This window comes from Ixodes scapularis, unplaced genomic scaffold (assembly GCF_016920785.2).
Source record: "Ixodes scapularis isolate PalLabHiFi unplaced genomic scaffold, ASM1692078v2 PGA_scaffold13__105_contigs__length_92229423, whole genome shotgun sequence".
NCBI classification, from domain to species: domain Eukaryota; kingdom Metazoa; phylum Arthropoda; class Arachnida; order Ixodida; family Ixodidae; genus Ixodes; species Ixodes scapularis.
Genome location: NW_024609839.1, coordinates 42297497 through 42369585, shown reverse-complemented (window position 1 = coordinate 42369585; position 72089 = coordinate 42297497). Strand labels below are relative to the sequence as shown.

The 72089-nt window shown below is 47.0% G+C and overlaps 1 protein-coding gene across 1 annotated transcript; it reads right to left on the bottom strand.

Annotated features, from left to right (window-relative positions):
* Positions 1 to 37935: 37935 nt before the first annotated feature.
* On the bottom strand, positions 37936 to 64689 carry LOC8040377 (cytochrome P450 3A8). Its single transcript, XM_029991339.2, has 14 exons — positions 64609 to 64689; positions 54777 to 54873; positions 54269 to 54321; positions 54101 to 54194; positions 51789 to 51908; positions 50602 to 50690; positions 48504 to 48631; positions 47041 to 47156; positions 46872 to 46947; positions 45200 to 45384; positions 41249 to 41340; positions 40221 to 40364; positions 38858 to 39020; positions 37936 to 38337 (listed from the first exon to the last, which is right to left on the bottom strand). Exons 1-14 carry the CDS (start codon positions 64656 to 64658, stop codon positions 38260 to 38262), a joined length of 1485 nt encoding a protein of 494 aa, XP_029847199.2. The 5' UTR covers positions 64659 to 64689; the 3' UTR covers positions 37936 to 38259.
* Between the last annotated feature and the right edge of the window lie 7400 nt (positions 64690 to 72089).

Below are 72089 nucleotides of genomic sequence, written 5' to 3'. Positions count from 1 at the left end.
GACTGGAATGACAAAGCTAGATCCGCAGCTTTACTTGCGGCCTTCAACGTCTCATTCCCAAAGGACTAGCAACGTCAGGGCGATTTCTCCGTATCAATACAAAAATGATGTATTTAAGTATTCTTTCTTTTGTAGGACGATAGTAGAGTGGAACGCTCTGCCAAACGAAGTCGTCAGCTGCTGTAATCTCAAGTCATTTGAATTATCATTGCGCGAATTTTTAACTGAATGATGTATGTGTAAGTGGAATACATCTTTAGATGTACAGGGTGTGACCGCACCCCCCCCCCCCCCCCCCCCCCCCAATGTGCATAAGTACTCACTTGTGTGTGAATGCATTTTGCTTGGCTTGTACAACTTATTTTTCTCTCCTGTGTTGACCGTAAGGTTCAGAGTATTGTAAATAAAAATAAAAAAATGCAACCCTCTGCGCTCAGCGTGCGATGCGTTGAAACTGTCCCACGAATGCCGTAGAGGCACACTGCAGTTCGTAGAAGGCCCGCAGTGCCGATTACTTTTTTCCCTCAAGAAAAGACAGGATTTATGGCACGAAAGGCGCCAAACAAAGGCTCGTTGGTGGTGCGGATTCAACAGCTATTGCTGCCAGTAAAGGCACTTCTTGGAGCCATAGCCGACCGTTGACCCGTGGCTTTCTTTATTTTCTGTTGCGCGCTGTACTGGTCACCGAGTGATTCCGTCGTGCACGCAGACACACGCGTGTGCAACAGGTCGCCTGGCGAGTTCTTCTATTGAGTCGTATCGAGATTGCGGCTCTTGAGACATTTCCGAACTCCATACAGACAATAGCCACTTCGTCATTGACGTACGCCGTTTCAGGCTTAGATGTTCAGTGTCTGGCATAGAGTTCATAGGTACCAACTCTAGAGGAAAAGGTCCGCCATTTTACCATGCATTCTAGCCGCTGCAAGCGTCGGAGCATGGAGGCAGACCTTTGGAGTCCCCACACAGATGACGAACTAGCTACAAACGCGCTACGGTTTTGATAGGCGCGCCCTGGGAAAACGAAACCGTGTAACCACCAGATTTCCGAGAATTGGACAGAAGGAAACTTAATGCAACGTAATGAGCACATCACTTATTATAAGCATTAGAATAGCTCACAATTTAGTTTGCAACATTAAATTATCACTGTTTATACTGCTGAGAGTTTTCCGTCTTCGCGACGACCTTGCGACTGTCCTCCTTCAGCTGGCAACATTGGTTTCTTTCTCTCGTGTTCTGTCGCGCTCTTTCACTCGGCACTCCAGATGTCGGCGCACAGGATTTGCCACTCCTCCTCGCCCATCTTTAACCAGCATCTATGCCTGGCGGTGCCCTTCAATTCTCTCGTGCGTTCGAACTGGTAGACTGGAGCCATCGGAGGTTCCTATAGTCCGCATTCTTTGCCGTCCTTCTAAACAGGCAAATCGAGACATCGAGTGTTCTGATTGGTTGAAATCGGTCATCTTGGAGCCGGTGGCCCAAGAAAAATAAAAACAGACGCAGACGCACACGCACATGCACACGCACGCGCACTCAAGCACACACGTGTAAGACATTTACGCGGGAACTCCGCACGCTGAATTGCAACCTGTCGGAAGGTTGGTTGCAGCTGATGGTGCGTCAAGCAGCCCGTAATGCGTACGTCGTTGAAAGAAGAGTTGCGACGCAGTGACCCGGCCGGTGAGCAGGCTCTGCCCAGATGCTCTCTCCCACCCCCGACTTCGACTGCGGTCGCGGCACGATGGCGAGGTTTTGAAACGAAGCCGTGGGTTTTCTCGAAACTTGGAGGAACCACTGAGTGGCTCTGATCAGTCCTTTAACAAATCAGCGCGTGACTTTACAAAGGAGCCTATAAGGCGAGCAAGTGTTCCACAATTCACCTTTCAAAGGACAACACAGACAAGTCGCAGGGAACGCGTGATGACAAGGCAGTCAGGCGCGCACCGTCGTTGGTTCAGGTGTAAACAAAAGCACGCGAACGCGGTTGGGACGTACATAAGCGCTCGAGGTACGCAAGGAGCAGGCGAACTAGCACGCCGTATACACCGCCGTGACAACACACGGGGAGTTCCTCGATTTGCCGCAGCGAGCGTAACAGTAGGTTCGCGTGGCGAAGTAAACTTCCAAGAGAGAGAAAGGGAACGTCACCCTCCTGTTATTGTAACACGTGTAGTGTGCGAGTCGGCGCCGCTGACACTATAGGCGGGCGATCGTCGCACTCGCTGCACGAGTTGCGCTAATGAGCCCGGAGAAGCGGTGCCCCGTAGCAGCTAAACGGAGCTTGTTTCACTCTCCCGCCAAACAAGCGGCCGTCTCTTCACTCCGTTCTCCCGCCCGACTATAAGCACATCGTCGGACCAATCAACGGCCTTCCTTACGTCACGTGATCCCGTTCTCTGTGCGGGGAGTACGGCCGGGAGCGTGGTCTAGAGGTTGGCGTCCGTCTGGTCCGACGGGTCCACCCGCACTGTCAGCCTGCGGAGCATCGGTGCGGTGCCGTTGAACCTTGAGGCGTGCACTTGCGGGGCCCGTGTCTGTTGCCTTCCGAACACTCGGAGCTTCCGGGGTCTCGCGGGGCGAACGCCTGAGGAAAGTGGAAGTGTGTACACGGCGGCTCAAGTTCGCGTCTGCGCAAGCGGACGTTGCCGCGCTGTAACCTGTCCGATGACACGAGCGCTATGGTTCTGGCAAATTAGCAATTTTCCCGCGCGCTCGCTCGCGAAAAAAAGAAGGAACAATTAACTCGGGTATCGCGCTTTCTGAGACGGTGTACATCATGGTATGTTACAACGTGAGACGTGTGGTACAAGCTCCGCCTCCAGCGCGAGCTTTCGGGGCGATGCAGTCATTTTTCTTCTTTCATTAGATACGGCTTAGATTTATTCCCTTGACATTTTATAACCTCTAAAACACACGTTGCTTAATTTTTTTTTCTCTACGAAATGGCAGTCGCCGAAAAAATTCCGAGAAAACCAAACACCGTTTGCCCCTCAACTCGCAGCCAGAGAAAGAGTCCACGTGATCTGTGGCCGATTATATACCTCGAATTTTTTTAACATAGCCACGCGTTGGGGTTGGCAGAGCACAGGGCGCGCGCTGACTTCCCCGCATTGTTAAGGTTTGGGTATTTCCGCCATCCCAGCGATTGGGCATGAGCCACTATGCATGTCGAGGCATTGAATGCATGTCAAGGCATCGATTGTCACGAGCCGAAATCGAATGCCTACGCATGCAGTCTTCGCGTCCACTGTGTGAGCAGCGTTTAAATATCGTCACAGCGGCGATCCTAAACTTGATGACTCATTCCCGGGGATCGCATTGGTGTCATTGTCCCCACAGCTACGTCATCAAGTTTTGCGAAGGAGAGACTGAAAGAAAAGTTCGGCCTTTATTGGAATTCCACCGTGACGACGACGCGTATTGGCCAGTGGCGTTGCGTTCGAGTATTCTTCGGTCCCACCAGTGCCAGTGGGCCGGTGTAAGGTAAGAAACGTTCCTTCGCAATAGCGTTGCACGGCCCCTTTAAACGCTACGGAAGGCGACGAACTCGGGCTGGAGGCAGAGCTTGCAAATTTACATCCTGACTGGACCGCGGAACCGCGGAGACCGCGATTTGGACAGCCATACATGCAGCGTAAAGTTCCCGAATGCCGAAGCCTCCTTCCCCTACGAAGCGCACTGGCGAGGACGGCTGTTTATAAGGCACTTTAGCTTCTCATTGGGCATGCGCCCTAAAACCGTCTTCCTACATATCAGTGTGCCACTCGAAAACGTGTCAGCAGTCATGTAACGTATTGCACGCCGACGACAGCGACGCTGTTTTTCTTTTTACGCGCGCAGGCTCGTAAGTTTCCGTGGGAACCAAGCCCGGCTTGCCAGATGCAGCAAGATGCAGCGTCTTAGCTGAAATTGGGTTAAGGAAAGTCTGTCAAGCCTGGGGTCGCGCGAGCGCTTGAGACTCGACTGGAGACGCATACACATGGCAGACACCACTCCACTCGTGCGCTAGATTTGGCAGCGTTTTCTTTCACCCTGTCTCAGCTGAGACGCTGCTTTATAGAAAACCGGCCCAGGGCCTGCTGGCTAGAAACAGCGTATCAGTTGAGTCTGGGGGAGAGAAAGCACAGCCAAAGCCAGCCCACGAGCTGAGCGGGACTCCAGCCGCGTCTCAAGACGCTCGCGCGCCCCAGCCTTTGCAGTGCCATAGCCTCCTCTATTCTTACAAAGTCCGTCAGTTCGACGATAGAGCCATATAGTGCCCGGTCGCAGATTTGGAGCGCGAGGATCTGGTAGCACAGAGCATCAAAGAGCCGTTTTTCGGAGAATCGGGACGTCAGCGCACAGCTTTTGCAGCGGCGAGGACCGGAAACATACCTGTTCGCTCGGGAGAAGTGTGTTTCGGCGTCTCGTCACAGCAGGGCGCCAGTCACGTGGCTCTCCTCTCATCCGTTGTCTGCCGCTCCACCTTTTCCATTTCGGCGGCAGCTCCTCGTGGTGATCTGCCAGGCTTTGTCAGCATATGAGGCTATGGCTGTGCTTTCTTTCAACTAGTCTTAATTATCTGAGACGCTGTTCTAGGAAGCTCGACAACAAAGTTTCCTCGCTCCAACTCAAAAACCGATGGAAAGAACGGCTCCTTTGAGAGTGACGCAACTCGCAGGTTTTTCCCACGAAAACTGAAAACCAGTACGGGAAATATACAGATTTCTGAATTACCCAAGCATCAAGGAGAATGTAGGGAATGTTCCACGCGCCGCGCTTGCTGACGTCTGCAGCAGTAACTGTTCTAATGCAAAAGCCTAAAACAAATGGTATATCGCACGCGCGTTCATCAAAGCTTTATTTTGGTTATTTACTTCGAAACTTTTATACGGGGAAGGCTACGGCGGGTGGAACACCATTCCCTGCATTCGCTTTGACGCTTGGGTAATTTAGCAATAAGTCTATTGGCGACGTGCGCGACCGAAAGCGTCGCTGTGGTCGGCCTTCCACGATTGGCGGAAAGCTGACTATGATGTCAGAAAAGGATTTATCATCGACGGAAATAAGAGGAATGAAAGAACTTTAATTTTGACGGTGTTGGCAGTGTTCCTTTGAGACCGCAATGATTTCAAGCTTCCACCATGCTATTTACAAACACCATCGAACTTGTTGTTTGCAAGGTAATGACGTCACAAGGGGGAATTGTAGGAGGGCGCCACCAATACATTTCGCCGCTAATTAAAACCCGTTCTTAGTTATTTTACTAACACTCCCACGGCTCAAACGCGGAAAGTTCAGTTCTTTTTTTAAATATATTTTAATGGTAATCAAATATTGTCAGGGACTTCACGCAGCATATGAAGTAGTCGGAAAACGTGTCTTGTTGTTTTTCTTTTTTTACGCGACAAAGAAAATAGTGCACTTTATGATTATGACATACGTTATCAAAATGCACGATTACAACATCGAGGCGGCGTCCCAGCCAAACAACAACGTAAATCCCAGCGCAAAAAGCCTATTGCCACCAACAGAAAAAGAGAGAGAGGCTAAGAAATACGATTAGCGAGATTGTTAATTTGTAGCGCGGAGCCGGAGTTACAACAGTATGTAAATCTCGCGTCGTAGCGAACGACCCTTCAAACGAGCGGGCGCCTACTCTCACTTCCGGTTCCGGACCCTCGAGCCTTCGTTATAAAGAAAGACGCCCGTTACGTTCGCGGGAGATTATTTATACGGTTGCGACAGTGCGGATTCGTGCATCCCGGACCGATCGTGCCGCCGCAAGGAAGACCCTCGGATTTTTTTTTTTCCGCACCTCGTTGATTGTTTTTGGGCGACGCGGGGGGGGGGGGGGGGGGGGGGGGGTTAGGAATTGAAAATTGCAAATGGCGGCCGGGGGCCGTGCTGTATGATGCCTGCCACGCATGCGCAGTCGGTGGCCGATGCGCCGCGCGACCTCACGCGTCGTATTTTTTTGTAGTATGCGAGTCGTTCATCGCGGGGACTTGCTTGTTCCGCGTGCTTTTTATGCGAACGTGCTATTTCGGGTCGGCCACTCGCGATGCAGTCGGAAGTGAAGGGGAAACAAGCGGAAACCCGGTTGATTTCTCCCCCTTTTCTGCTTCGAGAATGCCAGGGAGTCATCTCGGTTCGGAGACGACGGATTAACTTTCCTTTATTTATTTATCTATTTTTTTTTTCTCGCGAGAGCGAAAGTATGCGAAAGAAAAGACAGAAAAACGGCTGCGCCTGTCAGAAACATGGCAGCCGGTATAGAAGGGTGGCGTTCTACATTCATGCGTGTCGTCTTTTCTTCTTATAATATATTTTCCGTGCTTCTTTGGGTTACTGTACCACTCGACTCGCCTCGAATCCCGTTTCCTCTTTCACTTTATTTTTGTTTACGATGACAGAGACCGAGAGGCGTTCTTTACCGCCGCATCTGGTTGCTTCGAGTGAAACTCCCGGCAGGCGATATTTTCATCTAGAACCTCGCTTTCTACAAGTTTTTTTTTTTTTTTTTTTTCGGAGTTGCTGTTTTTTAGTTTGTTTTGAACTCTGTCTTGTTTCCCGCATACTGCGTAGCCTTTATTGTATTTTTATTTGTTCACCTTCGTTACGTTGGTGTTCGCGTTTTCTTTCTCCTAAAAGCGCACCCTACCAGCGCTCGCGACAGCATATTTAGGTGAAGCCTAATTCACGTGGTGCCATTTTAACTTGCGATTTCGAAAATGCGACGTCGCTCACGCTGCAAAAGAGAAAAAAAATGAAACCTTGGGGGAAGTGTGAAGATCATATGACGGGCTGCTTGGTCATACGTTACACATACAAAGGTAGCGCGAAAGACGAGAACAAGTACAAGACGCAATAAATAAAATAAAGTTAGGTTTTTATTCCAAATTGGTTTTTGCTGCTTTTACTTTTGTTTTTCATGTGTTTATTCTAGTGTAACTTATTAATATTTTATCCCGCGTCTTTTCGTGTTTCCTCATTTTGAAGTTGACATAAAATTTTCCTTTCGTCTTTTTTTACCCCTTTTTTTTTTCTAATTTCCTATACTTATTTCCTTGCACTTCTGCTTAATCTTCCTTTGTTTCTTCACTAAACGCCAGTTTCGTGTCAGCTCTTGTCCGTGTTTGTGTCTTCTACTTTTGCGCTACCTTTATCGGTCTAATGGCTCGGGGGAAGCCGCGCCGCCCGACGCCGCAGCTGCGAATCCACAAGCGAAATCGCACCGTGTGAATCGGACTTAACGCGTTGATTCACCTCGTTTTCCTGATGCTGCCGTTGGATATTGAACCAACTGAATGCAATGGGTTTGTTGTCAAACTTTTGAAATGCAATGTAATTTGCTCGGCAGCGGCGTATGAACGTATAACGTTTACAAACACAAAGCTGTTTTTCCTTTTCATAGAGGGAAGCATATAAAATATGTATATTTGTTGAAAATGTCGACCCGCAAAAAGTAGAAACACGAGTATGGCTTGGAACATCTTAAATTAATTTGTAATTACTCGCAGTTTTTTTTTTTTTTTGTTTTTTTTTGGGGGGGGGGGGGGGGGAGGGGAGTGTTTGGTCGCTATTAGCATATTCGTTCCGGCAGGTTGTTTGCTTAACAAGTGGAAGTCGACCATGGAAAATAAATGCCTGAGAATAAAAAAAAAAAAACATGGCGATAGTAAGAAGAAACGTGGGTGGCCAACATTTCCCTACCCAGCAATACCCCGCTGTCCACCATCTTTATACGTTCTATTGTGTAATCCCCTCCTAAAAGATCCCTGAGGGACCTGCAGGAATTCTCAGATAAACCAAAAACAGACAAAGATCAGACACACTCACACAAAAAAAGCCACCACCACCAACAACGACAAAGTTTGAGAATGGCCACGGGAGAACAGCTTTTATTCTTGGCACATTCCACCTACGAATGTAGCTGGCATAAATAAACGTAAAAAACCGCCTCTTCTGTCATTTATTTTCCTCCTTTGTCCCCGTTACCTTTGTTTCAGCAGTGTTTCAAAACCTGGAGTCGCTCTCGTTCTCATCCCGAATGCGCTTTTGTACAAGGAAAACGGCCGCGAACTTATACGTAAAAAAACGATAAGTAAATCGATACCACTTCCTAGAGATCGTTGTAAGAATAAATTCGATAAATAAAAAAAGAAATGAATATAAAAACACACTGCGAGACAAAGTGGCCAGTTTTCTTTTGTTCCGCGAACACCAGCGTGATTCGTCGCGTTGTGGGTTGTGGCTCCACCTGCGCCAGCAACCAGAGTTCGACGACCTCGACACAACTGCGCCTCGCGAAAGTGAACATTCGCTCGATGCGCAGGCGAGCAGACGAACATTTACTAGGATGAATTTAACCCGAGACTAGAGCAGCGTGCGCACACACGCGCACATACACGCACGCACACACATACACACAAACACACACACACATGCACGCACACGCGCGCGTGTCAATTTTTTTTTGTAAGTTATATTTTAAAAGTTGTCCGGATGAGCCTTTTGTGCGTGTCGTATGACTGAAACGACGACCGCGTATGCCACAAAAACTCGAATTGCGAGAGTTGCGAAATAATAAAACGACAACACTTTTATTTCTGATTTGCGCAACATGACGGATTTGGCCATTTCCCCGCGGAATGCAGTTCTGTCTCGCTTCGTCTCTTTTTTTTTGTGCTTGCGTGTGTTTTCAGTTGAACGTTTGTATACGAAGGCGTCGTTGTTTGTTTCGTTTGTTCCTCGCCGCGCGCGCGGAGTAAAGCGCCAAGGGGCCACAATCAACGTTTCCTCCCGACGGCGGACGTGGAAATGTGGACTCGAGACGAGCGCGCGGCGGAGGAGCCAAGGCGACCTTAATGGCCGTCGCCGTGTCGCCGTGAAATCCGGGCTTCGTGCGACAACGTTGTGGGTCAACGATGTCTCTGCGGGGAGTATCTACAACCGAGAAGCAAAAAGGCGTCAACTTGAAACCAAGGCTTTCGTGCGAACCGGTCAGCGCCCGTTTTCTTTTTTTTTTCAGTGCGGCAGAGGAAAGCATATTCATTTGTTTTGTAGACACGCTACCGAACAAAAAGGAATCGAATGCAATTACCTCCGGTCAACCACCCTTGTCGTGCACCGAAAGCACTCTCACATAAAAGTACGCTTATCGTTTTAGTGCACCGCGACATACTTTCAATATCGGAAGTGTAGCTTCGTCGCACTTAAGGCCAGTTCTGACACTTGCGTTTGAGTGCGTTTGGCTGCGTTGCGTCGAGAACCGAAAGCGAGTCACCGGCACATCTTCGCTTCGTATGAAGCGTGGAATTCAGTTCAAGGAATCATTTTGACACGTGATATAAGCAGCAGGGATGTCCTGGTGTTTCGCGGCCGCAACGCAGTCAAACGCAGTCAAACGCAACTGTCTGAACCAGGCTTTAGGCAACTTCGGTATACAGACCTCTCAAAATGCATTTTAACGTAGCTTCCTATAAGGTAAAGTAACCGTCCAGTATTTGTTTCAATGTACAAAGTCTGTTTCCAACCTTTTTAAACGCCCGAACGTCGCCAACTGCTTCTTCTAAAGACTACACCGGTCGCCAAAGTGCAGATTTGTTTTCGTCGGCTTGCAAAATTCGAGGTTTGTCACTTCAGCTGAACCAGGACATCGTCGTTAATACTTATTCCCGAACAAACTATCATAGGCGACCAACCTTCCTTACTCCTTTATTGCTTTTCGTTTAGAAAGAGTGTTCTAGAAGATACTTATCACATCCTACGACGGTATTCGTTAACGATATGAATGAGTAATTAGTATGTTTGAGAAGACAGGTTTAGTACACCGCTGAGTTTGAGACGTATATTTTGCCGCAGCGCTTTCTTCTCGAGAGATCGGGGACTGAACGCCGGGACGTCAAAAACTATAACAACGAAGAAGTTTCAGTACATTGCAATACCTATGTCTCTCGAAGCAAAAAAAAAAAAAACGAATTTTTTGCAATTAAATATTATCGCAAGGCGGTCGTTTTATGAAATGAAATACTCTACATATGCGGGTGGGGTAAATGCAAACTTGAGCCAATCGCATCAAGAAAACGTGTAGTCGGTCGATCTTTCCTAAATCAGGAAATGATACTCCCCTGAAGCGTCATCTCTCAAAAAACAGCCGGTAATGCCGCGCTTGCGCAATGTCGACTATCATTTAGGATTATCAGAATACAAAAACAAAGGGTTTATCTCTTTAATAAAAACTCTTAAGCAGATTGCATCATTTTTTTTTGCTGTTTATTTTATTTTACTTTTTTGGCGCATCATATTATACGTTTTTTGCATACAAATGTTGATAATATTGAAAAAGTTTCTTAATACTTTCATCTTTTCTTTTAGTGTATTTATGTTCTCAAACTCGGTAGAATTCAAATCGGCAGGATTTTGTTTTTCATATACGAGCATTTTTTTTTCTATACGACGAAATGCAGAGGAAGGGGCGTTTTAATGCTTGTGCATAAATCACTTGACCGTTGTATTATTTCCGAATGTAGAGAACTAAACAAGTCCTTCGAAATTTTGTCACCGCAGTGTAGCAACGACGTGTTCAGTGTGACATAAAGACCTCCACCGGGACACGTTAACGTTCTTTTTCCTGCGCTTGACAGCTTACTCAGTTATTTTAGCGACCATAATTATGCCCTCTTTTTGGGTAATGACTTCAATATGGATCTGTTCAAAATGTCAACCACACGTGAAGGGATGCTTTCTGTGGTTGAATCAAAATGTTTGAGATGTCTGCTTACTAAAGCAACAACAATAACAAACAAAGGCTCCACTTGATTACTTTTTTTATAAAAACTGCTATCAGGACAACATCTTTCTTCAGGTGTAATTATTTGCGATATCAGTGACCATTTACTCATCTTTCTACCTAAAGGCCCGTTCACACACTTGCAACCAAGTAGGACCAACTAAGACAAGACCGGTTTCTAAAGGCTCGTTCACACACTTGCAACCCAGTAGGATCGGCTGAGACGCGAGCGGTTTTTAAGCCTGTTGCGATGGCTTAGGACCTGCTCCACAGCAGCATGTCTGGTCCTACACCGTCGCAAGATGCTTAAAAACAGGCCTTGTCTCACTCGGTCGTACTCAGTTGCAAGTGTGTGAACGGGCCTTGAGACTCTTGCTACGGCTTAGGACCAGATCCGCAGGCAGCAGTGCATCCGGTCCTAATTGCCATCGGAAGATGCTTAGATACCGGTCTTGTCTCAGTCAGTCCTACTCGGTTGCAAGTGTGTGAGCAGGCCTTAACTCACACTCACCAACTGTCCAACATAATTGTTAAGGCTTTCGTACAAGCGCCATTACTGTACAGAGACTGCAATATTTCGGGAAATCTATGGAAACCGCCGATTGGGATATGGTTTTATGCCAAAGATTCCCCCAACGCAGTATACGAAGCGTTTTTGAGAAGGTTCTACTAAATTTAAAAATGAGCACTTTCTATGCAGGCTTATATAACCTAGCAATTGTTTGTATCACAAATCTGTAAAATCTAAAAGTATTGAGGACCCGACAACGTTTAGAATGTACAGGAATACATTAAACGGGTTGATTAAAAAAGCTAAACAAGAATATCATGTCAAAATGTTCGGCAATAATGAACCAGATATACTCTGAAGAAACATTAGTCCTGTAATAAAACCCTACGAGCAGAAAGCAGTGTTACCTGAAATTGATTACTGTGGGCAAAAGCTGTCTAACACATCGAAAATACGTTTAATGACTGCCTGGTCAACACTGTGGGCAATCCTAATGTAACAAGCAGACAGAACCTTCGTGAGCATATTAAGAAACATACGCATTCATTCTTTCCAAGCCCAACAAATCAAAGAGAAGTAATATCAGCATTTCGAATCATAAATAACAGCACAGGAGACGTAAACAACCAGAGTATTCGACCAATTAAATTTGGTATTGATTTCTTTGACGTTATATTCAATATTTAGATGTCTTCCGGAGTATTCCCTAAACGTATGCAAGTGGTAAAGGTTGTATAACTTGTTAAAGGGGGCGATAGGAACTTGCTAGGTAACGTTAGACCGATATCAATATTATCGAATTTCTCGAAAGGTCTCGAGAAAAAAATCTACATGGGAAATTGTGTGCATACTTGGATCGTTTTTCTATGATAACGCATTGACAGCACGGCTCGAGAAAAGCAAAGCCCACATAATCAGCTCGGCTGGTTAAAAAAAAAAACAACAAAAAAAAAAAACACTTCGAGTGTCGGTTTTTTCGCCCTCGGTCCGAACGCAAATTTTGGTCACAGTAACAGTAACATTGATGCATGCTCTGGGAATAATATAGTATGTTTATAAAAAAAAACAATTTTATGGCCAAAAAGTTAATGTCTGCACGGCTACAACCAAAGACATATACTTATCGTATTACACTTTTCGAGACAAGGTGTTGTGCAGTGGCATCTCAGCCTCGCAAACGACTGTAACTCCGTTTAGCAATCTTACTCTACCTTTATTTATTCAGAATTGTAACTACCTTGTTCTCACAGTCGTCAAATATCGAGTTTATTAGTAATTTTAAGATTTAAGTGTTCGCCACAAAGCGCGAGCTTGGACGACATAGATTAGCCCTTCTGTAGCAACATAGGTGAATACGAAAAACAAAAGTCGCATAAAAACGATCATACCACCAAAAGGTCACACCACACGATAAAACATTGTTGTCATCAATTGCTCATACATGCCGATACACGTAAAAAAATAAATACAAAAATGACAGTCTAGTGGGGGTTGCAGGAAGAAAACCAAAACTGAAATCACACTTGAACGCGCCCGAGTGTACTGGGGCAAAAGGCACCCAGAGGGTTGATATTAGTGAGCAAAAAAACTTCTGAAATTAGCACTGTACGTCAACTGTTTCTAAGTCCTTTGACTTAGTCGATCACAGTATCCTTTTAGAAAAAGAAAATACAAACATATGAATGCACTCGGTTTCTTTGAATCATCGCTTGCTGACCGCACACAATTTGTTAAAATCCGTAATTTATCCTCAACCAGAAAATCAGTAAAAAGAGGAGTGCCTCAAGGAACTGTACTGGGTTCCTATTATTTCTTTTATTTAGAGATTACATAGGACACCGTGTTCCGGACTGTCAAATCATAGCCTATGCTGATGACAATACCTTACTCGTGAAGGGTAGAACATGTCACGGACATTAGATAAGAGCAAATCGTATGCTTCCCCGGTCACATATATGGGCTAAAACAAACAGGCTACGAATTAATGTGAAGAAAACTAAATGTATATTATTCCGCGCGCAAAAATAAAAGAAGCGACTATTTAATCTAGCTTTAACATCACCTTGGCAGGTGCCGTAATTCAAGAGGTAAAAACGTTGAGGGTTTTAGGCGTCATTTTTGCAGGCAACTTATCATGGAATGATCACGTAGAATACGTTCAAAAAAGCAAGAAAAGCAGTAGGAGCACAATCTAGATACCACTCGTTCTTTTATCCCGTTTGTTAGGCTGACAATTCTTTCACCGCCTCGCACAATCATACTTTTGTATATTGTCAGCTCGTATGGGGCACCACAAAACACAAACAATTTTCTGATTATACAGGAAAAAAAAAAAAACATTAAGAATAGTCGCAAATGTGCCACATCTTCACCACTCTAATGAACATTTCAAGCGATTTAAGGCTGTTCAGTTAACGAACCTGCATACTTACCGCCTCTTGGTCTTATATAAAGTAGCAAGAAGCAATAAGAAGTGAACGTAGCTACTTTATAGAGACTTTGAACTCAATTAAAGATGCAGGCACCTATCACACACGTCTAGGCGAACAATGAAATGTAACCACCCTTCGCACAAACTATGGTCTTACATCCGTTAAATACGTACTACCATCTTTATTAAACACACTAAATCAAAAAATATATATTTAACGATAATTTGCCATAAGGATGAAATTATGAAGCTTCTATCTACACCGTGAATGCCATTCGTTCATTAATTACTTCTTAAATCCGTATTTTGTAAACTGGTAAATATAAGTGAGATTATTCTAGCATCATGTTTTGTTGCTCTATATTTAAAGGGGCGATGTTTTTTTGTTCTTTTTTTTGTTTTGTTTTTTCGAACTTCGCGGAAATATTGCTTAGGACGAATCTTTGACGTTCAAGAGGCGGTGCAACGATATTCAGTTAATTTTGTTTTTTCACTTTACAGAAGCTTACTGACACTAGTGGGACTCAAGGATACTCGCACGCAACGCCACTAGCCAAAGACACTCCTTTGTTGCGGTGTAATTTCAAGGACAGAGGCGAGCATTTTCATACAATCTCTCCTTCGCGAAACTTGATGATGTAACTTGGTGATCGCAGTGTCCTCCAGTGACGATATGTGAATGCGGCTCATAGATTGGACCCGAGCATTGCGTGGGAACTCGATTTTGGCTCATGATAATTACTAGCTCGAGAAGCATTCGGGTAGTGGCCCGTGTCCAATCACTGCAATGACGACAAAAGCCGAACCATAGCAATGTCTGGAACTCAGTGCGTGTCCTGTGCCTTACTACCCCCGGCGCCTGGCTAGCCTATGATCAACATTGGCGGAATATAACCGGCTCCAGATCACGTGGCCGCTTGTTCTGGCTGCGAGTTGAGGAGATGAACGCGGCTCGTTTTAAGGCCGGTTCACACAGACCCGTTTTCTTACGTTACGTTACGTAGCGTTACGAAAAGTCACCGGGAAATCTGTGCTTCGTATTAAGCGTGGCTATCAATAAGAGGAGATAGCCTGGCACGCGACATTCGAGACACAAATGTTTTATGATACTGCTTCACAGCGCACAACATCAGACACACTTAAAAGTAATTTCACGCATACACAGGAAGAACACTTCTTACGCAGCGCTGGTGCGTGAAATTACTTTTAAGTGTGTCTGATCTTGTGCGCTGTGAAGCAGTATCATGAATAACCAACTCGCGCAAGCTGAAGTTCTGACAAATGTTTCGGTGATGACGAGCTAGGACAGTGAGTTGCCATGGCAACCAAGGACACAAGGCTCGTCGTAACATAACGTAAGGAGCTGAGCTCGGTTAACTTTTTCACACAGCATCGTTCTCTTGCATAACGTCTAAGTCACCGAAACATTCGTGTCTCGAATGTCGCGTGCCAGGCTATCCCCTTGAATCGGTAGTCACGCTTAATACGAAGCGCAGATTTCCCGGTGACTTTTCGCAACGTAACGTAAGAAAAAGGGTCTGTGTGAACTAGGGTGCCTTCATGTGCGCTTTGCTTAGGGTGGTGGCATCTCGCCATTTTGTCCCACACGTTTATTTTTCTTTTTTGTTCAGAAGCCCGTGAAAGAGCGTGCCCCAGCACGCGTTCGTGGCGCTGGCTGTGCTATGGCGACATTTTGTTTTCGTCGATTTCTTTATATTTTCCTTGTGAGCGCGTGCTGTCGGCATCGCGTACTACAAAGGCTGGCATCACCCTAAACAGAAGGACATTGAGGCACCCTATACTTCGTTTCACTTTATCTGCGAGCGCAGCCAAAGCTGGGAGCGCGAGACCAGCGCTTTTTGCATTTCTTCCCAGCTCGCGCGCTCGAGCAAAGCCTGAACGCACAGAGTTTTCGTGCTCGCGCTTCCAGCTTTGCCTCCGCTCGCACATCAGGTGAAACGAAGTATAATGTGAACGAGCCTTTAGAGCGCAGCTTTTAGGCGCTAGTCTCCGGCTTGAGCGGCGTCGCCGTAGGCGTCGGCGTCGGCGTCGGCGTAACCGTGCGGTGCATAATGGGACAGTGCCGAAACGTCACCGTGACGTTTCGGTAGAAGTTACGTGCCGAAACTTCACCGTGACTTCCACCGTGACTTCACCGAAACGTCACATGACGTTTCAGCACCGGGCTGAAACGTCGCGTGACGGCGCGCGTTTCGCGCGTGAAAGAAGAAAAAGGGGAGGAGGAGAGGCTACGGATGAAGAGGAGGGGCATACCCTCCCCTCAGTACCCTCCCCTCCTCCTCCTCAAGAGCTGCGCTCTAAATCGGCGTTACGGGAAGCTGTAAACGCCTTTAATTTGTTCTTTAATTTTTTCGTGGGACTTCGATTGCGTGTGGTGAGAAACGAACGGGGGTTTCACTGGTCATTAGCGTCAGGGATCCGTTCTAAGCGATATTTTCGCAAAGAACAAAAATCGTTGCATCGCCCCTCTAATGACCCAAGAAACACGCTTTCGTTCTTGACCACACGCCATAGAAGCTAAAGAAAAAATTTAAAGAAGAACGAGCAGCTTTCACCCCTTCGACTCGCACCACGCGCACCCAGAACATGCGGCCACGTGATCTGGAGCCGATTAATGCCGCCAGTGTTGATCATAGTCACGCGCTGGGGTTGGCAAAGCACATGACAAGAGCTGAGTTCAGGAGATTGTTGTGGTTCGGCTATGGTCGTCATTGCAGCGACTGGACACGGGCCACTACCCAAATGCTTGTCGAGCTATTGATTATCACGAGCCCAAATCAAGCGCTCACGCAATACTCGGGTACAAACTATGAGCGGCATTCAAATATCGTCACTGGGGGACACTGCGATCCCCCCGCCACGTCATCAAGTTTTGCGAAAGAGAGATTGAAAGAAAATGCTCGCTTTTTTTCTTGAAATGACACCGCAACAAAGGAGTTTCCCCGACAGTGGCGTTGCGTGCGAGTATACTTGGGTCCGAATTGGCGCAAGGAAGCTTGTGTAAAGTGAAAGCATTCCATTCCAAACCGAATAATGCTGCACAGTATGCCTTGGAACATTATGTGTAGTTACGCTGTATTGCGCAGTCATTGAACCAACCACCATTTTGGTGCTGGAGCCTCATCAAGCTGCACTTGCTGCAGCTTTTTGCTACGACCACTATCTGTCTTGTCATAAGAAAAATAAATGAAATATTGATTGAATAATTAATTAATTAAGTAATTGGTTGATTGATTGATTGAGTGATTGGTGGACATGCTTATAGACCTGTCACAAGCGAAAATTGATGTCCTTTCCAGCGAATTGTATTCTAATTACGAATGTCATTAACCTCGGACCTTGCCACACTTCATCTTTTTTCACGTAATTTAACAGCATCGCAATGATTAGGCGCATTAAAGAACAAATTATATTAATCTTAGAAAAAAAAAACTAGATCAGTTTCGCTATGGGACAGGGATATTATACCTCCTCACGCCGCAGAATTAATGTAATTCCCAGCGAAGGACATTCGGAACGGTTCTCATTCGTCACGAAAACATGTAGTGACATTCGCTAAATATGACGCTACTGTTCGCGTATGATGGGGCTATGAAACTCCCTGGCCAGCCCTTCAAGATGGTCCCTGTAAGAGTCGGTTGCTCTCTCGAATACGGAACGTTCCTTATTCGAATACGAAACGCTCCGTACGGTGTGGGTCGTGTTTCATTAGGAATTCGACACAAGCGGCAAACAGACGAAAAAAAAATAGAGAACAAAAGACTAAGTGTCCCGGTAGACGTCGATCATAAGAAAGCTTTTCTTTTTTCTTTTCTGAAACGCAAGGAGCCACCGTCAGAGTCCCAGAGCTGGGAGGGGGGCACGAGGAAGTTCGGTGTTTTCGAATGACCCGTCCAGAAGGACGCGGGGTGTCACTTAACCAGGAGGTCAGAGGAGACGGAGGGACCGAGTAAGGTCGCCGGGCATCGGTCGGCGGATCTCGGCGAAAACAATCGGTCCGTCCGAATGCGAACGAAGGGCGATGGAGCGCCAGAATGCGGAAGAACACCAAAGCAAATGTTTGGGAACGCAGCGGCGCATGCGAGACAAAGCGGCGCTCGAGACGGTTCTCGGGATCTCGCATAATCCTTTTTTTTTATTTTTTTAAGTGCGTTGTTTTAAAGATTGTTCTACAGGTCTCGCGTTTATTTCTTTTCGAGAGCGTGTAGTCACACTCCCACGCAGAAATCAGTTTTGCGTAAGACTTTTGGGGAATTTTTGTTTTTTATTAAATTTTTAGATGAGAGTTTTTTGGGTTTTTTTTTTTTTTTCATTTTCCTGCAGTTCACGCAGGCGGTCAGTTACGGTTATCGAACGACGAAGCTCAGAATACGATTATAGACTAAAAATATACAATTTGCGCAGCAAAACTGTACGTGACGTTCTAATCTCAACTTGGTCATTCGCTGGAATTCTTATATTATTCGACGTGATTGGCGGTCGGCGAGTTCTGCAGAAAAGTGAACCCACGTAATTTTTTTTTTCTTTATCAGAGTGCAACTTTAAACACGTTCTTCGTACATAATTTGTTTCAGGCTCTCGTTATTTCACCAAATTTTGTTTACGCGTTTCAGAATCCGGGACATTCGAAAGCGCGCGGCGTGGCTCGCTCTCGCCGCGCGGCAGTCCAGCGCCTTTCGAAACCCGGACAACAATTTCCGATATCCCCGCACAGCGACCGCTTACGACGTTAACCCACTTACCGGACGGCGGCGGCGGAAAGCGAGAGGGCCGCTGCCTGGACGCGGCCAGAAGTCAAGCAGAGCTAAGGAGAGAGAAGCAAATTTCACGAACTTGTATCGAAGCGGTTCGATCGATCTCGCGGAGGCTAAAGAGCACGGCCGCTCGACGCTTGTCCGCGTCGGCGTTCCGGTCGACGCAACGCTTTCTTCTTCTTTTTTGCTTTTAGACTTCCGTCAATACTTCGTCTCACTCTCATACGCTAGTTCCACGGGCACCCTTAACCGCAGTTGAATGTGACCTCAGTTGCACTTAACTGCGGTTAAGGGTGCCCGCCTAACTAGGGTATTACCCTAAGATAGACTAAAAGGCCATGGGTACGAACAGCCAGGCCCAGTCAGGATTAAGTTGGAACTGGCGTGGTGTGCTTTCCAACGAGATCTTCTAACTGATTTAATCGGAGAAGAGCAGGTTCAGAAACATCATAATTCTTGAGATACCGAGAAATAAAATAACGGACAACACAACACACACTTTCCGCTCAATGTTTTTGGATGTTTTTTCAACCAGCTCGCCTTTTCTGGAGGTTCAGAAACCTATTCGGCGCCCGATCCCAACCACCAGAGCCACATTTGGGCGTGGACGCTCGGAGCGTTCGGTGAGGCCCGTAGTTGGGTTGACAAGTGCGAAAAACGCCGTCTTTTTTCTCGACCTTTTATTTTTTTTTTTTTTTTTGCCACTCCCTTTTCTTGTTTACGGGGGGAAGTGCACGTGGGCGAATCAGTCCGTTTTATTCGCCGAGAAAAAAAAATGGCAAACGTTGCGGTATGTCGGCTGCGCTTTCCTTTGCCAGCTTTTAACTGCCGCTCGCTTTGTGCCCCTGGACACGGTTCATTGATCTCCGCAAGTCCAATGCGGAAAAAGTTATCCTTTCCTTCCTCCCAGACTACATCTTGATTCTCTCCTTTTCACTTTAGTTATTTCGCTCCGTTCTTCACCCGGTCTGCCCGGGTCTGCCCCGTTACAACCCATCCTGTCCAGCCAATACAAACTATAAGAAAAGGCCTGCTCATGACGTCATCGTTGGTAGATTCCCGACCCGTCCCCAAGCGGCAAACACGCCGAACCTCAACGAGAGTCGCCGCAAAGCGGCAAACGCGTTCGTCTAACGGCGCGTTTACACTTGCGGATTCGCTGGCGGATCCGCGTAGGCGGAATATGGATTTTGGACCCGGGTGGCCAATCCAGATGTTCTGCGCCGGCGACGAACGGATTGCGCAACCCGGGTTCCAAAATCCACTTTCCGCCTGTGCGAATCCGCAAGTGTGAATGGACCATTAGCGGCGATGATGACGCAAGGTACGCGGAGCGCAAGTTCGTCTGCTTCGTTTGCTGGGGGTAGTGGTGACGTCAGAAAGATGTCGAGCTCTGATTGGCTCCGATTGAAAGACAGTGAGTAGATCGTAAGGCGGCTTGCTTTGAGGTCTACCCACTATACTTCAATCAGAGCGAATCAGAGCTCGACGTCTTTGTGACGTCACCATTACCCCTGCAAAAGAAGCAGACGAACTTGCGCTCCGAATAGCGGCGCTGCGTAGACCCACTAGTGATGACGTTTGGGGTGGCAAAGGCTCAGGGCTTGTCTATTAAGGGGTGTCTAGCGCCGTGCGTAACCGCTGGCATTCGTAAGGGACATTACAGCCTTTGCCACCAGCGCAATCTCGTATCTTTAGGGTTCTGCGAGGTCGTAAAATCTGACGTAGCGCCGAAACCTTTCCGTTTCCCGATCAACTGCACTTTTCCTGCCATTCCTCGCTATAAGAAGGACGAGGGTATTGCGCCATTGGTATCGTTTAACGATCGGGTCGTCGCTGGTATCGTTTACCGTGGAGCGCACTTTTCGCGCCACGATGATGAAGTTGATGATAGCGGGGTAATAAAAACAACGGAAATGGCAGTTGCCACTGGCGAGAGATGCTCGGAGAGATTCGGCTTGTCGTGGCTGCGGTTGACTGCGTCTTTAGAGTAACTTTGACTTGCGCGCCGCGTTTGCTGCGGGACCCCTTTCGAGTAGGGAATTTTGACACGGGGCAGGCGTCGCTGCTTCCGCGTTCCACGTTGCAAGTGATGTTCCTCAGGGAACCTTCAGCGATATCACTCGCTTGTGTTATTTCGCAGGCAACCTTTGAGGCTATACCTTTCATAATTATAATAATAATCTTTATTAATGTTGTCATATAAGTGGGAACGCATCTTGCGTTATATGGCACAAGTGCTGGCTGGCTGTGTTGACTGACAGATGAGCGTGACTCGGGTAGCGCGGGACTGATGCGCGTGTACGGCTGCGATGCGCGCATGTGGGCTCGAGGTTTTGGGTTGTTCGATAAAGGCTACCGGCGTAGCTGGTGTTCTCTTGCGGCTCCTGTCTTTGGTCCTCTTGACTCGACCCGACTCGGTACACGACATGGTGGCAGCGGTGGGATGAAAAACCCTCACCGTCTCCGAGGACATGAGAAGCGACAACAGGGTTGCCAGCGTGACCTCACGGCCAGATAGGAAGCGAACTAGCGGCCGAACTACGCCATGCCTAATGACGAAGGAGGTTCGAGTTCTTCGAACACCCAGGCCGGCGGAGGGGCGTCTTTCTTCAATCCTTTCGGAGTCGTGCTCCTGGAGAAGTTGGATTTCCGGAATCCTAATAACTGGAAGAGATGGATAACCCGGTGGGAACGCTACCGCATAATCTCAGGACTCCATCTCCGGGACGCATGGACTCAGGTCAACACTTTCCTTTATGCGATGGGCAGAGAGGCAGAGGATGTTCTCTCCTCGCTCCACTTAACCGAAGATGAGCTTATCGATTACGGTGTAGTCAAGGCCAAATTCGACACCCACTTCATTCCTCGGGTGAACACCATCTTCGAGCGAGCCAAATTCAACTCGAGAAAGCAAGAACCGGACGAGCCAGTGGAGGTCTTCATCACGGCCCTACATAAACTGGCGGATACTTGCGAGTATAACTCTCTGCGGGACGAGCTCATCCGAGATCGCATCGTGGTAGGACTGTTCGACACAAAACTCAGTGAGAAACTCCAGCTGGACGCTCAGCTTACATTGGAAAAAGCGACCACGACAGCACGATCGTCGGAGACAGTTAAGCGGCAACAGTCACAGCTGCGCAGCGCAAAGACTGGAAGCGACGTCCTCGAAGAACTTAAAAGACGTGTCGCGGCCGTCCTCTTGACTCGACCCGACTCGGTACACGACAAATGTGACCACAAACAACCACGCAGTTCTTCGCATTTGGGTACAGAAGTAAAAAAAGAAACTAATCAGGCAGAGAATATATAAAAGTGCAAGGTAGCAGGAGAAAACAAGATAGACGTCGTTCGTTGTTGCTTTTAATGTTACAATAATTTTGTTCTTTGTCACTTTCGTTCCTTTTTGTGTTTCCAGTGCTTCCATTTGTAAGGACAGGAGTTCCACCGACGAACAAAACGTATGTGACGTCAGGTGTTTAGAAGCGGGGGGTTGGTCTGCCGTTGTAGTTTGGCGCCTGGAACGCGTCTCCGACCGGTGTGCTTATAGCGTCCTATGCAGAGATCAATTCGACTACTTCTTTTGCAGAGGTTGTAGTGACGTCAGAGAGACGCTGAGCTCTGATTGGCTCTGATTGAAGGATTAGCCCCGAGAAGTTCGCGTGGCGCCCCCTTACGGCGAACCGGGGTGACGTCACGGCGAGGAGAGAATTTTTCCCCGACTCTCCCCGCTCGCCTTGTGGAGGCTGTGACGACGCTAGCTGTCGGCGCGCTCGTTTCTATTTATTTTTTTTTTTTGCGTGTTTTTCGCAGGAAGTGTAAATTTTTTTATGTGCCTTTATTGAGGTATGGCCTGTAGCTACGGGCGAAACTTCAAGCAACATTTTAAGCATGGTTGACAGGGCAGGCAACGCATGAATCGCAGCTGGTATATGGAAATAAAGTATTGCCAGAATTGCAGGAACATCACTGTAGATTTACGTCTCGCACAATAAATGCTGCTGATGGTCTGAATGAAGTGGCAGGTTATATATATTTTTTTGTATCTTTGTTTTTAAACAAGATCGCCGAAGCAGAAAAGCTGCTTCGGCGATCTTGCTTCGGCGATCTTGCTTCGGCGATTAGTTGAGGGTGTATCAACCCTCAGCTAATGTATAACAAACGTAAGCGAAGGTGTCTAGCTCGTTATTAGTCCCTTGGGCTCTAAAACTGATATTTTACTTAAATCGAATTGTCCTGAAGCTAAAATACCAGAAGCTTTTCTCACGCGGACTGTCGCCCTTCACAGGTTCCACATTTTCAGCTACTAGTGCTGCATCTACCACTGGACAAACGTTCGAATGCTTGCTTTTACTCCTGTTTTCTTCTGTTGTCATAGAGTCCAGCTGGAGGGAGTTAGGAGGCTGAGGAATCTTTTGGGGACCTGCAGCAGTGTCTCTTTTAATTGTAAATGACGATTCAGACTAAACGGTGTATTTTCCGGATACCCAAGACTTGAATAAAGAATGTCCGGAAAAAAGTATAAACATTCCAAATTACGTCGCTATTGATGTGCATATTTTGGGCAGTTCAATACATATCATACAGGCAACTGGGGGCGATTCGGCCGTTTTTGCTGCTACCATACAAAATAATTTCCAGTAATTAGACATCTTCTAAGAAATATGCCTGCATGCGTATATATATCTAATTAATTCATAAAGAAAGTACATTTATGTAAAACAGCCCCGTTCCACGAGCACTTTCAAGATCATCAGACGCAGGGCCTTTAAAAAATCTGCGAACCAGCGCATGCAGAGGGGCAGCGCAAAGTCGGAGTCCCGAGCTAATTTGCCGACCACCCAAAGGCCCATGATATAAATGCCACTTCAAATGCCTTGAAAGCGGGATGTAATATCGTCCTAAATCATGAACATGCAAGGAACAGAATTCCAGCGTCTGAAACACTTGCGCCTCCGCTTCACCGACCCCTCGCAAGATTGCCTTGTGTCGTGTGGACGGACGGGGAGGTTCATCGGCGGAATTGCCTTTGCCGATTGCTTTCGGGATTTGTAACCCAATTTTAAAAGTAAAAGGGACAAGCAAACTTATAAAATGTACGAAGCACGTCAATATCGGCCTAACTCAACGTCTTGTACAGCGGGTAAACGAAGTCCAGCTCCTCGAAGAGCTTGCGGCACACAACGCCAAACCAGGAAACCGGCGCTGGGAAGGGAGCCGATGCGAGATCGCGGAGCGGAGTCCTCCCCCTGACGTCACGGTACACCTCACCCAATCAGGGCGCGGCGACCGCAGCGACGCTTGTGTTCGCTCTCGGGGCTAATAGTGGATAGACCTCAAAGCAGGCTGCCTCGAGGTCTACCCACTATCCTTCAATCAGAGCCAATCGGAGCTCGGCGTCTTTCTGACGTCACTACAACCTCTGCAAAAGAAGCAGACGAACTTGCGCTCCGCATCCCGCCCTTGCGTCCAAAGTGGTCCCAAAGTGGAAACAAATGACATCACAAAAGGCGGGGTGTCATGCTGTCGGACGTCGCAATCCTAGCGGTTGAAGTGCCGGCCAAAAGCACGAGCAAACGCAAGTGTCGCTTTCGTCACGGCGTCCCAGCTCCTGGCTGTCGAATCTTCCCTGGACTGTCCAGCTGGAGAGCGACCTACAGAAGAACACGCGTCTGCCACATTTATCACCACTGCTGTGACGCCACCAGGATCGCTGCCGGCGACAACACGACAATATTATGACATCGAACAGTTTTAGTATAGCGTTGCTGGCTGTCACGTACGCAATACGCAGTAGTATAGTGTGCGCTGAAATGACCTTCTCGGACCGATTTTAGTTGTGCGTTACCTTGCCGACTCAACATCTCGTATGATGTTGTTCATTCAATTTGCCAGAGCCTAGGATCCCGCGTGCTTATAGCGCCCCCGTGCTCTTCAAAAGAAATATTGAACATGAAAACGTTTCCGAAAGTTTTATTTTAAATTAAACCAAGCCGCAGCTGCCTGGTCAAGCGCGCTTTTCTGCGAGGTACGGAGGCTACGAGTATGAGTGCGTAGCCAAATTCGATCGCGGAGCCTCCGTCAATCGTCCCGTAGAAACGGCATGCACCTTTTATTGATACCATCGCGGGAAAAAAAATGCATGACGTAGAGATGTTCAGTGCATCAACTTCGGCGGTTACTTGAAGTCATTCGTCCGTCGGCGATGAACTGCGCAAAGAGGCTTATAGCGTTGAGCAGATCGCAGCGTTCGCGCATTTCATTTTCACTTTTGCACGGCGATTTGAATCGACCGCGGTAGGTCCCGCAAAGAATTGCCGAGCTGAACACCCCGTAATTTCACGCAACACTGAACTTCGCGAACACCGCGTCGCCCTTGCTGCGCCATTTGGAGTAACCTCCATCTTGAAACTGGTGCTTTCGCTGGGCCCGAGATCTCTCGAAAACTTCCCGCAAGGCCCGCTAACCCGCGACGCAAAATCCCCAGCGTTGCGTGCGTACGCAAAAACGCAAGCCCTTCTATTGTGTTCTGCGCATGCGCACTCCCGACCCGCAATTTCTTTGCGTACGCAAAGCTTTAGCGTATACGGTCCACCAAAACTGTCTATCGTCGAGCGGAAATTGAGAGACCACTTTTCATTGGTCGCAAGAAACACACCGGTGGAAGACGCTGTTCCAGACACCATAGTTGTTGCGACACTTGTTCACGGCCCAGTAGGCAAGTATATAGTGACCGAACTCTGCCGATTCGGCTGGAACCCAGCTTGTAGCGCGCACGATGCTTCCTGTCTCGCTGAGCATGACGGAGGGCACATTACGGGAATAGTCCGTCATATTTATTGCTTATATAACTTCATGTGTATACTCGTTGTCGGATCGATAAAAAAGAAGACAAATGTTGCGCATTGTTCAAACGCTGCGCGAAATAGCTCTTGCATGATTTGTTTGTCGGGTGAAGAAATGATGCTTTTAGCATCTGAAACGCGTATGTCTTAGTAAAATACCATCTAATGTCATATGCGGCTGTATATATATGAATTCAGCGCTTTAAAGAGGAAATAAAGGAACCACTACGGCAGGACAGGCGTGGACTGCTCTTACAAGCGAAGACCCCAGTAGGTCGCTTTGTTCCACTTCGTGTAAAAAAAATGGATGCAGCAACTATACCACCTACATTGGCAGAAACCACTATTGTTGGTTGTCTATGAATTGCGATAGCATTCGTCATGTTTACCTCCCTCTTTTGTTACGAGGCCACAGACGGCGTTTAGGACGACGCCGAGGGCGACGTCCTAGAGGACCTCAGGGACAATGTCTAGGATGACGTCGAGGACGACGTCCTAGAGCACGACGTCGAAGACGACCTCTAAGACATTTTCTATAGGGCGGCCTCAAGGACGACCTCTACGACGACCTCTAGGACAACCTCAAGGACGACGTCTAGGACGAAGTCGATACGTTCTTAATGAATAAATAATTTTAAGATCGTGATGCGTTTTCTCGTCGAATTCAGCGGGGAAATTGAATTGGTGCAAAGGTCAGGTGATGTCAATTTTTCCGCTAAAGGAAACTGAATTGGCACATAGGTCACGTGACTTAAAATGTTCCGCTAAATTTAGCGGGGAACGTATTTTTTGTAGGCCACGTGACGTCAGGTCATGTGACATCGATTCTCCCGCCAAATTTAGCGGGGAAACTGAATTGGTTTATAGGTTACGTGACGTTAGGTCTCGCGACATCAATTTTCTCAGAAAATTTAGTGAGAAACTGAATTGGTGCATAACTCACGTGACGTCATTTTTTTTCGCTAAATTAAGCGGGAAACTGAATTGGTGCATAGGGCATGTGTCGTCCAATATTCCGCTAGATTTAGTGGGGAAACTTACCGTATTTTTTTTAGATTGGGATGTTAATAATCGCATATCGCTTAGTGCGCCAAAAGAAAGTTAGTAGAAAGTCAAAAGCCCTCTTTTCGCTAAGGAAAATTTGAAAATATTGCGCACTATTTCGTGCCTCTTTTCTTTCGAAAGCTCTCCGCCTTTTCACTGCGATACATCCGCGGTACCCGAATTCCCCATGCACGTCAGCCGAACCCAGCCCACGGATTGGACAGAAGCACTGCGTCACTCGGACGTATGCGCTCGTCAAAAGTCCCTCCGTCAACGAACACTTGGATTCTCGTTCGCGGCCAATGAGTGCTGTGACGTCACTTATCATCACTTGCGAATGAGAAGTTACATGGTGTGTTTAGAAAAGCACGGTGGGAGCTTGTGCGCTACAAGCACGTCATGACCACTTGATTTCTCATTTCGGTTTTGAGTTTAGGATTAAAGCTAACAAGAAAGAAGTTGAAAAGGTGTTTCATGGCCCATTTAGGTGTTGTGCACGAGCACGGAGAGCGTGAAGGCATCTCAAAATGCCCCTCCACGAGTACAGAACTTCGTCGCGTCTACGTCGAAGCCCTCTCGAGCAGTACCATGCCTGTGTCAGTGTCATGCCTTGGGTTGGTAAAGCCATAGCCTCCTATATACTGACGAAGCCTGGCAGATCGCCACGAGAAGCGGCCGCCGAAATGGAAAAGGTGGAGTAGCAGACAACAAATGGGTGGAGAGCCACGTGACTAGCGCCCCGCTGCGGCGAGACGCCGAAACACGCGCTGCGGCGAGACACCGAAACACATTCACGAGCGAACAAGTCTGTTTTGTGTTCTCGCCGCTGCAAAAGCTGCGCTGACGTCCAGGATCCCCTAGGTTCCCCGAGAAAGGGCTATCTGATGCTTTGTGCTACCAGATCCTCGCGCTCCAAATCTGTGACCGGGAACTGTATGGCTCCGTCGTCGTACTACCAGGCTTTATGAGTATAGAGGAGGCTATGGTAAAGATATACTCCGTACACTCTTAAGCTGAGACCACGGTGGAAGAAATACATTTAGGTGATTACTCTCTGTCTCACGCGGCGACCACATTATGTTCGGCGAACCAAGCGCGCTTCACGCGCACGGGGATAGATGGCGCCCAAGTATAGAGGGGCTTGTGAGGGCTTGTATAGAGGGCTTGTGAAGGAAATTATGCATTCTTTGCTCAGTCCCTGCGTATTGTGTGGTGAAATTATGGGTTTATGTTGGCGCATTGGCACTGATTGCCTTTTCCCCGTGCGGTCCCTGTATTTTTAAACAAGAACATTCTGACGATGACTTAACGTGACAAAAATACTCGCATAAATATAAAACTTCTCGGCATAATCTGCGGGGCCTTCAATAATTTAGAGTAATTTAGAGTAAACAGCTGGGTCATGCCCGCATGTTTTGTCAAGCAGCATGTTTGGTAACAGTTCCTTAAATTGTTTACACACATTGCGTGGCTTTATAGGAGGTCGGGTGATTTTTTCCAGCCTTCTTAATGAAAAAAAAAATCTAATAAAGTTACATAGTGGGCCCAAAATAATTCTTTACACGCGCGTAAAGGTTTTACGCGCGTGTAAAGGCTTATACATTGTAATGGTTTATACATTGTACGTATGTGTAATGGTTTATACATTGTATGTATAAACCATTACAAATGGTTTATACATACAATGTTAACTTGAACTGTGGAACATACAAACCTTGTGAGCAGGAAAAAATCTATTTACGATGACATACTGACTGACAAAAATGACACAGTGACTGAAAGTCAAACAATCGTAGCGGTCATAGGCCTTCTATACTCTCACAATATGGTGTCACCCCGTCTTACAGGTAAAAACATACGTGACAAATATTTTTGCTTCAAATTGTGCACAAAAGTTGAATTCACTGCATATATACCAAAGAACGCCATCTCCTACATCCTGTGTTTCTCACCCATGCTCTTGAACTAAGACGAGGGCTGCTTTGCATATTTCTTCTTTTCTTGAGCTTGTTTGTTCATACTCATGGTAATATGCTTACTGTGTTGTCGCATTCGCATGCTGAAGTAGTAGTGGAGCAACTGGGCAATTGTTTCTTCTTTCTGTTCAGGGAATGGAAACGTTATTGTGCATGCGTCAAGAACACTTGCGATCGAGTCCCCAGTAGAGTCTGGTGGCTTTTATTTTCCACGAGGAACTGTCCCGCTTTCTTCGTAGGTGGAAAGGGTTCTTGTTGGGGTGTATAAGGCCACCTCTGTTCTTGACGTTTTCAGTGCTGTTTCAGCATAAGTGTTATTGCCGATGCTGAAAGCGGATCGGCATGCAGTGCAGAGTGTAGCTTTTTTTCATTTTCACACTCAAAAACCCAGTTACATAATATAATATATAATCCACAGCCTTGGTTTCTTCAGCCTTTTCTGTCCAGACAAATTCGTATTCCCAGACTTCGACAGAAATTAGACTGTCAAGCTTGGTCTTCACTTGGTCAACGAGATGAGGAGACTAGATAGTAACTGTCGATCGGCCCTCGGGATTGCATGACGTCACTGCTCCAGGCGAGCGTCATTCAATGGAGCTTTAAACAAGGACACTCGCTCTGCGCAGTTTCGGTACCCCGAATTGCAGTTGGGAACGTAGCACGTCTTTCCCATCCTTATAGCATAAGTTCTTCTTCGGGTTCAGGCTCACCTTCGTGCACGATGGTGGCACCTTTGCTCGACACAGCACCAAAGCAAAACATGACGCCAGCCACTGGCTGCACAACACCACCACACCGCGAAAAAGGTGAGCAAGCTACGCCCCCGAAACCGTGGACGCCGAGGAGAGACCTCATACCCACGGTGCTTAGGGTGCCTGCATGTCTGTCTGTCTCAGGGTGAAGACATCCATTGTTGACCTGAATGTGACAGCGCGTGACGCTCTCGCGCACTCGGTGCTAGACTTGGGCTGTAAAATGGCGTCTATGCATTAGCCAAAGCTACGCGCTCGAGCTGAGTGACACCGTATTTCGTGCACTTCAAAATGCATAAAAAAACGATTGGGCGGAAAAATGGCTGAGATGTCACCACTCAAGCAAAAGCGCGCGTGTGTATGAAGGCACTCTAACGGTGCTCACACCTCAGCGCCCTCCGCGGCGGCGCGGAACTAACTACACTTCGTTTCACCTCATGTTGTACCGCAGCGAAAGCTAGAAGCGCGAGCTCATAGCGTTGGCAGCCGCTCTTAAGTCACGAGAGCTTGTGCCGCCGAGATGTGCACCAGAGCAAGGAGCTCGCGCTTGTAGCCTTTCCAGGGGTACATTATAAGGTGAAACAGAGTATACTCCTTGTTCGAGGCTAGCTCCGAACACGATCTTGTCGCTCGCTCCCCACTGGAAGAGCGGCCGGAGTCATCACCTAAATGTATTTCTTCCACCGTGGCTGAGACCAAAGGCGTCGCCTTCAGCGCGAGCTTTCTACCCTTGCTAACACAAGTGTGAACGGGCAGTCACGCACAACCAAAGCACTGCGGAAGCCAGCGAGCTCGCGCCGAAGGCGGATCTTCTAGTCTCAGCTTAAGGGTGAACAGAGTATAGTAGCGCTTTCCGAAAAGCCTATCACGATGCTCTCTTTCAATCTGTGCGTAACAGCGGCACACGATTTTTTATCGCGGTAGGAAATGCTATATTTCTCTCTTGGACAACGGTACCACGGTGCGATGTTGGAGTTTTGAGGCACTGTGGTGTGGCGAGCACGTTCGGTCCCCACTCGCTGGCGTCTGATCGTCGCCTCCATCGTTTGGATGAGCACAGGAGACGGACGAACCACGGACGTGTTGTAACGTGATCAATCCGTCTGCGGATCAGTCCGTCATGTGAGTCGGCCATAAATAAAAAGTCAGCCAAATTATTATAAAAACACGATAATAGTGTTGAACTGGGCGACTTAGTAAGATAAGAATAACAGCTACAAAAAACGAGCTCTACGGAAGAAACTCTCGCGACAAGGCAACAGCTGTACTCGCAACTTAACTTTATTACTTGCGAAGGAAACTAAGAAAGAAAGTAATAAGGTTCAGTAGCGAGTACAGCTGTTGTCTTGTCGCAAATGTTCCTTTCGTTGTCCTCGTTTTTCGTAACTGTTATTCCTATCATATTAAACGATAATAACAAAAATATTGCGCGCAGCAGTTATATATCACACGGCACGATGAATGCGGACTCTCAGCAGTTTTTCGCGGCGTGAACATTCCTGAAACCATTCTCCTCCCTGGGGCAAGCAGATCAGTTAACTAAGCCGGAGTAACACTGCCTATACATCATACAAACGACAGTCTGCAAACAGATTCGAACGCAAGTCACCACGAGATTCGTGCTTCGAATGCCGCATGGGAACGAGTAGACCTATTGCAATACTACCCAAGCATCAAGGAGAATGCAGGGATTGGTGTTCCACGCGCCGCACGTGCTGGCCTCAGCAATAGTCACTTTTCCAAAGAAAATACCTAAAACAAATGGCATCTTGCAAGTGCGTTCGTCAACGCTTTATTTTGGTTATTTACTTCGAATCTTTTATACGGGGAAGGCGTGCGTGTGTGGCGCGTGCAACACCAATCCCCGCATTCTCCTTGATGCTTGGGTAATATTGCAATAGGTCTGTTTAGGGTGCCTTCATGTGCATTGAGGCACCCTAGGTCTGTTCGAGGAGAAATTCGGCACGCGGCAAAAGAACCACGGATATCGCGGTGACTGATGTTTGCACACTGTCCTTTTTCTGATGTAGAGGCAGTGTGACCTTGGCTTTAGCGTTGCATGAAGGACGTACGCGCGGTGCGCGTAGAACGACAGAGCCATTTCGTTGTGCGTATAGTTATTCACGGTGAAGGTGCGTTTTATCCTGCGGCGGATAGATCATACCAACGACAACGTGATGCAACGTGAGGAGGAGGAGGAAACTTTATTATTCTTCCGGGATCAGGTATTGGGGGTGGCGGAGGCCCAGAGGGCCGCCGCGATCGCCAGGGCCCGGGAGGTGGTCAGGACTTGGGCTGACTCCTCCGGGTCGCGCAACATCTGCTCCCAGAGGTGAGGGGAGGGAAGAGGGGGGTATGGGTCTGCGGGGCATTCGCAAAGGGAATGGTAATGAGTGTCGAATGCCCCGCAGGCAGGACAGGCGGGGGTGGTAAAGAGGTGTGGGTGAGTGTGTATTAGTTGTGTTCGGTGGGGGAAAGTGTGTGTTTGTAAGAGGCGCAGCATGTGTGCTGCCTCTTGGGAGAAGTGGGGGTGCGGAGGTGGGTATTGGCGGCGGAGGAGGCGGTAGTGTAGGGTAATATCCCTGTATTGCAGGAGGGAGGTAGGCTTGCCTGCAGGGACATCGCGTGTAGGCGCAGTTGAAATGGCGGCTCGGTTGATAAGTTCGCGAGCACGATCGTGCACCATCTCATTAGCGCCTACGCCTGTGTGGGCTGGTGTCCACAGCAGGGTCACGGTGTCGGATGGAGGGTTGTTGGTGAGAATTTGGAAGGCCATGGGGGAGATATTGCCGCGAATAAAATTGCGGATGGCCTGCTGAGAATCAGATAGGACAAATTGGGGGGTGGGGCTCTGGGCGAGCGCAAGGGCAATGGCCGCTTCCTCCGCCGTGGTTGTGTTTGTAGTGAGGATGGTGGCCGCCGTGACGTTTGGTGGTGGATGTTGGCCGAGAACAGCTACACAGTGTGCAGGTTTGTGAGGGTAGGGTGTGGCATCAGTGTATAGTGTGCACGGTGATGGTGGGTATAGTTTGGCGTAGATGTTGGCTCGTGCTAGTCGCCGGGCTTTATGGAAAGTTGGGTGCATGTGGCGAGGGATTGGGTGGACTCGAATGCGGTTACGTATGTGCGGTGGAATGGGGAGTGGGGGGATTGGGATGGTGGGGGGAGTATGTTTATAGTGTTAAGAATGTAGTGCCCTGTGGGTGAGGATGCGAGGCGGGTGAGTTGGGACATGTGGTGGGCGTCTAGGTGTTCGCGTATTGTGTTGTGTATGCCGAGGTCGAGCAGGCGGTGCGTTGGGGCGTGAGGGGGGAGTAGGAGAGCATGTCTATATGTCTTCCTGAGGAGCGCATCAAGGGAGTCGAGTTGGGTGGGTGTAAGGTTAAGGTAGGGTAGCTGATATAGGATACGGTTGAGTAGAAAACTGTGGACGAGTCGGAGGCGGTCCTGTTCCTTGATGCCGTGGTGTTTAGTGGCGATCCTTCTAATGAGGTGTGAGGTTTGGGTAACATATTTCTTTACGTATTGGAGGGTGGGTGCGGGTGATCTGTTGTGTGTGAGGGTGAGGCCTAAAAGTCGAACTTGTTGTGTGTGTGGTATTGGGTCAGAGTGTATAAAAAGTTGGATGGGGGGGTTTTGGAGGGGTTTGTGACGAGGCGGCGTAAAGGTAAGGAGAGCGGATTTGTGTGGGGAGCATTGGAGCTCCAAAGGTTCGATGTGATGTAGGACTTGGTTGAGGCCATGTTGAAGTGTTGCTTCAATGTGTTGGTCGGAGCCAGAGTGGACCCAAAGGGCAATGTCATCTGCGTACAGTGTGCTGCGTAGTGTGGGGATAGTGAGGAGAGTACGGGCAAGTGGGATTAGGGTGAGGTTAAAGAGCATGGGCGAGAGGACCGCTCCTTGTGGCGTTCCGCGGTCTGGCATGTGGAAAGAATCAGACTGGACATGGCCGAAACGGATGGTAGCGGTACGTTTTGCGAGAAAGTTATAGATATAGTGGTAGAAGTGTAGGCCTAGGTTTTGGGATGAGATTGCCTGAAGGATGCTATGGTGTGAGTTATTGTCAAAGGCTTTTTGGAGGTCTAATGAGAGTATAGAGGTGTGATCTCGTTGCGGGGGGTGTTGGTGGAAATCATGATGATACTGTATAAGGGCGTCTTGCGTGGATAAGTTGGGTCGAAAGCCGATCATATTAGGTGGGTAGGTTTGTGTGTATTCAAGGTGCGCATTGACGCGATTCTGCAGGACGTGTTCGAGAAGTTTGCCGAGACAGGAGGTGAGTGAGATGGGGCGAAGGTTGTGTATGGAGGGTGTTTTTCCAGGTTTGGGGATAAGGGTGATGTCAGAGTGTTTCCAGGTGGAGGGAAGGGTGTGGTTAAGCCAATGTTGGTTGAAGAGCTGTACAAGGTGTTCTAGGACCTCCTCATTGAGGTGACGTAAGAGGGTGTTTGTGATGTTGTCATGTCCTGGTGTGGTGTTGCGTTTGAGGGCTTGCACCGCCGCTTGTAGTTCTGCAAAGGTGATGGGGGCGTCGAGCTCTCGGTTGGGGTTGCCAGTGTATTGTGGAGGACCAACAGGGTGTGATGATGGAGGTGGAATGTATATGGAGCGGAGGGTGTCGCATAGGGCGGTGGGTGAGAGCTGAGTTTCCGCTATAATTTGTGTGGTTTCGTGGCGAGATTGCGTCTTAGTAGTGCGCGGGTCGAGTAGGGCACGGAGGATGTGCCAAACCTTCTTAGTGGAGAGCTGGCCTCGCATTTCGTCGCAAATATTGTTCCAGTTGTTCCTGGCTAATGTGAGTGCGTGCGTCTCGATCTTAGTGCGGAGAGTTTGTAGTTTGAGGCGAAGGTTCCGTCGGTGTTTATGTTTCCGCCAGCGCTGCTCTAGGCTGGTGTAAGCCTCCCAGAGGTTACGGAGGTGGGTATCTACATATTCCGCTGGGGGAGGAGGATCGATAGTTTTGGTTGCAATCTGTTTAGCTGAGAGAAGGTGGGTCGTCCATTGTTCTAGGTCGGAATCACAGGTGGTGGTGGGTGGGAGTGGGCATTCGGTACGGAATAGATCCCAATCTGTGTGTGTTGGTGGTGGAAGTGGGGGGCTTGTGGAGATGCCTTTGAGGGTAAGACACGTGCTGATGATGTAGTGATCGCTGCCAAGTGTGTGTGGTGTTGTGGATGTGTGAAGGGAGAGTCGTCCGGTGCTAAAGGTGAGGTCGGGAGTGGTATCGCGCTGGGCACTGTTGCCAATGCGTGTGGGGGAGGAAGGGTCGGTGTGAAGGGTGAGGTTCCGGGTATGGGTGAGTTCAGAGAGTAGGCGGCCTTTGCGTGTGGTATAAGAGTAGCCCCACTCTATGTTAGGGGCGTTGAAGTCACCTACAATTAGGAGAGGGTCACGTTTAGTCAAAGCGAGTGCCTGCTGGAAGATGTATTTGAAGGATATGTGTTTGGATTTAGGGGGGCTATAGATATTAAGAACATGCAGGCGTGTGACAAGGGATTTGGGAAGGTGGAGTGTGGTGAGTATATGTGGGATCGGTGAGGCGAAAGTTACGTGCTGGGTGGCAATATTGCGATGTACAAGGGTGGCTATCTGGGGGAAATCCGATGGGGAGTGAGATGCATAGTCTTTGAGCTTGGGTGAGTGGTATGATTCCTGTAGTGCTATGAGGATGGGGGGGTTGGGTATAGATGCAATGTGTGCTTGGAGGTTGGCTCTTTTAGTTCGAAAACCGCGGCAGTTCCATTGCCAGATGTATTGTGTGTTAGAGGTCCGGGTCATTTTCGTGGGTTATAGGTAAGGGTGTGGTAGCTGGGGCGGCAAGGTGCATCCATTGTAGGACTTCTTGATGTAGGGAATGTACCGATTCCTGGATTGCATTGATTTGGGCAGAGGTGTGTTGGCGGTGGTTATCGAAAGCCGTTTCTATTTCGGCGCGTAGGGTGGCTATTTCTGCGTTACCTGAGGATGTGGGGGGAGGGTCAGTATTGGGGAGCAGTGCCCGTTTCTTATTCGGGGGGCAGGTGGTTAGCTGATCGGGTGACGGGGCTGGAGGGTTGTGGGAGGTTTGGAGTTGCTGTTTAAGGAGACGGTTTTCCGCTTGTAGACGCTCATTGTCTGCGCGAAGGAGGGTGATAGTGTTACGCAGTTGCTGCATTTCCTGGCGCATTTGGCGCATTTCGTTTTGCCATGTGGAGGGCGGGGGTGGGGGTGGGTGAATTGGGGGATTTGGGAGCAGAGCTGCGCGCACCTGGCCCTGAGCGGCTTGGCTGCAGGTGAGTCCGGGTGTGGTGAAGGTCGTGGTGTTCCGGTCAGGTCCGGTCTCGGGGGTGAAGGGGGGTATGTTGGGTAGGGTTTTCGGTAGGGTGCGGCGAGGCTGGAAGCGTTTAGGGCATCCCGCTGCACCTGTCAGGTGATCTTGTCCACAGAGGATGCAGCGAGGCTGGCATGGGTGATTTGGTGTGGGGCCCGGTGTACCACAAATTGTACAGTGGGGTTTCGGTGAGGGTTTGGGGCAGACATCTCGCCTGTGGCCAGCTGACCAACAGGCCATGCATGCTTCGGTTTTCCTCTTGTAAGGGTAGCAACGAAGAATAACCGCACGGTACCGCACCCAGAAGGGTACATGCGGCCCCAAAAAGAGGACTTGCACGATGCCCGTGTCTTTGATGCGACGGGCGTCGAGGACTGTTATGGTGGGGTTATGACGCGTGAGGCTTTCCATGATTAGTGGTTCGGAGTCTTCAGCTGGGATCTGGAATATTGCTCCTGGCGTGGTGGTGCTGGGTGGGGGTATGTGGCTTTGGACGGGGTATTGGGTAGCGTTCCAAGTGATTGCATTGAGGTCCATGTATTGTTGGGCTCTGCGTTCATCGGGGGTACTTACTACGATGAAGTTTGAACGGGTGTTTATGCGTACTTGGTCTTGAGCAAAGTCTGTTATCTTGGCTTGGTGGAAGATGCAGTCGGCTAGCTGGGCTGCATTAGTTGTGCTGAGGTCCAGACCGCCCTGAGGACGAAGGACAACCTTGAAGTCATCAGGGGGGAGCGGGTCTTCTGGGGGGGTGGTAGGTTTCTTGCGATGTTGTCGGCGTTTTTGTTGGGGCTTGGTGGGTTCAGCAGCGGGTGTGGTGGTGGCTGAAGTAGCGGCTGTTGCTGCGATGCGGGAGCGAATTGTCTTCCATCCAGGTTCACGTAGGATGTCGGGATCGATTTCGTCCCCTTCAACCATGTATTCGACATGCGTTGGCGTGATCAGAATGGCGGTGTTAGTCGGAGAAGTTGGGAGCTGCTGCGGCGGCGAGTTGGTGGTAGGCGGCGGCGGAGAGTTTGAAGTTCCCGCGTCGGCAGCTGGTTGGGAGGCGCTCATGTCGGTGCGTTGAGTGGAGCGAACCGCACGTGCGCAGGTGGTTGCTGCCTCTGTCGCTAAGGGCTCACGTCAAGCCGGCTGCCGCCTCGCCAAGCGAAGGCGACGTTAGGCTTAGCGAAAAGCGCCGGCGTGGCTGGTCATAATTCGGTGGTGATTCACGTACCCGGTATCGATGGGCGAAGTTGTTGGCACCGATGTGGTCCTGGTGACGTTAGGAACACTTTGGTATCAATTCGACTGGTGTGGTTGCGATGATACAAAGCTATAACCAGGTGGAAGCGGAGCCCATGCGGAGCACGTCCAGCCGGGGCGCGAATCTTTTCTTCTCTCACAACGTGATGTACGCCACATATGCCGCCGTTGGAATGTAATGGTGCATTCACACGATAAAGGTTGCTTCGAAAGAATTTTTTTTTTATTCTGGTATCTTTTAAAAACAAATTTGGCAACCCGCGTGCTATTAAAATATGCGGCACACTGTCGAAGACACTGTCAACATCAAGAAATGCACTGATGTGAAGTTTACTTTCGCTTTGTAGCGTGTTCAACGCTTGTAAGTGAATAAAATAAATTCTTAATATTGCTTCTTTTTCGTCTGAATACAATTTGTGTGTACGCGTTTTTTTATAGGTACTTTCTGTGCGAGTTTAACGTTTTATTCATTAGGGAGTTTTAGAATAGCGCACGCTAAAGCTTTGCGTACGCAAAGAATAGCGTCGTCGCCACTGCGCACAATCCGAACGCAAACCAGGTTTTGCGCTTTGCGTGCGCAATTTTAGCGTGCGTTATTTCTCGGAAATAGCGTGCGTACGCAAAGCATCTTTGCGCTCCTCTCAGGAGGATTCGTGATGAGAAGTTGGCTAAAGCCAAGACAAGCACAGTTAAAAAAAATGGCGGCCCCCAGGATTATGGTTGCGGCCGCTTTGGCGGCGTCCTGGGCGCGACGTCGGCGGCATCCTCGCGACTGCGGTTTTCAATACGGGACGATATTGCACTCGGTTTGGAAAACCCAGTCGGGTGGGCAACGATCACTGGCAACTTCATGCTTGCGACGAGCGGACGTTTATCGGCGAAGGTCAGTACACTCTTGCCGAGGCGGCGCATGCGGCGGACACGACCGGTCGACCGCTCGCGTCGCACTCTCACGTTTAAACAAATGTAAAATTGTTACTCCGGACCAAAAATCTCAAATTGCAGCATTTCGTGTGTGAAATAAAAATCGTGACAGTATCTTGGTGGTGTTGCAAGCGCGATGCTTGTGATGCTTTGGTTTTTGCGTCGCGGCGGAGAAACGCTATTTTAAAAGTCTCTTGCGTCGCAAATTTAGCGCTAGCGTGCTCTAAAATTGCGTACGTTATTCTAAAACTCCCTATTAGCCGCGTTTACGTGAATGCAACTTATGCGCATCAACTCCAATCATTCTTGACTTTCGCACATCAGAAAAAAGCAACATCATACTTTACACCGACAGTTTATTGACAAGTGTTATAAAACGAAACGCTAACCATCCCTGGTGCATATTGACAATGTTCTTAAAAAAACTCATCTACTTTTTTTTTTTACTTTTTGTTAAGGACCCTGCGAACAGTTGTGCGGGCATTTTTTTTTTTTTTATAAGCACTCCCCGCTTGAAGTCCTAGTATACGCCACCACATTTCCCATATCTTAACGGCACACGGATGCCCGTCATTAGAATCTAGAGCTTAGAAATATTTCCTCTTCTCAACCTCGATGTAACCGCAGGCAAAATAAGCACACGAACTGGTCGCTGCGGGCTCTTCAGTTTCTCGTCCGAATTCCAACGATTAAATCCGTTGGGATCAGCATTCCATATCCGGTGCGCATATCAAGGGGTACCTTCGGAAAAGATAAAGAAGAGTGAACAAACAGATGCGTCAACATATTAGCGAGTTTTAGTAGACCGTATTTCCCCCTCCGCTAAGCCCCTCCGCTACCCGGAACTCTACAGCCAAGGCCATCGGCGCGCAGTCGCAGTGGCGGTTTCTTCGTAGCGGAGGGTTAGCGGAGGGGAAAACACGGTCTACTAAAACTCCCTACGAGGGAGTTTTAGTAGATCATGTTTCCCTTTCCGCTACGAAGAAACCGCCACTGCGCCTGCACGGCGATGGCCTTGGCTGTAGAGTTCCGGTTAGCGGAGGGGAAAACACGGTCTACTAAAACTCCCTACTAGAGAATTTTAGTAGATCATGTTTCCCCCTCCGCTACGAAGAAACCGCCACTGCGCCTGCACGCCGATGGCCTTGGCTGTAGAGTTCCGGGTAGCGGAGGGGCGTAGCGGAGGGGGAAACACGGTCTACTAAAACTTGCTATTAGTTTAGCTTCGCGCTCCAAGTGGTACTCTTTGCAGCACACATACCTTAGTTCTTTGCGTCTTCACGAACTGTACCACGTGAACCGCATGAAGCAGAATTGTTTTTATAACTTGGAGTCCAAACGTCTGGGCGACGCAATTCCTCGGACCATAACCGAAGGGAAAATACGTGTAAGGGTTAATCTCGCTGGCGTTGCCCTCCAGGAACCTTCGGGGGAAAAAAATCTGATGAACATCTTACTGGAATTCGTTTGGCCCGTATGATTTGAAAACACAGCGTCCACTTATTGTGTTTAAGACGAACATTTTGTTATTATTTCGAGGTTGCTAAAACTTGTGGGTTCATATGTACGGTTTTATATCTTAACAAAAAAAAAATCACACATATCGGTGAAATTGTTTCTAGAAACCAACAAACAATCAAACTTCGCTGTTTTTTTACTACTGGGGAATTTATTAACAAGTCAGGTGTCAGCTTTTAGTGTTCGCCCTCTTTGGTCCTGACGAGAAATGCTCTTATTCTGCAGTCCCAATATTGTGAGCTTTTCTGTACCGACTCGAATGCAACGAGAAGCAGTTTTCATTACTTGTCCACAATTGTTGTGATAAACGCACTTTCATTACGGGTTAATTAAGGTCGGTTAAAAATAACTCACCTTAAGCAAGAACACCGAAATCTCTTCCCAAATGTCCGTGTTGACTATTGAATATATTGAGTGATAATTTCTTCACGAAAAAAATTTGTTTCAGACTGCTACATTTTTTTTTTTTTGCACCGACCGGGCTAATTTATAAAATCAAATTCAGCAGCATACAGTTTTGGTTTGTCTTGATGTTTTTCATTATAATTTTATTATTTATTTTATACCAATAAGATAAATCCTTCGATTTTTCCTCTGGTTTTTATATGGACTGCAATTTTTTTTTTCTGAACTTGTTGTCTTGGTTGTGTTTATGAAAACATACGCAATGTTTTTCTGCACTCTCAAGTCTGCGGGTTTCATGTTTTCTTCAACGATGTTCTTCAGTTTAATATATTTTTATTCAGCCTTGCTTTCTTGCAGAAATTGTAGATCTAATATTTTGGTACGATGGCCGATGACTGAATATTTGTTTTGTCTTATTTGTCCGGAAAACACGAAACACAATAAATAGGTAGGTAAAATACTGCAGAGATATCGCAAGCCTCTATGAAGAATTTAGAAAGAAACCTACCGAATGTCTTACATAGGCTGTCGAACTAAACAACGTCACCTAGAGAAAGTTGTATCATAGCACATCGTCGGTTGCCATTTAGATGAGTTCACTACATTCCTTATAGATTAACGCGATGAGAACATATTTGTATACATTTGTCTTTCTCATAGTTTTATTACTACTTCTAAATGGCCATCAAACCTAAGCTTACCTTTCAGGCATGAAAGACTCTGGGTTAGGATAAAAATCAGGATCGTGATGCATCGCGTAAATTGGAACAGTGATTACGCAATCTTTGGGGACCTTGATATCAGTATTTCCAATCACATAATCCTTGTTGAATGTGCGCTCCAACCTGAATAGAAGATAGGGCTGGATGACGACATTTCTAAGATTTATAATATCAACTATACCATTAATTTCTGAGAACGTAATTGTGAGACGAACCTCACTCGAATCTAAATTAAAATGACATTAGACTAAGAATATTGCTTGAATATGGCACTGAACTTAACGTTCGCAATTGCTAAGATTCTCGAATTCACCAGGTGAAATAAAAACGTTGCACAACTGGCGGGAACGAAGAAATGTTGATCCCAGCTAGAAGAGCAATAATGGAGGAAGTGCCGAAATCTTTTTGACCAAAGCAGCCGAGGTGATTCCCTTAATTAAATACACAATTATTTCAGCCGATCGAAATGCTCAACCAGACTTCTCGCTAGCGAGGGTATGCATCAAAAGGTAATCACATAATGTTGTACGAGATATAAACTGTTTTAAGCGACGGACGCATTATTTTGAACATTGCACGACACGCTCACTTGCATTTAGAGCGCAGCTCTTAGGCGCCCCTTTCCTGCTTGAGCGGCGTCGGCGTCGGCGTCGGCGTCGGCGTCGGCGTCGGCGTCGGCGTCGCTCAAGCACAAGCTCAAGCGCTCGTTTCCACGCTAAAGTAAGCGGGGAAATTTTCCCGCTAAATTTAACAAAAACATTTTCTCGCTAAATTGAGCGGGAAATGTAGCGAAATTTTCCCGCTAGGAGGGGAGCACGAGAGGAGGAGGGGAGCGTATTGCGAGAAGAGGATGGGTATAGCCTCCCCTCCGTACCCTCCCCTCCTCCTCCTCAAGAGCTGCGTTCTAATTCGGCATTACAGACAATTTTAAACGCTTTTTTGTACTTTGATTAACGCTCATAATTGACATCAACATGGTCTATAATCGAGAGACAGCGTATACGAACCTCGTGAACGGCGGACAAATCCTGAGTGTTTCCAACACAACCGCGTCGAGATATTCCAGCTTCGAAACAACGTCATAGCTTGGAAAACGTCCCTGATATTTGAAAGAAACGCTCGCATTCAGTTCCCAACCAATTGAGGAAGTGCAAAAAAAGGTGGAGGACGCTTAAGCTTAGCCTTGAACAGTGGAACGCAATAGCGTTATCGGGTCCGTTTCACATCGCCTTCTCATTCTCGTCTCATGCTGTTCCTGACAGTGAGCAGAAAGTGCTTCGGACACGGCCTAATGTCTGACTCGCAACCGAAGAATCGTGGTTTCGGATCCCGCCCACAATTTTTCGAATTTTCCTTCGATGCAAACGATAAGTTTTATAATGTGTAATCATCTGAGACATGCGGCAACCTGTAATTCAAACTAGTTTTTCTTTTTTTTTCAATCACATTCATTTCACGCGTGACGTAATGTTTCAAGTGTTGTGGGTTGTTCGAAATTCCCGCGCGAGGTCGTGTGGCTGTGACGTCATGATCCCATCGACCGATCAGGATTTTCGCGTCACGCCACCGACGTCGGCTTTTCTGTGATACGAGCTCCTTAACGCTATCGCCTTAAAAAGGTTTCTGCGTGGTCTACATTAGGAGTGTTCGAGCAAGTAAGGATGCGCAACGTAAAAGGCGCGAGGAAGGCCTACTCTTTAAATAACAAGGCCACGATACGTCAGCTCGCGGAGGCCGGTACGGTGCCTAGGTAGGAATGCTGTGTCAGCGGCCGGCCGGAACTCGCCTTGAATTAGTAACTCTGTTAGATGCAGCACTCGTGTTCTATCTGCGCACCGCCTCCGCTAACTGACGTATATGTTTTCGTTCGGCGCAGATGGCCTTGTAGCTCTTGCGCCATTAAACACCCATAATCATCATCATGAGGTGACGCATATGTCATTTAGGAGGCACGACCCAATTTCCCTCGCGCTTTTGTGCTGTTTTTCCAGACTTGTTCAGTTCACTTTGTTAGTACTCAAATGCGTTGTGCGGTAAAGTGCGTTACCCTCCCCATGAGGGGGACCCATTGACATTTACAGGGAAACGGCTCCAGACCGGTGCCATTTTTAGCGGTCGTGTATATGGCGCGTGATTTTCTGGCTTTCCGAAGGGACTAAGATGAGCGTGTAAAATTGTGGAGATCCCACGCTGCACTGTGGATTCGTAAACATTGGAATGGTGTTATACTCGTATTCACCTCAAGAACCATTAAAGTAAAAAAAAATACAAGTGAACGTTACAATTGTATTAGAGCGCAGTTCTGAGACGCCGGTTTCCGGTTAAAGCGGCGTCGCCGTCGCCGTCGGCGTAACCGCGCGTTGCATTATGGGACGTTTCCCGTAATGACGTCACACGTGACGTCACGTGCGACGTCATGAGGGTCACGAGTGATGCCACGAAGGTCACTCCTGACGGTCATGACGAAGGTCACGACCTTCACTCGGGAAGGTTCAAGGGTCACGAGTGACACGAGGGAGGAGGAAGAGAAAGGGAGGGGAGAATGGAGGAGGGGCAGAGGGAAAAGAAGGGATGGAGGAGACGGTATGGAGGAGGGGTAGGGGCATACACTCCTCTCTGTACCGTCCCCTCCTCGTCCTCAAGAGCTGCGCTCTAATTCGGCATTACAGGGAATTGTAAACGTCTTTCAGTTTTCTTCGTGCATTGAATTAAGATATGAGTAGGTGCGTCTTAGATTAGCTTTATGGTTTTTCATTGGAACGTGCGCGTTTCGAACGCCAAAAGCTGCACCGCGCACCAGTCACCTAGCTATGTTTGTAGATTTGTGTTTGTCTTTTGTCCCCCTTGATCTCCCTCTTTGGGGAATAGTATCGCCTATTCTGTCTAGCTCGCTTGCACCTTTGCATCAAACGCATTAACATCATAACGAAATCTTGTAAGAAATAATTCATGCAGCGCGTGATGAATGCGCAAAACTTTCTTTATTCTTGATCTGACAACGAATACATATTCAACAAGATTTCACGGTGAAGTTACACTGTTGACAAAACTCGGGTGGGTAAGGAGAAAACAAAATCGCTGCGAAGGGTCCGCTTCGTCAACAGTCTCTGCCGTAATACGCGGTGCCCAGTGTTGAGTAAAGTACATCTAAGAGGTACTTCAAGTAAAGTACAAAGTAAATGAGACGTGATGTACTTTAAGTAAAGTATTAAGTACACTGGGTGCTACGTACTTGAAGTCAAGTACTATAAATACAATGTACTTTCAAAGTAAAGTACAAGTATTTTAGCACAATCTTTTATGATGCCCTTTCATTCCCCTATATAGTGATTTTTTAACTGGTATGCACTGCCCAGGGTCCAGAGGTAATCAGGGGTGCATGGCCAATTTTCAAGAACAGCGGCGAATATTTGATAAAGTCAAGTGGCCACACAGTAGTTATTTTCAGGAATGGAGCCAAATTCGGAAGTCCCTCTTCTGAATTTGGCGCCCCTTGCACTGGATTGTTGCACTAACGGGGGCTAAATGTACTAGGAGAGAGCATAACGATAGACCCGTAGCTTCCGCAAGTAATCCTCTCATATAGGAGTGTCCTCCCCTTAATGCAAAAAAACAGGGAGTGTGCAAGCGCCCTGGTGATAATTAATTATAATTTGACACCCGAGATTGGAATTAAGGAACTTTCAAATAGAAGGAAAAAACAAAAGATAATGTCTCAAAACATTGTGACGTTCTCCTCTGTTGCCTTTCATTTCGACTTGAAAATTTAATTGTTTCGCATCACAGTCTCAAGTGCTACATTATGGTTAATTTCGCTCTCCTAATACTTTAAACCTCCTCGCTTGCGCTGACCGACCGAGAAGTAGCGAAAGAGCAAAAAGCTACGGGAAAGCCGCTACCAGAACAAATGGAGTGATACGTCGTCTGCTCACGTTTCTGACAAGAGTAGAATATCCCTTCCAGCTTTTCTTCGGAGCTGACAAAGCATCATTTTGTGATACAAATTTAACAAAACCAAATTTGAGGAGTGTACATTGAAGTTGGAAATTGTACTTTCCTCGGAAAGTACCAGAAAAAAAAAAAAAAATTTAATAAAGTACAAGTATACATACTCGGAGAATGTACTTCAAGTAAAATACAAGTTTCCTAAACCTACTTGAAGTAGTACTTTAAGTACAATGTACTTAAAGTACTTTCCAACACTGGCGGTACCATACTGAAACACATTCGTTCCAATGAGAAAAAAAGATGGGAGAGGGGGGGGGGGCGATTGGCTAGCGGTTTTATATGAATACCTTTCAGAAGTATATGCCCGTCTGATTTTGTTTTGCCAACTACGTAATGTTTTTGACGAGAGGGACACACTGTTTTGTGCGTGCTATGGTGCCTGGAACGCATCTCTGACTGGTGTGCTTACCGCCTCCAAAAAGGTGGTCCCTCGATTTCCGCCTGATGACGTCATAGAAGTGTCATGCTGTCGCCGATCGCGATCCTGGCGGCGTCTCAACAGTTGTGGTGCATATAGCAGACGCCTGTTCTGCTGTAGGTCGCTCTCCACTGTGACAGTCCACGGAAGTTAAAGCAGCCGGAAGTTGGGACGCCTGGGACGCCGTGACGACAGCGACACTCGCGTTCGCTCGTGCTTTTCGCCAGCATTTTTACGGCCAACCTTTAGGATCGCGACAAGCAACAGCATGACACTCCGGCTTCTGTGACGTCATCTGTTGCCACTTTGGGACCACTTTTGATGTATGGGCGGGATAGGACGCTAAACACACCAGTCGGAGACGCGCTCCAGGCACCATAGTGCGTGCTAACTGGGTACAGTCTGATTGATACCTTTGCAGAAAAGATAGGTCCCTAGCTAAACAAAAATATTTCAGTTCCAAAATCTACCTCACTTTGCTAAAAAGAAAAGTAAATAAGTAACTAACGCTGCAAAAGTTGTTCGTCCTTACGTGTTTGGCGAAGCAGTCGTCTGCTTCATCCCGAAGTTTTGCTTGCACGTCCGGATGCACGGCCAAATAATACGAGACTAGCGCTGCTATACCGGAAATGGCTTCCACCCCAGCCACGTGAAATAAAATGCACTGCGCCAGCGCTTCTTCTTCGGACAACGTTTTTGTGAGGGCAGCCAGAAAGGCTGAAATGAAAGCAGTGGAGATCTTGGCGTGATGAAGGACTCTTGCACTGAAGGCAATGATCGACTATGAACAATGAGGTTCGAGATAAAAAAATACGTGCCGTAAGGTTTTTCTTTTTTTTTCTGCTTAATATTTTTCCTAAGATCACCAAAGGCTTTAAAACCTGGACCTCAGCCCAGAATGGGACCTCGGTAATATACCCGCATAAAAGTATTGAGTTTCCCGTCGAATAGATTCAAAGCACGGTGTAAAATCTCTTTCTCTCAATCCTCTCCCTCTCTTTTTCTTTTTTCTCCCTCTTTATATATATATATATATATATATATATATATATATATATATATATATAGATATATATAAGCTGCCAGATAAAGTCCTCGGCTTAGTTGTAACCGGCGCCACGAGATGACACTTCGATAAGCGGAGTGCCTGTCGCGGACCCCGTTTCCCATGCGTCTCTACGGAAGGAATGCTTGTTTTACAGCGATAGCTGTTCTGGGCTCGATCCCACCACTGAAAATGACGTCCGTTGTCGGTTTGAGTAGGGCGTCCCTCGTCGTCAAGACCCCGCGGTGCGTGAATGCGACACCGATGCCTCCCAAAAGACTATCGCCGCGACGTGTCCCAGCTGTCTCTGTGATTGCACTGTCGAATTAACGCAGAACTGCTCCTATTTGTTTATATATTTTTTTTAATTTTAGTTGCGCTGTCTGCTTGGCGGAGACGCTGTCGGAATAAAGGCTACTTGGGAGCGCACCAATGCGCCGAGGAAGTCAGGGAGAGGAGGAGGAGACGAGAGAGCGAGGGGGGCGGCAGAACGTCGAGCTCTGGTTGGATGGATTAGTGGGTAGACCTAAAGCCGACTGTCTTTGTCTACACTGCACTCGCCGAATGCGTTAGAACGCGGAACGCCGGCGTCCGAAGTCTGGCTCTCGCATTCCAACAGCCAAAGTCTACCTCACCGCAAACAGGTAATTCTTTCAATTTGGACTGTATGCCGCCAGACAAATCTTTTTAAGCCCACATTTCTTCTGTGCGTACCATATATCAGAGTGAAAATCGTTATCAGCGGAAATGATGTATTGCGAAAATGCTGATTTATCTTATGATGCATCGTGCTCCTCGCAATAATGGCCAAGAGGCGCTGCGGGGTTTTCCTGAATAAAGAACAAAGACAAACGACAATTTAAAAATATTACCTGTCTTTAACCCATTGATGCAATTACATTTCGCAAACAGCCGATTTTGGCGCGCATCAAAATACACAATATTAAAAAAATATATATATAGCCTCTTTTGGATGAGGCTTTTTTTAAAGTTGTTTTTGATGTGTGAAAGAGTCTTTTGATATGAGTCCGCAGTCCTTACGTGCCCTTCAAATACAAAGGGCATAATGTGAGAGATCAATCAAATGCATTCTTTACTTCGGTAAACATTTAGTGGGTTTCAGCAAATATGTATGGATAGTATGCTTAAAAGTACAGACGTGTTATTGGTTTTTCTTTGCGAGATGCAGGGCTGTCCTTGATGTCGAAAGGAGGCTTCAAAACGTCCGATGCTTTCTGAAAATTCAAATTCATGGCGTGTTTTTTGCTAGCGCAATGTCAAAAATACAATACATCGCCTCGACATTTAGTATAAAAATGATAACTTACGTGCGTATCCAGATGCTTCTTCTTTACAATATTTAGACACAGTTCCTTGTAAAAGTAAAACGCTTTGTTTCTTATAAATTTGGAGCGCACTTTCTCCATAAACGTCCGTACAGAAACTGAAATAGAATACCTAATTGTTACATAATCATTACCAGCCGCAGCGCTTGGAGTAAGTATGCTCAAGAAAGGTGCAGTTAATAGAAATATATTGTGGCAGAGTTATTAGAAGTAAAACTATTACGTGCGAATAATACAAAAAAAAAAGTTTTATTGCAACCGATGTTCCAAATTGCCTTATTTATTTCATAAATTCCGTTAAATATTCACTAATACAGTTTAGGCAGGCGAGTTATACGGCCAGGGGGACATCGCATAGGTGGCCAATCTTTGCCATAAGTCGAATAAATAATTAAAGTTCCTAAATTAACTTTATAATTAGCATAAATAATCATACGGTTTCAATTAGGAACATGCTGAACATAATCAAAAACCACTATATCTGTCAGTATTAGAACGGCTTGAAGTTCGTGGGAAACTCGGGGGCGCACCAAAGTTACCACTGGTGCAGCAGGCGCAAAGCTAGCAGTGACAAAACGCGGATGATTAGATTATCATCCGCGTATACGCCCGGTATACATATACAGTAACGAAGCCTCACATCGAAGCATTGTTTTTTAATCATTTAGCGAGTCGACGTTTGGACTTGAGTCAGGCCTTCTTCGAGAATGGTTGCAGAAATCGGTTACATTGTTATTTTCGTTTCATACACCTGGGTCGCGTCACTTGTCGCATAACGCGTCATACTAAGTCCATAGCATGCTAGTCGACGAAAGCCACTTACATTTGACCAACGGCCAAATGTAATAATCGGCCTTCACAAAAAAAAGGAAAAAGAAAGAAGAGAGTGGGGCGATGAGTGCACACGGTGAGGGAAGTAAATAAGAGCATGTTTTAACTGTTATAAAAAACATTGACGGAATACTCACCGTTTATCAAAGCTTCAGTTGGAACAATCACCAGTTCTACGCTATATTTTCTTTATATACTCCCCATCTCTCTTTCTCTCTCTCTCTCTATATATATATATATTTATATTAAAGAAGCATCTCATAAACGTGCTAAGTCCGCATGTCAAAAGCCATTTTCTGTTTCTAGCAAGCCGTCCCGGTAATGTTTTGCGAACGTCAAAACTACGATCCACTTTTGAACTAAGATTGCCAAGTCTATTGGAACGTTTAAAAACCGAGCATACTCAACCACGAGTAAGTTAGGCTGCTTGAGTGGAAAATCCTAATGCGAACGGACGTTATCTACCATTTTATATTGACATTTATATGAAAGCAGCCTTCGCCTTTGCTACTTTTTACCAAGTCTAATGATGCTTGTTTGGGGCTTAGTACTTCATCTCGATGACTTCGTACTTTTCCAATCATACGCTTCCGCGAATATGGATAAATACATACCTATCAGCGAGAAGGAAATCGGGACGTATAATGCGTGTATGATATCAATGCTGGCATCATTGCCACAATCAGTTTCTTTCCCGAAAGTACACTTTGATAATACGTTTGAAGCAGTGGGAAAGTACAACCTGTAAAAAAAAAAAAAAAAAAAAAAAAAAAAAAAAACTACATTATGAAGGTGGAGCCTATATTTCTTTCAAGCTGAAATTATTAAAATAAGGCACGTCACTGCGATTGTAAACAAGTAAAAAGATGCTTATTCACATTCTCAACAAATGCGAAACAAGCTCAATCCTACGAGCCATTGACACATCCTAATGTATTTTGAGCCCAAGCATTTTCTCAATTGAGTGGGTAAAATTATGTGTATACTAAAATTTAGAAGAATCGGAATCATTTGCATTTTAACATCGTGGAAACCGGAGACTTGTGTTAACAAAGATGTTCCTCCGTCTCGGGTATCTACTATGTTAAGCATTCCCCTGCTTGCCTGTGTGTTTTTTTTGTTTTTTTTTTACATTGAGTGGCACCGATATCTGAGTTAATAAATTCAAGATAAAAAAGAGTCACAACCGTTTTTCGGACGCAGAAACATGTCTCAAGAACGAAATGTTTTTATTAAAAACGTCACAGCCTTGCTAATATAGAACGCAAGTATTCCCGCCCGCTGATGGGGGCGATGCAGCTGGAGCGAGAGGCATGTTGACACGCGACGCGGAAGCGTGCCCTTGACAAGGCGCCACGACGCAGCTGGACCGAGAAGTAAAAATCAACCTGGCAGCCGCCGTATTCCAAAGGATATTTTCGAATGCATTTTTCGAACCCGTTTTTGACACCGAAGAATGAGTAGGCTGCAGTTTCAAAGCATCTCGTGCTTTTAAAATACGCAGCCCTATAAGTTAGAACTTTCACAACGCTTATTACTTATCAGTAAAAAGATCTTTAGCCTGCCCTGTTCCTTCCAATCATGCGCGCCCCGTTACAGGTGTATGGTCGGAGGTTTTGTGAGAAAAATAGGGTAACTTAGTTTTGTCAGCATTTGAGAGCTTCCCTACGGGTGTTGCTGCGCGATGTTGAAAGTAGCAAAAGCAAAATACCGAGAGCTCTTAAAGGGATGCTGAACCGAAATTTGAATTTCACAGAATAAGTATAGCAGAAGTGTTCAACGGGGCGCCACAAGCCCCAAAACACTAGTCATAAAGCGACATCTCGAACGGATGGCCGTATTTTTGTAAAATAAGGATGCGATTGAGTGAGAATCGCGGCGTCCCGTTTCCTGCAGAATTGTTGAGGAGAAGGGGAAAGGGCCTTGCTTCCTTCCCTCTTTGCGTCCTCGCGGAGTCAAAGCGAGAAGAGGAGAAAACCAGAATAGCGACGTCACGGACCTTTTTGGCCTTATTCAAGCGCGCTCTTCTTTCACAAAAATATAAAGATCCGTTGGAGATATCGCTTTACGGGTGATACTTTCGGGTTTGTAGCACCCAGCCTAGCGCTTTCGCGCTGTTTTCTGAACTCAGAATTTTGTTTCAGCGTTTAAACTATTTTAGAGCGTATAAAAAAGAGTACATGGCCGTTAAAGTTTTACACACAAATTTCCCACGTTTTGTAAAACCCGCCTGTTACAAAAACAAAATCAGGCACGTAGGTCAAGTGTTTTTATTAGAATATTATATGGTTATTGTTAAATACCGAGATTGGTAACTGACGTTAGGACTTCGTTATGTTAGGAACACTTGCGTACGTAGAGTACTCACCTATGTTAGATACGTGCTCATGCGAAAGACGTGACAGAAGAGGAGAATATTACATGAATGTTCCAAGTGTTTCTTCGAACACTTTTGACACTTTGAACCATGAGACATCCGTTTTACTAAGGCAGCGAATTTGGAAAGTTAACAAGCATTGCAATTTCTTTGTTTGCCTTTCTTGTGCCCTTTTTGTTCATTAAACTTCAGTTGCGAGTACAGCTGTCTCCTTCTGTGGTCGTGTCTCTTCCTTGTCTGTGTTTACTGAGCTGTTAATCCCCATAATGTGCATACAACGTCGATGTTACCTTACATAGTTTAACCGTTATAAAGAACGTTAGGGGAATACTCACCGTGTTGGATCAACATCTGCTCCCTCCCGTGCAGCTTTTATCAAAGCTTCAGTGGGAACAACCACCAATTCTTGAACAAGGTTATGCATCTGTGGATAGTACGGTGTGCATTCAGAACTCTTTATAAGCGCCGCCTTGATTGTGAAACATACAACATGCGAGAATGACTCGTATCTCGTAACAAATCTAGGTGGAAACTAATTCAATTGATCAGAAAACAGTCGCTTAAACACCATCAATATCCCAAATAATAACGACATAATCAAAATTGTTTCATGCATAAATAAATATCTTGGTATAAGAATAACCTATAACAAATTATTAGAAGCCTCAAATTGATGACATTTCTGCAGAACCTCAAGTCCTTAGATGTAGAAAACGAAATGGCTTATGAAACTTGCGCGTGAAGAAAATGCATCATGTTGTTACGATCAGGAGCGCTCACTAGGTTGATCTCATTAGTTACTCGGAGTCAGTACAACACCGGGAAAATTTAATTATATCATCAGACTTCACTATAATATCTCATAAAAAAAAAAACGAGTGATTTCTGTGAATGCTTTATGGAAGTCTATCGTTATGTCATGTCATAAAATGTATTACAGTTGCCATTAAATTACCCCTACTCTATTATCATTTATTACCGTTAGTATTACTTTATGACCACTGAAGAACGTCTTGTCACCCCAGACTTCAATACATAATCTCGCCTAAGAACTTATCTAATGATTTAATTATTGTTTGTGCTAAAACCAGTTTATTTAAGTAATAACATTTTCTCGTGCATTACACAATGAAACCATTTGCCATCATCTATGGAACCGTCAGTGAGGTGGGAGTTTTTTACAGGTCTACAAGCACATCGCTGTGCATTCCTTCTCCACATATGTTTGTGACATCTACGGCTCGTGTTGTTTTAATGTACAGCTTTGCAATTGTTTTATAATATCCAGGGAGATTTGACCGGCGGGTCGGTCAGCATCAGTGCGCTGTGGTCTACGTTCACTCTCGCTGATATCGACACCGTGGCACCGTGCTGACCGGCCTTCAGTCGACGCCCCCGTGATAGGGTCTTTACGAGGCCACAAGTCAAAATAAAGCATAGTACAATGAACATTCAAAACTTCACATTTATTCGCGAGAAAGCAGTTTGAAACTCTAAGGTGGCCCGTGGTGTAGCACTGTACCTTTCGCAGTTTGCTCGCTGTGAAGAGGGGTGTTATGGCAGCCCGAATCCTTCTCCATTTTTCGGAGGGAGCAATGGCTACCATGTTGTCGAACAGTGAATCGTCGCAGGAAACGCCAGTCTGGAAACGTCCAGTCCACGCTCGTCAGGGTTACCGTTACATATATGGACTTAAATCGACCTAAACTTAAATGCCTAATCATGCGAAGACATTTAATCCTATCATCTCACCTAAACCATCACTCTAAGACTGAAAGAAGGGTGCGCCCGCATGAAAACTGATGAATGCCTCACATAACTGAGACGGAAAAGGAGAAGAAAACACGCAAGAAGGAGGGATAACACACACCGTTTCATTCATGATTTCGCGTTGAAAACAGTTTTCTGTCTATGGTTCGCAAGGTAGTTTGACATTGGTTGGGAAAGAACAAAGCCTTGAGAACTTTAAAATGCCTCTCCCGAACATGACACGGCTTTATACGGAGCGCAAGTTCGTCTGATTCTTTTGCAGGGGTTGTGATGACGGGAGAACGCCGGGCTCTGATTGGCTTTGAACGCAAGATAGTGGGTAGACATCAATGCTAGCTTCCTTGAGGGTTCTTCAGATCAGAGCCAATCAGAGCTCGGCGTTTCGACGTCACCACAAGTCCTGTAAAAGAAGCAGACGAACTTGCGCTCAGCATTCGATTGTCGTGCTGCCTAACGACACTAGACTTACCGAGCAACTCAGCGTAACCATTCTAATGGCAACATATGTGTGCGCGTTAAAAGTTTATAATGTCTCTATTCGTGAGAGACATAAAATTATTGTTTAAAACTTACAATAAATGTCATGAAATAAGAGTTAGACATGATCTCGGCACAGCCGTACCCTTCAAAAGAGCTGCTAAAAACAGCACAGACAACGCTGCCTTGACTACCAAAAGGTTCGATGCGTGTAAACTTCCTCTCTATTCCTCTTTTTATTGAGGTAAAAAGGAGCGTCTGATGATTTATACAGTGTTTGCGGAGGTAAACAAAAACAAAATGACCGAATTTTTTTTTTTTAGGGGGGGGGGAGTAAGTTACTTTTAGTTGGCTATTGTTTTTGCTTGATTTTGAGGACCCGCAATGAGTAGCGCGTACTCTAAAAGTTCCCCTGCCGAGGACTGACTTCGGTGCCTGCTGAAATTTACTTATACGGGATCGACATGCCTCCCTGATTCCTCGACTAAAAAGAAAGAAGGCTTGATCCTCAAGGTAATGACAAATCTGCCAAAGGTATTCCGTGGGCGCATCTTCACTACAACCTGTTCGAGCCGCCTTGTTCATGTACCTGAAAACTACTTAAACCTGAAAGTCCTTAAATGCGTTCCACTGCTTCGTGAACGGCAAGGCATCGGCGGTGATCTCCTGACTCCCACAGACCCCAAGCGCGCCGAAGATACGCGTCGAACCTTCCCGCAGGGGCCACCGAGACGACTCTTGGTATTAGCAGACTCTCTTACAAAATATTTTATTACGCTTCCTTCGGCGCGATGCGAGTCTCTGTAATGCACAATTTGCTAATGTTTTGACTGATTTCATGCCGAAAAAAAAAATTACCTTCGGATGTGACGAAAAATTGTTACACACAGTTCATTGTTACATCAAGACCCGTATAGGATTCAATGCATGAGCGTGCAAATCATATAAAACTCACACTAAACTATATACAGTCTTGCTTAATCATTATTGAGCGCAAATAATCGTAGTAATTAGGCGACATTTACCGAGCGGCAAAGCGGGAACTGAACCCCATACCGTGCGATCCGTAGCCGACTAAGTATGACTCCGAGCGCCTGCGGTAATAGCGGACCGTTGGCGCGCGAAGCTGGCTCCCAAACGGCGAAGCTGGCTCCCAAACGGCGAAGCTGGCTCCCAAACGGCGAAGCTGCCTCCCGAACGGCGAAGCGTAGCTGTCCACGTGATCTTACACCGTCAAATATCTTGAATAATGAAAAACAAAAAATGGTCTCGATTATTCCTGAAAACCCGGGGAGCACACGGCCGGCCTGTCGCGCGTGCAAAGCATCTGAAACCTTCAAGAACGTTAAACATGCATAGCCAATCATCACGCACGCACAATACACGCACGTCACATTCGGAGTCTTCCGAATTTTAAGAGTGATCGAGATCATTTCTTTTACTCAAAAACCACTCCAATTCTTCTTTATTTTTCTCGACTTCGAAGAAATCCGGCTCGGTGGTTACTCCTCGAGGTTTATCGATGTATTCACCGAACACACGGAAGAGCTTACTTGTGGGGTTCTTCAACTGCAGCAGGTAACATACCTTTCTTTCGGAGTCCTCATAGTCCGCAACCAATACCAATTTAAGAAGATCCGGGTCAGAAACGTAAAGACCTGGCCTGCCATCCTCAAAAACCCTGAGGAATGTAACAGGGAATACGTCACTAAGCTACAGCTAGGACCTGGAGACGTGCGAAATGGGTTTATTTACCCGAATAGACGGCCGTGCTTTCGGTACAATTCCTGGTCTACCAAGTGAAACGGCTGTTAGGAAAACGGTAGAATTAGAACAAAGAGTGTTATTGGAAGCCTTTACGCAAAGACGTCTTTCCTTGGACCTTTAGCATGACCTTCTATATTCTGGTACTCGAATTAATTACACTTCCGACATATTAGAATATCCTGTGCATGTGCATGCAAAAGGTGTCGCTAAAGCACGAAATAAAGCTATAGATCAAAAATTCACGAAGAATGTTACCGCGCATTTAAGCGGTATTCAACTGCATCCACTTTTTAAATATTTACATGATAAATCGCAGACTGATCCGTTATTGAACCTGCCGTAGCGGGCAAAGGAAATAAAAGCAAAATTTTTTCAAGCTTCTCCCAGGAAAGCTGCAACTCATCGCGCCTCGTACCCGCACCTTGCAACCAAATTCAAAATAATCAAATGACTACTACTTTCCATAGGAAGCTAGGTTTTGTATGTTGTTAAGTACCTTAATGAATCGCTGTAGCGTTAAGCCAAAGAAAAGAGAAAGCTTTTCATATGGAACACCTTGGCTTTTCCAGTAGTTCCTGTACCGAGAGGCATACCTGGAAGCAGAAACGAAATAGACAACGTATTCAAACTCGGATCTGTGGCAGCTTCGGTAATGCTGCGTTATCGGTGGAAAAACTATGAAAGGCGCACGGTTCTTAGTAGAAGTAAACTGTGAGGCGCCTCCAAAATATTCCAGTCACACGGATGTGCTCTCGTGCATATGTTGCAGACCCCAATAAATACTGCATTTCGTTGGTTTCCTTGGTCGGTAGCCGAGTGCATTGAAAACAGGAAGAGAAAATAAATCAAATGATGTAAATTCGTGAAATCTATTTAAACCAGCAAAATTATACATAGACTTTATTTTCATTTGTTTTCATATGATAGGCATAATAAATACATAATAAAACCGAGGTTATAAAAGGGTTTGGCTGCAGATTATGTTGAATCCCAATCACCAAGTGTAGGCAAAAACACAGGAAAGACAAATCTGGTGACTGGCAGCTCAAGAAACGTAGGGTGTGGCGGCAGCCAATAATAATAATAGCAATAGCAATAATAATAATAATAATAATAATAATAATGTTTATTTGCGTATGTCATGAGGCGGGCCCGCCAAAGCCAGACAAAAGGCTTGTTGGATAAGACCCTACAATTCGTGGTTGAAAAGCGTCCCCACACACATAAACTTCCAAGCACTGTGATGCAAAGGATGATGATCACACAAACACATGCACATATTGTGGGAGCCGCCCGCTCCACTTCCCTGATTAGGCCCTATGGCCGCGGGAAAAGCGCTCCGAGCTGTCCAACCGTCAGCCGGAGCGCCCTGTCTCGAACCTCGGCGGAGCAAAGTTCTTTACCACGCTCGACGCCAGCAGAGGCTACCTACAGGTCCAAGTCGAACCCGACGATGCAGAAAAGACAGCCTTCGTCTGTCACCGTGGACTTTTTGAGTTCACGCGCATGCCGTTCGGGCTTACAGGAGCGCCAATGACGTTCCAGTGACTCATGGACCGTGTTCTCGGAGAAGCCAGATGGTCCTATGCCATGGCGTACCTCGATGACAGTGTCGTGTACTCGGACACCTTCGAAGATCACCTGCGTCATTCGGAGGATGTTCTTGGGAGACTAAGGGCCGCCGGAATGACCCTGAATCCGAAAGGCCCAAGTCGCCGAGACCCGTATCTCTTTGCTGGGTTTCACGATCGACCGCAGCGGCGTCTCTCCGTGCCCTGAAAAACTCCAGGCTATCCTGGAGTATCCGGCGCCGACGGACGTAAGCTCTCTGCGCCGCTACCTCGGAATGATAAACTTCTATCGTCAGTTTATCCCTGGTTGCGCGGCTGTCCAGGCCCCCTTAACCCGTTTGTTGAGGAAGTCTGCGAAGTGGAGCTGGGGCCCCGAGCAGGAGGCCGCTTTCAGAAGCCTCGCTGATGCTCTCGTGTCCACCGCCAACCTCAAGCTGCCCGACCTGAACCGGCCGTTCGTGATACAAACCGACGCGAGCGACCGGGGACTCGGTGCGGTTTTGCTCCAGGAGCACGAAGGCGCGCTCCGACCGGTCGCCTTTGCCAGCCGATCATTGACGCCCGCCGAAACCCGATACAGCGTGACCGAACGGGAGTGCCTTGCCATGGTGTTCGCGCTCCGTAAGTTCGACATGTTCGTTGACGGGACGACTTTTATCATTGAGACCGACCACGCCGCTCTGAAATGGCTCACACGCCTCCGAGAGCCGGCCGGTCGCCTTGCGAGATGGGCTTTGACGTTGCAGCGCTACGACTATGAGGTGCGCTACAGAAAGGGAAGCACGAACGTTGTGGCCGACGCCTTGTCTCGGGCCCCCATTGCGCTTGCTGACCCCTCCAGGTCAGAAACTCAGCCGAAATGTGTGATTGCATCCGAGCCACGCACAGCCCAGTCCAACGAGACACCGGCACCCCCGGGGCTCTCTGACGGAACCGTGAACCATGTCGACTCTTTTGGAGGCGTGGGGATCCCCTTTAGCAAACAAGAGCTACGAGAAGCTCAGCAGAACGATCCATTTTGTCGAGAAGTAATCGACGGGCTCCTGGGAGAGCGCGACTCGTCGGAGTCGGGCGGCGCGGCCGCCGGGCGATCAGCTGGTATTGCTGTAAACGCCCAGCGTCGGGAAGCCACTGGTAATGTGGTTGGCGCATTGGATTCGTTCTTGCTGGACGCTGACGGGCTTCTTTTGCGGTACATACCATCTGAGAACGACACCTGTGATCCGTTCAAGGTGGTGGTGCCCCGAGGGCTGAGAGGTGCGCTTTTGCGCTTCTATCACGACACGCCAACGGCCGGACACGCGGGTGGCCCCAAGACGTATCATAAGTTGTGTCACTTCGCCACCTGGCCCAACATGAAGAGCGACGTACTGAGATACGCCCGGTCATGCCACCTGTGTCAAAGCCTAAAACCGCGAGGCGGCAAAGTCCCCGGCTTGTTGCAACCCATCAAGAGTCAGCACGCCTGGTCTCTCGCGGCGTGCGACATCGTCGGCCCCTTTCCAAGGAGCCCGAAGGGTCATCAGTACCTGCTGGTTGTCACTGATCACTTCAGCAAATGGGTCGAACTATTTCCCCTCCGAACGCTGACGGCTCGAGTGATCCTAGATAAGCTAATGGAGGTGTTCTCGCGTTTTGGATACCCTCAGGCTTTGATAACGGACAATGCCAGCGTCTTTACGTCGAAGGTATTCGTGGACACCTGTGCGGCCCTCGGCATTAAGCACAATAGGACCACGACGTACCACCCCCAGTCGAATGTGACCGAACGCGTGAACCGCAATCTCAAACCTATGCTTGCAGCTTATGCGGAGCGGCACAAGGATTGGGACACTTAATTATCTCCCTGAGATTGGGTTTGCCCTCCGATCCACGGTCAACCGATCGACGGGATTCACCCCTACCCTGCTCACATTTGGGCATGAGCTCATGAATCCCGTGGACCGGGTTCTGGCAGCCAACAGCGGGGTGAACGACGCGCGGCCAGCCTATGCTGACTACGCCCGGCAGCTACAGTTTCGGTTAACGGATATCTTTTCCGAAGCCCGCCGAAATCTGGAAGCTGCGCAGGCTAGCCAAAAGGCCCAGTATGACCGCACGCACAGAGATGTCCGCTATCAGGTGGGCGATTTCGTGCTTAGGCGCACGGACGTGCTTAGCGATGCAAGCAAGGCCTTTTCGGCCGCGCTGGCGCCAAAGTGGTCGGGCCCGTTCCGAGTCAAAAATTCATGCTCCCGCCTGGTCTATAAGTTAACGGACCTACAATCTAGGGACGTGGGTGGACCGGTACACGTCTGCGAACTCAAACCTTACACAATGAGGGAGGACGAGTCGGCCGAGGACCATTGTTTCTCGCGGCAGCAGACCCACTCGCGACGAGGCGGGGACAACGGCCAAGTGTCGGCACCCCGCTACACGTTGCGGAGTCATCGAAAAGGACGGCTAGAAAATTCCTAGCAACCGGGTAACCCCTGCTTGCCTCGGTAGGTTGCCGCATCCTCTGCCGCCGAGTTCAGTTTGCGTACGCAGAGTGCCATATCCTGTTAATGGCACCGCGTGGTCTGCATTCCAACTGAAACCTCCCGCTCTGCGGTTGGGCCGGTTAATGTACGCAGGCTGTCCGAGTTCAGCTATTGGCAACCCCGCTAACAAGCCTGTTCTCGGAAACGTGTCACCCCTCGGGGGCAATGTTTTCTGTCGGCCAGGAGCATGACGCCCTTCTCCCGGTCCCGCCAAAGCGATCCTTTAGAAGCAGCGCCTCCAAGAGATTTTACGACTTTCGGCGAGGGGTTGGCCCACTGACTGTTCCCCAAGCCCCGTTTCGAAGTCGTGTTTTCTACCCCCATCCCCCTCCACGCGGATGACGGGGGACCGAGCGGAGTTTCCTTGCTGTATGCGGGGAGATGCTGCGAAAGTCCGTCCCGGGGGTTCCTTCCCTTCTTCCCTCTCGTGTAGGGATACGAGGGCGAGGGAGGAGGGAGAGACATTTTGACGCCCGACAAGTGTGCGGGCCGGGATACAGTTTTAAACTTAGAAGCGATGCAGCAACAACATCAACTTGCGGACGGTGCCGGACGGGGGCCGCGAGCGGCGACGGCCTCGGCTTCGTGGAGGGGGCAATGGAGACCCACCTGGAGGCGGCGCCCCTACGGCCGTGGCCATGATTCCCGCCAAAACGGCGGCTACGGGGTCCGGGAGCAGCCCCGGACAGCGGCTCCCTCCCCCCACGGCGCAGCCCAGCGCCACCCGTCCGCGCAGTCCAACGGTCGCAACGGGGTCCGGGGGCGACCCAGGTCAGCGGCTCCCTCCCCCATGGCGCCGCCCGGCGCCGCTCGTCCGCAGACACACGTGAACCCCGGTCAGCGGCTTCCTCCAGGGCCGCCTCGGGGACACCATCACAGTCACCCTTGGACACCCCGTCTCCTGGGGCTGGGGCGGGCCCTCTCCCCACCACCAAATCGACCCGCCACGTCGCAACATGGACGTGGCAGCAGGGGACCGGGCCGCCACACGGCTTCGTCTCCTGGCGGGGATGGCCGGAACAGCGGCGGCCCAGACGGGGGGTCCCGGCCGACAAGCTGCCCCCGCTCTTTCGGGGCCGCACGATCCAGGACGCGGACCGCGAGGCCCAGGGCGCCTCCATGATGCCGGACCCCGCGGCGGTGTACTGTGAGGGCTGCGGGGTCCTCCGCATTAACGAGGTCCACGACGACAGCAAAATCCATCGGAGCCGGGTCCGGGCGCCCGAAGTGGTCCCCCCGCCTGCCCCGCCTGACCTGCACGCCGCCCTCGACCAGCCAGGCGCCGTGGACGCCGTCCTGTCGTATATGGCGCGACGGCCGGAGTTCGCGGCCGCCATCTTGGACGGCAGCCTCTTCAGGATGCCAGTGGACGTGGCGATGGACGGGGTGAGTGGGGAGGCGGCACCCTCCGCACCAGCGCTGAGCCCGGAGGAGGAGCGGCAGCTCACGGAGGAACTTTTGAATTTTTAAAACAGGAGCCCCGGGCGACGGCCTCCTCAAGAGTGTGTTTTTTTTTAAGTTTTTATGTAGCATTATGTATTCAGGATCATGTATTATGTATGATGGATTATTATATTTATTTAATGTATTTTGTAGTGTTTTGTTGTTTTCTCTGTGCGCGTCATTTTGGGGGGGAACGAGAGCCGGCATCCATTGTTCTAAAGGGGTGCTCAAGATCTTGAGGAGGGGGGAATTGTGGGAGCCGCCCGCTCCCTTCCCTGATTAGGCCCTATGGCCGCGGGAAAAGCGCTCCGAGCTGTCCAACCGTCAGCCGGAGCGCCCCGTCTCGTGCCTCGGAGGAGCAGCCATCTTGGCTGCTTACCCTCGCATCGCATGCCTCCATCCCCCGTGCCCCCCACCTTGCGGGGACACGCGAAACGTCCCCCTGGCGGTTGGACCTTCTTGGGTCCGAGGCTGAGGTTGGCTGAGGCCGCCAGCGGTGAATGAGAAAGAGAGAGGGGGGCCTTGGACCCCGCTCGAAGGGACTGCTCGCGGGGACATCGCACTGTTCGGACGTGTGGCCCGACCCTCCCTGACGGCCCACCTCCGAGCCCGCTCTCGGGAAGGCACGACAAGGTAAGGTCTGTTCCTTCCTTGTCCCCCTTAGCGTGTTTCTTATCTTTATATGTTTAACATGTAAAATAAACACCCGATTATCCCTTGCCTTCGGCGTGTCCGTGTGCTCCCTTTTGAAAGTCCCGGCTAACGGTTGCAGCCGACAGTCGAACCCGCCGCAGCGCTTAGCATGATACGCTGCGGGGTGGTAGGTTGAGCGGTCGGCCTCCATGCCGGAAGGCGCTACCCCTTTGAGACCTCCACAATATACAGCACACTCAAAGCAATTACATCAGAGCACATGCATCAGTTTTTTTTTTTTTTTTTAGTGAGTCCACAGTGTAAACATCGTCTGGCAAGCTATTAGATATAGATGGAACATAAAAATTCTGAATTCTTTTTCTGTACTTTGACTCAACAAAGCGCATTTCATTGCGCTCGGTGTGCCGAAGCGATCTAGACGCGACATGGGGGTACTTCGAAATTATCACACCAGAAGTGTTTCAATACACCGGTCTGAACCAATAAAGGGTTCAGACCGGTGTATTGCACCGGTCTGAATGGCAAGCCAAAAACTGCTATCATCTCTTTAGTTTGCGATATTGAATCATAAACAATGTTTTCAAATATTCCTTTTAAGATTGAGTTAATTTTTTGACCCCATCGTCCTGGGCTGTGACCAAAAATAGTTATTCCGCGCCAAAGCGTGAGCTATTGTTTTTCTCGTTGAATTAGGTATTAAAGACCTGGTATTCTACAGTAAACAAGACACATTTCTCAGTCGTTTACAAAGTTTTGACAGATGATTATTTCACGACAAATCACTTTCAAATTGAATTCTTAAATATTTAACTTGATCTACATAAGATATGAGACAACAGGTATACGAGATGTACAAAGAGAGGTATTCATATAGAGAGGATGATTGGGCAATATATCTTAAGACCATTACGACAGAAGACAAGCTGAGTTTTAGAAGTATTTATCGTCATACAATTTGTCTTAAACAAGTCATAAAGTTGACAAGTGTCCTCTTAAAATAAAGCGATTGCTACAGGATAATCAAGATGTTTCGAAAGCAGCACTGTGTCATCCGCATATTGGAACAATTTACACGTTGAAACTGAGTTGAACATATCGTTTACAAAAATGTTAAAAAGAAGGGGTACCAAAACAGAACCTTGGGGAACCCCAGCCTTCACAGTAACTCGGGAACTTTGACTATTACCTATAAAAACTTGTTGCGTCCTCCCAGGTAAAAAGTTCCGGAGAAGAGAGGAATGGGCCGCAAAATCCAATGTTCTGCAATTTCGTCAGCAAAGTTTTGTGACTCACTGCATCGAATGTCTTTGCTACATCAATAAAAACCGCGCAAGCAACCTGATGCCTCTTGAAGGCTAGATGCAATTCGTCTTCAAAATCTTCCAAAAGTGGCTGTGTCCCACGTCCGCTGACAAACCCATATTGACTGGGCGACAGAATATTAAAGTGATCAAGGAAGGCCGTCATAGTTTGAAAAATATGTTTTTCGAAGATTTGGACAATACAAGGCAAAATAGAAATTGTTTGATAATGGTCGTGTTTTTTTTATGCTCTCCCCCCTTAAATACGGGCCTCACTAGCGCACTTTCCTAATCAACTGGGATCAGCTCAGAGGAATTGAAACTATTTAACATGTGAAGGAGCACACGTTTTATAGAATCATGATTTCGGCGCAGACCATTTGCACTGATCCCATCGATACCAGGCGCCTAGTCAGTTTTCAAAGTAAAAAGCGGAGCTTGTAGGTCAAGTTCAGACATTTGGGGAAGGAATGCCGAGGAAACATTTAAATCTAAAACAATCTGCCATGAACAAGGTATCACCGCGAGCTACTCCAGGAAATGTAACGAAGAACTTTTTGAAATCCCCAATTACTTTTTTCGTATTGTTACCAAACACTTTACCAAGGGAAGCATCAATAGATATCTTAACACCGGTGCCTCGTAATTGATTTATCAAACTCAAAGTCGGCGAAATATGTGTACTTGCTTTAAAAAATCATCTCGAAAGTATTTTCTTATTGCTGATCAAATAAGCGCGGTTACACAATTTCGCATACTACAGAATTCTTTTTTTCAAGTTGGTATTAGTTGGAGACGCCAACATCTAGCCCGAAGAACATCAAAGAACATAGCGAATAGCTGACAAAATATCCCTTGTTAACCATTCTTGTTCACTTCAACGTTGCCTCAGAGTGATAACCTTTTTAGAATTGTCCTTGGAGTGGTCAAATTGATCTCTAAACGTACAGTAGACTTAATCAAAGTCTTGAATGGAGACTAGACTATTCCCATCATAGGTTTTAACCAGTTTATCGAATCTTATTCTATCAGTTATTTTCAGTGTTTTTGTTATCGCTATTGTTGATTTCATCGTGAGTTGGTGTGCAACCTGACACGCTATAAAGTAAGGGTCGGCTCATTTTTGCTCTATTACGGCCGATTTTATAACAACATTCGCAACGTGTATGCTTATATGATCTAGACATGAGGCCACAAGATTATTATTCAAAAGATTTATCGAGTTGGAGCTAAAATCAGTTCCTCCAGACCAAAATGCGCTAAACGATTGAGATAGTCACGAACAATAGACTTGGCGGGTTGAAGCGTACCAATGTTGAAATCACCTACTAAATAGATGTCGAGAAACTGAAAATTACCAAGTGTATTCTTGAGTTCTTCTAAAAATCTTAAAGGATTAACTGAAGGGGGTCTATAAAAAGCTAATAAAATTTAGGACCACTTAGAATTCCATAGCCTCATAGACAAAGACTCGCAATAGCAAAACTCTACATCAAGTGTTTCAGTACACCACAAGTCTTTAACAAATATTAAAATTCCTCCTAAACAAAGAGATTTATACCCTGTATTTGGAACTCACCACAGGCATCGGTTTTAACATTGATCTCTGTTAGCACGAAAACGTCAAATAGTGATGACCTATGTTCACAGTTATTAGAGACTGGTCCCAATATTTACGATTACTTCTAATATTTACATGTAAGAAGCCAAGAGTACAATCATTAACTGGTACCGGAATAATAATAATAATAATATTAATAATAATAATTGTATAGCCAATGATATTGCAGCCTTAGAGGAAGAATAGAAATAGAAAGCGTGAACATAATAAACCACGTCGTGCTTTTCTGAGACTCTTGATGACTATAACATTATGAACTATTCGTATTATATAGTATCACTGGTCGATTGCCCTGCATAAATACTAATTAAATTACAAATTGGACAACACAATGACCACGTTAGTTCTTATATTTGTGCAAGTCTCGCTAGCGACATTCTGAAACATTGATTATATCATTTTCCAGCATTCTGATGTCTCAGTTTACTGGTTCAATCTACAAATACTACAACGTATGGGCGTAGGAAATAAACTCCACGCCACATTTTCTCATTCAGCATTTTGGTTACGTTAAAAAAACAGCCGTTATATTACCCTTTATTTTAAGACAGAGCACATTTAGAGGATCACTTAGTAGTGCTGAAGAGCCTTCAAAAGCCTACTGAAATCATTCGTAAATTATTCGTGACCACACGAAATATTTGTTGACTTTGCTCATCCATATTTGCTTTAAAGTACAGTCATATAAACATTTGATATAAACCTCAGGGACATAGATAAATTAAATTGTTCATCATGAGCAGAATACGCCAAATCAGGGGCATTCAAGAAACTGTTGCGTTGCCCGTTAGAAGCGACAAGAGGGGCGTTACGACTCGTGCCAACTGTTCAAACTTTATCCCGACGATGTTGATAAAACTTGACTTCTCTCTATATTTATCGCATTTAACAAATCGTTGAGTTAAAACCGCGACGTATTAGTAGGGTGACCAGACGTCCCGTTTCTGAGGTCCGCTCCTGCCGTCCCGTCTTTTCGCCCCAATAAAGAAACATGTCCCGTTTTTGCAGGACTGCATAGTTTCGAAATTGCCCCCCCCCCCCCCCTCCCCCCCGGCCCGCCGTTGGGATGCCCTGTGTTCTACCTTGAGGAATATGGTCACCCTACGTATTAGGGAAGTTTCACGCCATACTCAGAAGTTTTTATGAATCGTTTCAATTGCAACACTCGTAAATACGTTCGAAAATAGGAACACCTGATTGCTCCGAAACCACTTACATGTACCAAATGACGAAGAGGGTAATCGCCAGGATAATCAACGTTTCCATGTCGTTCACGGTCTGGATGAAGCTTGGAAATGAAGCTTGTTTGATACTCGATCTTTCATATAAACAGACCTAGATATCTTATAAAAACAAAACAAAAATCATAGCAAGGGTTATTCCCGCTTTGTTTCGAGATATCTTATCTGGTGTACTTCAGCTTCAGTTCTTGTGTAGCTTCAGGTATCAACTCAGGCAACGAGGTGTGCGGCCAATCTTTGGCCTTCGACCTTTTGGCACAAGCTGGCACGTGTTTGTTTGTCCCTTGTCCCATTTGTCAGAATCAAGTGCCATTTTTAACCATTGTTTTTTTTTTTTTCTCTAGGGGCAATTTTTCTGAGCGTGTTCGACGCTCAGAAAAAAAGGTCTGTGCTATCGCTTTCTTGAAGAATACGGAGACGGCCAGTCACGGCGAACAAAAAGGATCTTATGGAGTGACTAAGATCGGAATACATTTGGATACGATGTTTGATCATAACGTTGCACTTGCTCACCGTCCCTGATCGCTTTTTGTTTTTCGTCATCCGCCGTCATTGCTCATTAGCCGCGTCAAAGAGGAAAAAAGGCGAGTTTTTCTTTTTTCTTCATTTTTCTTAACGTCCGTCCCTCTTTCCCTTCCCAACATTCCGAACTTTTTGTCCTAAGCGCGTTTTCTTTTATTATTATTTTTTTTTTTTTAGTTTGAATCCCGGAATGACTGATCGCTGCCGCTGCTTGAGTTCGTTCTTCGTTGTTCGTTTGGAAAGTTCTCCGAAATCAGCGACGAAGACACGCAGGTAGCTGAATACTGATCTGACTGTGTGGTTTGAAAATGTGCCGCGCGCAAAGTGTGTCGTCGCGAATTAGGAGTACGCGACTCGGGACTACACAGAACGGTTGGTGGCGGGGAGACGCTGAGACGAATCCCATATTATTCTCAGTGTTAGTGATGGAGGTGGTCATCTTCCGTGACTGTGAGACTATACGGTGCTGAGAACGCGCAAGCGGAGCACGTTCGGCTACTCCAGCGGAAAACGTCCCGGGATCGCCTCTTAGCCTCCTTCAGTTTGAGGTCGTTTTTTTCACGTTTAACAAAAAAAAAAAAAAAATGATTGCAAAAACGAGCTCTCGTTCTCGTTCAAAACATTCGCGTTAACAAAAAAAAAAAAATTTTTAAAAATGTGTCGATTGCGTTAGTGACGGCGACGCGACGTCCCGGCTGTCAGTCCCTGTCTGTTGAGAAGCGCACACAATCGACGTAGCCCCATGCATGTCAGAGCCCGGAGAGTCGGTTGGCTCCGAAAAAAGTGAGATGCTTCGTCTCAAACACCGCTGCGTGTTTTTGAGGTGGTGCAGTCGTCATCTCGTTCCAAGGACGATTGACCCGCGCGCTGGGCCGGTTTCAGTTGTGTTCCGCCCCACCGGCATACAAGCCTGCACTTTGCGGTCAGAGGGGCGAAGAGCATTCTAGGCCGGGGGCCCAGCGGATCTCACTCTCCTTTAAACGAGTTTCAAAAGTCAATTTCGCACCCTCCAATAATGCAGTTTCAGGCAAAGGTGCATAGAGGTGGTGCGTTTGTTTTGTGAAGAAGTCAAAAATCAACTCGATCATAAGTTACTAATAAAAACCAAAATTGTCCCAAAGCATTTTTTGTGTCACTGTAAAAAAAGAAAAGCGTTGATGTGGTTTTTTAGGACGTCAGATTTAATAAATACAGGAAGAGTGGAGTACAATTATGTGACCATTCTCTGGTTCCTTGTTTTATTCAATAAAGTGTTTGAACGGCCCAGAATTATTTTATTTTCTAACGTTTACTTTGAAAAGGCCTGAATCTGTAGGCTCATGATCCTCAGGACAATCATTCATTTATGTTATTGGTAATTTTCTATTAAGGTAAGTTTTACTTCAATATTTTGCCAAGCAAATGCACCAACTAGTTATCCTTTCATGGCAAATCAGAGTGGAAGCATTCCAGGCTGCTTCTTTTATATATATTTATGTGAAAAGGGGTGGCCTAATTAGCCTCGGCTGTATAAATGCCCTACGCAATACCGGTGGCACCATTACTTCTTACGTAGTCGTCGTTTTTCACGTGAATGTGGTATACTCGCCATTTTTCCGCATGTACAGCTTCTCAGTTTGCGCGCCAGCAAAACAACGCAACAGAACGCTCGCTTGCCGTATACGACTCGACGTCGTGGCTCGATGTATGTTCCCTGCAGCGGTCAACACGCTGAAGCGACAAACCTCGCTAAACCTCGCTGAGAGGTGCCGCAAAGCGGCAGACGCGTCCGTCGGCGTCGCCACGCGCTGTCGTCGCGCTCCACTCGAGACGCGCTCTCTACGAAACTGACGCAAGCTAAACGCGGTGCTGCGTATATCCACAAAAAAAGAAAAAAAGAAAAACACAGATTAGGTGGTTCAAGCTGCCGTTCAATTTAGAGTTCCTGTATAGCTCCCCCGCTGCATTCTCTGCTTTAGAGTGAACGGAGTATAAACAGCGCTCCCTAAAATGGCGTCAAGTGCCAGCGTCCAGCACCAAGCGAAGGGCTTTGCAGCCCTTCGCACAGCAATAAGGCATTTTCACTGATGCATTTGACGTTCCACGTGAACGTGTACTTCATCGTATGCTATAAACACTTAGCTCTCAAGTTTTGAACAGCGTCCCTGGCGAGCAACATCAGATATTTCTAGGTCGCGCTTCCGCTGTGCGTACGTTCCATCCTTTCAAACGCTCTGTCAGTGCGCATGAACCATGAGCAGACGCTGAGGAACGACGCTCACATACGCTAGTTTACACCTGTGGAAGGTGCATGACGGGACGCTAAGACGCCTGTTGTCGCGTTTCGCAGACGATAGCGGAGAGGCCTCTTCTGTGGTCGTGTCTCGTAAACGCTACAGCGCCCCCTGGCCGAAAGCAACAGGTCTATAGCAACAGACACTCGGCGTGAGCATAGCTTTCATTATCTGCTTCATAAACCACTGAAGCAGACGATGGAGCAGACGATGTAGCAGACCATTGTGCTCATCCGTGCTGCTTAATGGGCGCTGAGGGGATCTACTAGTGATGACATTTAGAGGAGGAAACGCGCAGGCCTTGTGTTCCAGGTGGTATTGGTCGAACCCTACTCAGACGATACAGTATAGAAATGGGCGTTGACGTAATTCAGCCACTTAATAATCAACAAATATTTTTACTTTTTTTTTTTTTTTTTTGCATAAGGAACGTGCAGAATACCGAGCTCGTCTTCACCCGTATTTGTGCAACGACAGCGTCGTGATTCGAAAGCGATGGCTGTGGCGGGCAAGATATGCCGAAAGGGCCGAGCGACGATCGAAAGATGCGCGCTCTGAGAAAAGTCTGCGAGTCCTGAAGAACACGGAGACAGCCAATCGAGGCTAACAACCGGAGGATCCCAGCGAACGACCAAGCTCGGAACAGACGCAGGGACACTGAGAATGACGTTTGACGAGATCATTGTTTCTACGCCCATTTAATTTTTTTATTTCGTATTTTGAGATACGTTATTTGGTGAGATCTCTTCGTCGCTGTGATTATCAGCCCCCGTGTTCTGCCAAAAAAAGCGAACTCACAGACTATTGTGTTTTTTTTTTTTCGAGTGTACCGGTACCGCTGCCACGACTCTAAAACTTCAGCCAACGTACCGCACGAGGCTAGGAGCGCAGTAAAGTAGTGCCGAAACCGCAACTTAACGGCGTCCGCCGTCTTTCTGAGCGTGCTTATTCGACGAGTTTTTGAACCAAGTACAGGGGACGCGACGTCGCTAGACCCAAACAGCGATCGAACCCCTCTTCTTTCTCAGGATAGTTGCCTTATAAGGCTCAATTGTTACCAAAGCAGCGAACTGTGTTTGATTGCGATGTCGTACCCCTACGAGCTTTCTTTGCGGAAGTGGCTGTGTTATTACTGTTTGCGTTACTCTTGCGTTTTTCTTGTCTCCCGGCTCATTTGTTAATGTCTAGAGACGTAGAAACGAACCCGGGGCCTCTAACTGATGTTGAACTAATCGCTTTATTCTCGCTGCCGTCCGACGAATCGAGGCTGCGCAGTCAGACATGCTAGCAAAAGTTGTGTCTTTAGAAAACAATCAGAAGACTTCTGACGCATTGGTTCAACGGCTGTTTTTCAGAATAAGTGCCGTGGAAACAAAGCTGACCGAGGTGAACACTCAGCTGCGACACCGCATGACAAAAATATACCTGTCGACTTGGCGAATATTCAAAAACAGTGAGATGACAACGAAAATAGGCTTAGGAGGTCCAATCTGTTATTCTTCGGCTGCTTAGATAACCACACTGAAACGCGGGAACAATCAGAAAAAAAAAGTTATTGAGTTCTTTGCGCAAAAGTTAGGCGTACATCTTGACCTTTCTAATTTGGAAAGATCGCACCGCGTAGGGAAATTCCAGTCCGAAAAAACTAGGCCGATCACTGTAAATTTTGCCCGTTTCAAACGAAAAGAAAGCTCCTTGGCCTCCGGTTTCAAACTGAAACCCTCTATGCCGCATGCGAGTATTCTTCTGCGTCTGTACGAATTGCCTACAGCAAAGTTTTGAGTACGGAAAGAGTATGAACGTACCCTTTAAGGCTCGCTTCAACAAACTTCACGTTGACGACAAACGTTTCGTCGTTGACTCGGTGTCTCTACCTGTCGTTGAAGAGTCATAGCTACGTACTTGTAATAAAAACAAAGTATTACAGCCATGCCCTCAAGGTACTGCTGTGCGCGATAAAAATCGAAGTATTTCCGCCCTCTTCACTATGATTCGCAGCTTCATGCCAAAACATTAAGAGTTTTATAGCACAGAGAACAGTTCACCAGACATGGTCATCTTAGAGATGGGGTAACACTGCTCATACGTCATACAAAAAGACAGGGGGGGATCGGTGGCCGAGTGGTCTAGCGCACACCAGCTCGGAGCACGTGGAGCGAAAGCTCGCGCTGCAGAACCCGGGGATCCTGGGTTCGAGCCCCACCCCTGCCCGTTTCGATCTGGATGAGCATCGTACCGGTGTGCGGTCGTGTATCACTACTGCGTGATGCACGTTAAAGACCCCAGGCTAGCGGCTGTACCGCACTGGCTAAATTTCTCATCTACAGCTGGGAGACTCGTCGCCCCTGTGAGGCAGACCAAGTTCTAGGCTGTATAAACACACACACAACCCAATTTTTACAAAAAGACAGTGTGCAAACGGGAGTCACCGCCATATCCGTGGTTCGAATGCTGCGTGCCCTAGTTTTCTCCTTGAACGCATTGCCATGCGGCATTCGAAACACGGATCTCACGGCGACTCTCGTTTGAATCTCTTTGCAGAATGTCTTTTGTTTAATGAATAAGCAGTGTGACCCCGGCTTATCAGAAACTTTACATTTAAGATAAGGAGCTTTTTCCGAGCAATTCATATTATAAAGTTTTTCGGCATGGCCAACAAAGCCAGAGGGGGTGGTGGTGTGCTCGTCGCAGTAAAAAGTTGTATTTGATCTTTCGATATATTTTTAGCAAATAATGACTTGGAATTCACTTGCCTATGTGTCTGTACGACACTAAATAAGGTTATAGTAGGCGTGTGCTATAGGCCATTAAATTGTACTTGATAATTTCATACTGATCTGTCATCTGTCCCCAGCTGATGTAAAAGGTCGCTCTTCTAGAGCTGGTGTGTTACTATTTGTAGATTTTAACTTTCCTCTGGCAAACCGTAGTCCGTAAGCCTACGGTTTGCCTGAGAAAACCGTAGGGAACTTATCACTCCTCGTTGTCGCCAAACATGCCCTTTCAAGCTCATTCATGATCTTGATCAGGCTGATTATAAATTAATAGAACATCAGTTGACAATATTTTTTGACTATTGAGTTGTACATTTTCATCTTAGATGAGTAGAGGAGATCTGGGCGATATTTAAAACTAAAATGAACGATCTTGTAATTATGTTTGTTCCGACAGCCTGTGTAGGCACCGATTAAACTAATCTATGGTTCACCAAAACGCTAAGCTCTTTGCGTAACACGAAGAAGGGACTCTTTGCAAAGGCTAAGCGTGTCAAAACCTTTCAAGGTTGGGACGCTTATAACTTTTCACTTAAAAACTACAGCAAAAACCTGAAATTAGTTAAAAATATGTTATTTTCTTTTCATGACTTTCCGTTCATTCTGAAAAGCAACACGAGGAAGTTCTGCAACCTGGCATCATCGAAAAACAGTAACTATGTCATTCAACTAATCCGTGATAATGACGATCCCATACCAGAAAGCGACCGCTCTTCAGTTTTAACAAATACGGTTTTTTTTTTTTGTTTTTGTTTTTTTTTCATTTTTACTGACGAATGCTTGGACACTGCTTCCACTTTCTTCGAGCAGCCTTACAAACCCGCACCTCCTATCAGTATAAACGCACCCGGTACTCAAATTCTTTTTTTTTTTAAAACGGAAGCTATCGTTGTCCGCTGGCCCCGACAACATTAGCTCAAAAATTCTAAAATATACTAACATAATTTCTAGCTGCTTCTTGAAATTAATCTCTAGTCAGTACTCTCTAAGAGCTGCGTCCCTTCTGACTGGAAGGTTGGCAAGGTCATCCCAGTCTTCAAGCATGGAGGTCGCTAATCTGTCTCCAGCTATCGTCCGTTATCATTAACTTCCATCTCATCTAAACTTCTTGAGCATTGACCCTACTCTATTATGACTCACCTAACAACAAATATATTGCTCTTTAAACAAAAACATGAACTTAGAAAGAGACTCTCCCGCGATACGCAGCTCTGTGACTTCGTTAATGACTTGCACATTAACCTTGAGTGTCGTGCTCAGACGGACACCGTGTTCTTGGATATTTCTGAAGCTTTTGAACGTGTTCCTCATCATCGGCTACTCTCTAAACTTAACATCCCTTCGTCATGACCCATTGGTTTTTTGTTGTTGTTGTTTTTTTCATGGATACGTGACTTTCTTTCTTTCCGCGTTTAGTACACGGTTACTAATGATCACGAATTTGCCTTATCAAGTGTCGCCTCTGGCGTTCATCAGGGGTCCGTTCTGGGACCACCACTTTCTTTAATATTCATAAATGACCTTCCTGCCGCGATTTCCTCAAATATACGTATCTTTCCAGATGACTGCATCGTCTATAACAAGGTAACATCTGTGCATGTTAACATTCAACTCCAGGAAGACTTAACAAAATTAACAAATGGTGCAAAGAGTGGCTGATGCAGGGAAATATATCTAAATGTAAGCTTATCCAGTTCACTAAAGGAAAAAAAAAATCTTATTCTTACCAGTACAGTACTACCGAGATTTTGATTTGGTTGATATCGTTCCTTCGTATAAATATCTGGGCGTCGGACTTACATCAGACCTTTCTTGGAATAGCAACATCGAAGCCATCCCTGCATGCCTATAGTTCCAGAGCGATTGAACCTCTCCGACGAAACCTTA

Excerpts from the sequence above, each read along its gene's own strand:
- LOC8040377 (XM_029991339.2), bottom strand. The coding sequence starts at position 64,658 with ATGGAAACGTTGATTATCCTGGCGATTACCCTCTTCGTCATTTGGTAC. Across the intron at positions 54,874-64,608 it reads CTCTTCGTCATTTGGTACAT|GTATGCCTCTCGGTACAGGA; the intron begins GTAAGTGGTTTC and ends TTCTGCTTCCAG. Across the intron at positions 39,021-40,220 it reads GAGTCTTTCATGCCTGAAAG|GTTCCTGGAGGGCAACGCCA; the intron begins GTAAGCTTAGGT and ends TTTCCCCCGAAG.